This window comes from Indicator indicator, chromosome 20 (assembly GCF_027791375.1).
Source record: "Indicator indicator isolate 239-I01 chromosome 20, UM_Iind_1.1, whole genome shotgun sequence".
Classification (NCBI taxonomy): Eukaryota; Metazoa; Chordata; class Aves; order Piciformes; family Indicatoridae; genus Indicator; species Indicator indicator.
The window spans coordinates 10,542,054-10,595,844 of record NC_072029.1 but is presented as its reverse complement, the minus strand read 5'-3'; the positions used below and the strand labels follow the sequence as shown (position 1 = coordinate 10,595,844).

Below are 53,791 nucleotides of genomic sequence, written 5' to 3'. Positions count from 1 at the left end.
CACTGAATTCTTTCAGTAACACTAAGTTCCTTCTTTCTCAAAGACCTGGTAACTAATTTCTATCCAGAAGAAGGCTGTTCTAAAAATTATAGTGGCTAAACCCTATGAATAAGTTAGGCAAATTATACTACAAAAATCTTAAATCCCAGATTCAGCTCAGTGGGAATATTTGAGCTCAAACCCAAATCCAAAAAAACCCATGTTTCATTTTGTTAGCCACTTTACAGGACTTTATTGCAAAGAGAAGAAAAATATTCAACAACTACTACCTTGGACATTTCATATACCTACTTACAAACAGATTATAAATACAGTTCAGGGGAGCACTTTATTTCGTTAAACACCTGTCTCTGGGACGTCAAAGTACATCAGGTTTTAAAAGTTGTATCCTCTATTAGTGTATCTGTATTCATTGGGCAGTTGAGGAAATTTTTTCTCTTAATTGAAAAATTAAAATTTTAGCCAACAATTCCAGTACTGTAAATGTCGTGGAATATCAAGTTAAATTCTAGGTTGCACTCATTTCACTATTATAAAACAGCAAAAGTGAACCGCCACAGCCTCAGACAAATGGATAGACAGGCTCATCAGAATGAAGCAGAATGTTTTCACTCCACCAGACTGTACTGTGTATAAAAACCAGAAACAGGACAGATGGGATCATCCACTGCCAAAGTCTTTTTTTTTTTTTTTTTTGGTAAACTTAGGTTTACTCTTATTACTGTACAATATTTAATTCTAACCTGCCCAATAAAGGGGCATTTAATCAGATAACAGTTACACAGCCTTGTTCAGATCGAACTCTTCAGCTCTGTGGTGTAGCTGTTGCAGTGCCTCCCGGCAGCTGCCATAAGCACACTTCAGTAATCTTACACTGTACAAAGAAATTTAGTTCCAGTGCTCTGTGCAGCATTCCAAAAGGAAACTGTAACGTAGAGTGCCATTCTAATTCCGTGGGACATGTAGTGCTATGTGAAGTGATCAAAATGAAACTGTACTTAAAACACTGTTGCACATTCCCTAAGACAGTAAAGATGTACACAAAATAAGCTAGAAAATTGGAACTGATTTTTCTTGAGGTACATTCAGCTTGGCACAGTGCAGACTAAATTTAAGACATGAAAGACAAACTGTGTAATGAGCAGAGCTACACTTTCAGTAAATGTCATTTTTCAAGACGCCAAAATTGCACTCTAGTTTTGTTGGTTGGTTGTGGGTTTTTTTTGGGGGGGGAATCAGTTAGCAGAATTTGTGGAAAGGGGAAGAGCTGTACAGGCCAGGTATAATTTATACATTTTCAAAAAATAATCCTACAGTCCCCAAAGGGAGAGATTATTGTCATGGAATGACTCTCTCTATGCGATATCCGATCCTCTTCACACCACGTTTACTTTTCAGCAACTGCAAATGAGAAAAATGAAAGTTAAAGCTTGTACCTCTGAAGCCAAAAAGCCAAGTTATTTATGGTAACAGAAGACCGTATTCACTATTTACATAGCCTTTAAGTGCCCAATTCTTCCCCCACTCAGATAAGTGGTCAGTACCACAGCCTAATTGTCTCTAAAATAGAGAGGAAGCTTTGGAAAGTCAGCTAGTAAGAACCACCAAATAGAAACAAGATTAACTTAAGATGTTCTGGAGCCCTTTAAAAGAGAAGCATGCAGGATTCAAGTACCATGAAGTCATTGAATATTTTCAGACTGAAGGTGCAGAGAACCTTGACTTAAAGTTAGCTTCACTTAAGAATGCCTGGAGAACATTTATAGACATGCTCTGAAGTGAAGATGACAACAGCATGCAGCAAAGCATCACTGTTAGGTGACCAACAGACCAACTCTAATGCAGATGTTACTTGAAGAGATGTGATTCTGTGAGCAACCTAAACATACTAAGTACCAGGTTGTATCTCCTAATTAATTAGATTAGAGACATTTCCAACTAAGGGCACATGCTAATTTCAATTACAGTAACTGTATTTTTGCTAAGCTATCCTTTTGCATTTACAAGATAAGACATAACTCTCATATTTTAAAAGATACCAGCAAGCCAAAAGAATTTAAACTTTTCATTCCTTTCCCAAAGAGTAGCTCCTGGCTGTGACTGGTAACTGTCTCCTATTGACTGGGTTTGCATTTTTTTTTCCATTCCAGCAGAACACCTCCAGAACTACCATTTCCCAACAAACACAAGTTTAACAAACAGCAGCAGCAGTCAGATGTACATGCATGCTGTTCCTCTAACTATAAAACTCTGTCAAAAAAGAAGTCAATTGGATTAGGAGTGACTTTATGCCATAGCATGAACTGTGCTCAAACTAACGCAAAAAAGTGGTTTAAATGACATTTACAAAATTGTCCAAGAGAAGCTTACACTTTGTCTTGCCGTCCTCCACCTCCACGCAGTGCAACTGGCTGGCTGTTTTGAGTGAATGCACCTCCACCACGAATTGCACTTGGATGAGTTGGAGAAGCTGCTGGATGCTGGCCAGGACGGATAGGCTTAGCTGCATGGAGAAAAACAGGACTTACTAACACATTCATCACAGCTTTACCTTTGATTATTCAAATTTACTAATGCTTTGTTTTTACAGTATCCCAAAGGTAACCATCAAAACTGAATGCACTCTGAATAAGAAAACAAGTTTAAGAGATGGTATTCTGAGAACCTAACAGATTAGTGTCAGCTGTAACAAGCCCCGAAAAATAGACAAGGTTTTGCTTTTATTGCCCCTGTTAGAATTAAAGCTAGCAAAGCTTTCAGTAATGATTATCTGTGTCTGTGTTATCTGCCCCACCTAATGCAATTCCCTGCCAGAGTCCTATTTCTCAGCAGTAAGAACTCTAATAAGACACATCAGTAGACAAAGTTTCATGGGGGTTATGTTCCTGTAAGGAATCATTACACCCTGCTGTATTTCTCACATCTAAGGCACTAGTTACTCTGCTCTGCAAGAGGTTCTGTGTGCCAATTACCCACAGATAATACTGTTTCATCAGCCTCGTGACAATATATAATAAAACTTGCTTGGAGTTAAAACCACTTCACAAGCTGCACAGGTTTTGCTAAGTACACTAATTTCAACAAGTTTTGCGGTGGCTCTTAACAGGCCATGCACAATGGTATGACTTTACACAGTTCTGTAATATTAAACAGAAGCATTTAAAGTTTCAGCAGGTAAGAGTGGAAATAAGGTATCTACAGGTACCAGCTGCATCAGAGGGACACTTCTCAATTTCTGCCCTATAGGAAGCTGATCTCCAGTAGGACATGACTAGTTCATCTAGACATTTACATACAAGAAGCTTTATACTTGGGAGAAGCTCACTAGAGAATTCTGTTTCTCTTCTTGGAGATCACTTGACAGAGATGACAGAAAAGCATCTGTCCTCAAGCTGACACTTGAAGCAACACCTCCCTCCCCCCCCCCAAAAAAAAAAGGCAACTTTATTCTACTCTGTAGGTTGCAGACCTACAGAATGAGAGCAAAGTTTAGCTGCAATGCTCATTTCAGTTGCATGAGCATTTCATAGAAGTGTACTGCTTACTGAAGCCCTGACATGGGACAACAAAAAGACTGGAACACAGTTACTCCTGCAACAATAGTGTAACAGGCACAGTTAAGTCCTCCACAGTCACACAACTTCTTGGCCCTCAGCATCTGACAGCATGATGCCGTGTGGAGGACATAAGGAACATGACTGTTTTCCCACCACACAACACCAAACAGTACTAGCTACTATGGATCACTGGCTTTTCAATTCTTTTCCCCTTGGGAAGGCTGGGGAGTACTGTATGTTTTGAACAAAGAACAAAAAAGGTAATTAAGGGATCTTAGGATGTTAATTGTGGGTTTCAGTCTGTCAACTCCCCACAAAATCAAGAGACAGAAAGACAATTTCATTGTTGCTTAAGGTGACAGATTAATCTCGCTCCTTGCTTTGGCATACCTACTTAGGCTTAGAAATTGGAGTACAATGGGAAGGATTTTACAGACTTAAGACTCACCTTTAGCATATTGTTTTGCTCTAGGAAACAGAATACAGATTCTGGCTAGAATTTTAGGGTACTAAGCCTTACCCAGGATGTACAACAATCCATCCACCAAGAAGAGACCCATTTAAAATAAGTAACAAAACAAAAAAATCCACCAGCACCCACACACACTTTCAGTCTAACAACCAAAACAACTCATGGGAGAAAACACATCATGTTCACGCAGGGCTGGAAGCTGCACACATGCACAAAGATCAAGCAGGAGGCAGATGCAGCTTTGAAGGGCAAGGGACTCTTGACTAACCGATTTGTGCAGAATGTCCTCTTCTGGCCATGTTCTTGGATCTTACAGCTTCCTTTATACGATCTACTTCTTGCTGATACCGCTTGCGATCACGAGAAGCATTCTCTTTAGCTTCCTTCAGGGCAGACTCCAAAGCTTTAACTCTTTCAGCTGTAGCTCTAAGTCGCTTCTCTAGTTTAGGAAGTTCACAGCGAAGATCGGCGTTATCCCGTACCAGCTGCAAAAACAGAGCTGAATGTTTTCTCTGTATCTTTCCTCATGGGGAGGCATTCAAACACCCCCAAGCCTCTGTGAGTGGCAGGGCTACTGTATTATCTTTGCTTAAGCTTTTATTAAATCTAACAGTTCATTGGTAAGATTGTCAGGCTCTGAGGAACCTGATCTAGTGAAGGATGTTCCTGCTGACTGCAGGGGAGGTTGGACTACATGACCTTTGGAGGTCCCTGCCAACCCAAACCCCTCTATGATTCTGTGAAAATCTATATTCTTCAGAGACAGGCATGTATCCCCTAGACTGTTACATACTCACGTGTGCTTGCAATAGCCATTAAATTTACTTCACAGGAAAACTTTACTGTATTGGTTTATAGAGAGGTAATCAAGATGCATCAGTATTTAACTTATGACCAACAGGCATTCAGTCACTTCTATAATAAGACACCCTATTTTGTTTTTGATTAAAACTTGAAATTAAGCCTCACTGTACCTGCTTGTGAACCTTAGTAAGTTGTTCAAGATTATTCTCAAGGAAGGAAATCTTCTGTTTTTGTGCAGCACTGCCTCCTGTGTCATCCGAATCAATCTCAGCACTCTGTACAACAAAGGCATAGGGAGAGAAAGGAGGCTGAGTACAAATATGAACACATATTAAGATCAATCCAGACAAAATACACTGCATAAAGATCAATTCCTAATTTAGTAAAAACTGAAATTTATGAAGCATTCTCAGAAACATCCACTTTCACTACAGCACCTCATTACCTTTTTCACTCTAGTAGCCAGATCTTGAACAAACAGCTTGCGAAGATTGTGAAGAGTCTGAAGTTCTTTTGCCTACAGGTAAGGACAAGAAATTAAAACAAACAAATACACCACACACACAAACCAGAATAACCCCCAAAAATATCTTTAAATGGTAAAAAGGCAAGTGTTGACATTTTCTTTGGAATATATTCTGATTATCTTACCACAGTCTCTTCCAAACCCTTTAAATCTTGTCTTGCTTGTTCCCGTCTGTCCTGCATAACCCTGAAAGAGAATAAATTCATCCTCAAATATCCAAGTAAAACTAGAAATTTCAACCTTTTAGGAGATTAGAACCATGAACACTACATGGTACAAATGAAAATAGTCTTTCAGTTGAGGTCCTCAGTTCAAGATGTAACCAATAGGTAAGACCATACTCAGAAATCTATGTGGGGTGGAGTTGTGGAAGGAAAAGAGGGAAGTACTTTTAATATTGAAGGACTACAAACAAGTACTTTCAGGTGCATGAATGATAGATCTCTAGAATAGGTAAAGAAACACTGTCAGTCAGGCACAGGATGAATACTTGGGGAGATCTTATCCAACAAATGTTCTTAGCCCTGGCTGACTGCAGGTAAGTATGTTCTGTTCTACCATCTCACCCCCAGGACACATGCCAAAACTAGCATCATTCAATAACAATTGCACTTTACAGGAATATAATCTGCACTGTTTCTTGCCATGCACATTTATAACATAAAATGGAAAAGAATTTGATTTAGAAAGGCTGAGGCAGGACACAGAATACGAAACAAATTTTTATGCTGCTTTGAAGATCTTTTGAAGATGAAAATTTCTAATATAGCATTGATCCCTTAAAGGCATTTGCTATATGTAGTTTAGCCTGCAACCTGAAATAAGCAGCAATACCTTGGGGTGTGTATCAAAGCTTACATGACCAGAAACATGGCCAAAAGGAGTTCAAATACGATGCATTTTTAACTTCTTTAAAGATCAATTAACTTACACCAGAAAAAGGCTACTGACACCCTAGAAACATTTCCAGATTATGGTCAGATTTCTAAAAGCTGAGAACTGCTTTTCAGCTTGAGCTGCAGACTGTATTTACTTAATGAAGAATGCAGCAGTTTAATCCCAAGAGTAAGCCACTTGAAACCACCTAAGTAGTTCACACAAGAACCTAAAAACCAGTAAGGGAACATAAGAACCACAAAGAGAACTGTTGCAAGCCTCTTTGTCTTAGGGCACACAACACTTCACTGAAAACTGAGAAGCTGATTACTCCAACCCATAGCACATTAACACAGAAAAAGGTGGTGGCCTTCGTATCTTTCATCATTTTACTTTAAAAACCTTTGCACTGCTTTAATATTGAAACAGTTAAGTTCAAGAAGACTATGAAGCCTCTCTCTAACTGGCACATCACACAGTAAGAGCCACATCACCATGCCAGGTGACCATCATCACTTACGTCAGCTCATGCAGTTTTCTACTTTTCTCCTGATCAGTTGCTTTCAACTTCTCATGCTCAACTCTAAGACGTTCCTGTTCAAGCATCATCTTCTGGTTTTGGCTGCACACAGAAAGGAAATATTGTGTCAGTTGAATCTGTCAGACAGGACATTCAGTAAAGCAACACAAATGAGAAAGACACTGCTGGAGGAAACCCTTGCTGCTTTCTTCCTACCATAGTCTGTACTCAGAGCCCAGTGACACTTGGCACTACTAAAATGACAGCAACTTACTCTTGAAGTTCAGTGATAAGCTTCTCCTTTGCATCAACTTCATCTCTTAGGCTACTGATTTGTTTCTGATGTGTCTCACGATGGCTCTGAATTTGCTGTTCCACAGCTTGCTATTAGAAAAAACAGTACACGTTACATGCTTTAAGAAGTTGCCATATTTGACTTTACTTTTTGAAAAATAAAGAAATTAACTAACCTTGACTTCATTTGCAGTTTGAACCTTATTTAAGTGCTCTTTCTCCATCTCATGGACTTTTTCTAGTAGGGATAGAGGAGAGAAAATACATTTCAGCCAGGTAATTAGGTGATCACAGGGAAGTCAGTTCCCCATTCCCTTCCCAACACTGTAAAGTTTGGAAGAAGTCCCCTCTCATCACAAAGAGCAATTAAATCAGTAACATCCGTAATCCTAGCGACAGCATTTTTTCAAACAGCAGATGTGCATTCTCAATCAATCAGTTCTACATGTTGAGTAGCAAAAAGCCACTCTACAGCTCTGCCTTTCAATCTAAACAGAAAAATTCCTCACTATATACTTAACATGCTGGTGGGGTGTAGGGAAGTAATTCCTACCCTGTGCCCGTAGCTGAACTAATTCTTCATTAAGGGAATCCACAGACTCTTCCAGTTGTCTCTTTTTCTGTTCCACGTTCTGAAGATACTCAGTCAATGACTTGATCTTGGCTTCATGCTTGGAGAATGGAAAGATTCATTTACTTTGGAACTAGGTATTACAGAATTACAACTGCATAAATAGGTTATACTTAGTTTTAAACAAGCAACCTGATCTCAAAACAAAAATGGTGCCAGCTAAGCTCTACAAAGAATTCAACTACTGAAGTAGATCTGTAACGTAGTCTACAAGACTCTACAAGAGTAGAGGTGTTTTGAATGTTAAATACAATCAGAGGCAAGAGAGGCTCACTGTATTTAGAAGACTGCACTGAAATATGCATCTCCTGATTTAAAAAAAGATGATCATCTGTATGTAGAACAAAATTAAATTGCATGTGTAGATCAAAATCGTCCTAAGTGTTAGAAGTAACATCACTGATCTTTTCCAACAGTCACATAAAAAATAGTCTCTCTCACATTAGAAGTAAACTTATTTTGCTATGCAAGTTTACCATAATTTTACTGTGCTATTGCTACCTCTCCCCCTCCCAGCTTGCTGCATTAGTGGACAGAGTGCCCAGTAGTTACTGCTTCTATAAGACCTGCATTTGTAAAGACTCCTATGATGGACAACAAACGGATCCTAGTGTTTAATACAAGTACTACAAAAGCAATACCAGGTTACAGAAATATTGCAGAAATTCCAACATCCTGGCACATACTCACTCAGAAGCATCCAAACAAAAGAGTATTGAGGATACAACCTGAGGCTCGTAGATGTTCAATCACAACATGCTTTGTTAGGTGTCGCAAAGAAATTGCAACTTCCTTTTCCCAGCAGGTTAACCAATTCCAAAGCAGATTTAGAATGTAGACTGTAAAGAAACATTTACCTGTGAGATACGGAGCTGGCAGGCAGCCAACTCCTTTTCATTTTCTTCCATCTTCTTATTGCTCTCAGCTTGTGTGCCTTCTAACTGTTTGCAACGCTTCACCATTGTCTTTACTTCTGATTTCATCTTACTAATGTACAGTCTTGCAACTGTGAATTCTTCATCTATCATGCCAGTTCCCTCAGGCTGCTGAAAGAAGTGTGGAATGACACATTTAGAAAGCACAGAAAACAAAACAGAATTAAAGATGAGCTGGAGCAACTTAGTACCCAGCACACATCTGCTGTCTCAGTTGATAATCAAAGCATTTAAACATCAAAATGTAACCTCCTTTTTAACTTTTAAAGTTTTCTGATTGCTTTTTCAGAACTTTGCACAAAGGTAAACTGGTAAAAGAGGTTAAAAAAAGGTAAAAATGAACAAATAGAGGGAAACACAGTTCACTACAGATTTCTAGCACTGCTTAAACTCATATCTTACAATGACCTTATAGATTTATATTTTATTTCAGTTTCTTATTCCATTTTTAATCTAAGTATTAGACTGATTGCCACTGTAAGTCAGCATTAGATTTCCAATATGATACTGCTGCTTATGACCATTACATGTAGCAGTTTAACAGGACAAATGAAAACACTACTTCAGGAAAAAAAAAAAAAAATCATACCTGCTCTTCCTTGTCTTTGCATAATCAAATACTGTTTGGGAACTGACTAAATCCAAATTATTAATACATGGGAGGCTTCCTGTGGCAGTTATCTTCACCATACCAAGAAAACTGACCAAATCTAACCACAATGTGTGTGCACAATACATGGCATTAAAAATGGCACCAGCTAGTCCTTACCTTGACATCATTATTTCCCACTGCAATTCCAATCTCTGCAAGATCTTTCAGTAAGGAAGCCATCATTTCTGTTGCTCGCTTCTTCTGATGGTTTGTCATTTCTTTAAGTTTCTGAAGCTCTGCATCTATACTGGCCAGAGTGACCTACAGTAAAAGAAGTTACACTGCAATGAACAAAACACACTCACGTCTTAAGAGCTATTTTCATACTGTTTCTTTTAGACTTAGATTTTTCCCCTTGTGAAAAACCTTTAAAAAACTTCAAGCAAGAAATACAGGTAAGACAAGAGAAGTTATATCGAAGGCTGCTGGTAATTTCTCATCCGAGTTTCGTACCGATTTTTGATTGAGTTCATCACTAAGCAGTTCGTATTCCTTGGCCTTATCTTCTACTTCCTGAGACTTCTGATCATAATTGACAGCTAATTCTTCAAGGGCTTGTAACACCTCTTTCACTTCCTCTTTAGAGGCATCGTTTTCAGCCTGAAGGCGATTCAGCTCTGCTTGCAGGTTGTCTTGGTCCCGTCTGGTTGATGCTAGAAGCTGCAACATTGATATAGATTTATTTAAAATTACAACAACAAACAATCATCAAGAAAATTCCATGTATAAATTGAATTTTATCGATGTTTTTAGCTACTATGTACAATCTTTTGGCATCTAGTATCACAAAACAAGGATGCCAAGCACAGGTAGTTCTTCAGTTTTTAACATATTTTCAAAATGGAAGTGATTAGAAATCAAGAGACATAAGCATGACAGCTGGAAACACACATGGAATACTGCAAATTCTCAGAAAAGCCAGGGAACACTACTCAGGAATCTGGAATTGTTAACAGGCCAGGGACTAAACTTCCAGGACTCTAACATGGTTAGCTGCTGAAGATTAATTAGACAAAATGAACAGTTGCTAAGGAGGCAGATTTATTTAAGTAACATTAAATAGTACCTTCAAATTCCTGAGCCCTCAATCCATTTCCTTCTTGTCATGCATGCAAGGACTTTTTTTTTTAATCTTTGTGCTATATAGAATTATTTTTTCCTAATACATTGGCTAAATGGAATTAAGGATTTTATAATTAATAGGTCTTTTCCCTGTTTCATTCAGTTACACCACTGACAAAAATGTGCATACAAATTGAATATTCTAACAAGTATGGTCTGAAGTAACACATGGATACTTCCTTTTTCATTACAAGCCATTACATTTCTCTCCTCCTCTTGTGCAGCAATTGATCAAAAGTAAACCTTAAAACACATTTCTCACAGGAAATCAAGGTATCTTCAGTTTTGACAAAGTGCACATAGAAAACAACTGCTGATGTCTTTGCATAAAATATTTCAATTCCTTCAGTCTTCACAGATATGTGAGGTTCAGATACACTGGTTTAAGTTTAGCCATCAGGACAGTGTAAGTGGAGGGAATAAATAGGCAGAGCACTTAGATAAGAAATAAAAGAGAGCCATTGTACAGTGTTAAGCTATCCTTCTACTCCCTGGTCATAAACTGTTACCTATTCAGAACATCCTCAATTTCCTTAAAGGAAAACCAAAAATAAGAGAGATACAAGAGCAAAACTCACCTCTTCCTGATCCAACATTTGTGTTTTCAGTTTTTCTACTAGCTGGCTCTGTTGATTAATTTCTTCATCCTGCAATTGAAGACAAACTATGTTCAATACCACCCAGGAAAAATAATCTAAGAGACACTAGATGTTTGACATCTAACTTTTCCTTATTCTGAGACAATTACACAACTTAAAACAAAAAGAGGAAAATCACAATAATCATCCTTCTGATTTCACTGGCTGACCCATTAGGCTCTTAACTTCACATGTATGTGCCACAAACCCAAAACTGTTATATCTATGCTTTTCCAAGTTTTCAAGGTGGTCTAACTTCCAAGGAGCAAGTAAGAATTCAATTTTTTTCCCTGTCCAGCTCTTTTTTTTTTTTTTTAATGTACTGGTAATTCAGCTTTCAGGACCATTCTCAGCAGTTTCAGTAAAACATGGAAAGCAAATAATAAAAGGATACTCAGCACCAAATAAAACAACTTTTGGTTTCTCTTAATTAGAGTCTCAGAATTAGAGTAGGCACTCCCAGCAAATACTTTAGCAAGCTGTACTACCAAATGAAGACTGCAAATTAAATATTACACAACATAGTTCAAGATACACTAAAGAACAGCAGCATACCTTGTCATCCAGTTGTTTGTATAGTTTGGCAATTTCTTCCTCACATTTTCTTCTCTCAGCGTCAGTGAAATTACCAGTTACTCCAATTGTGGTAGCTGGTTTATCATTAATAACAGTAATATCCTTGTCTACTGCAAAAGCTTCTAAGTTGGCCTTCTCCTTGTCAAACTGTTCATCAACTGGTACAGTCTCCCCTTAAAGAACAGAATACACTTAGTTTTAGTACAGCTAGCCACGAAGTATCTTCCACAAAATTAACCCTGAGAAGCATTACGTACTCCCTACTAACAGTACTGCTCCAGGGTTAACAAGCAATTGAATTTACATGAATACATGGTTGAACTGTGACCAACTAGATCACCCAAGCTATCTTCTGCTGACCACAGAACATTTTATTTCACCTAGCTCCTCTGCTATGACCTCCAAATCTGACATCAAGCCATATAGGAAGGCACCTAACTTGCCCTGAAGGCAGAAAAATCCCTTCTTTTCCCTTGGCAGCTGTTATCCTAGGTAGCCATGTTTACTTTTAAATGGCTTTGCTTCTAAAGTGTCTTCTCAGTTATACATTCATCCTTTTATGCTCATTAAGCCTCTTCTCAGGAGAACATTTTACAATCTTCACATTAAAAAAAAAAAAATTAAGAAATCACTTCTCTGGTGAACTCTGGTGAATAAGCTAAATTCCTTAACATCCTATTATGAAACATTTTATGCAGTCCTTGAAAGGTATGGGCTCTTTCCAGCATTCCAGGATCTTGTGTCAATATTCTAGAAGAGCTATATTTCACATTTCAGGTGTGGCCTCATACCATCTCTATAAAAGATTTTTTTTTTAAATAATTAAAAAATAATCACATCCTACTACAGTTACTTTAGTGAGAATGTGTGCAGTTGTCTACAAGATTGCAAAATCATCACGTGGAAGCAGCCAAATTCCAGAACACATCTTTAAGTACCACCTATGTTCCTACTCCCCTAAATTTAAGGCTTCATATACAACTTGCATTCTGCCAGACACTTCAATCAGTGTTAATTACTCAAAGAAAGAACAGGCACATGTTCCCTACTGTCAGCAGCTTTGGGGTTTGGGTAAGGTTTTTCCCTATTAACAAGTCTGAGTTTTAAATGAGCACAAGACCTTATGATAGGATTTGAATTAGAAAACCAAACCAGAGGAAGTATTTTATTCGGTTTCTGCATTTTCAATTAATAACATTTTTTTTCTCCCCCCAAAATAAAATGTTTAGAATGCATGTAACTAATCTGCTAGCAAACCAGGTGTTGAATAACCTATACCACCAATATCCTTTCAAACATTTTTGCCATTATGTGACTATTAGAAGTTGTTCCAGTTGCAGCAGAGTGAAATATATTAAGTTCCAATGCCAACTTCATATTCTAAATATTCTTATTCCTGTCCTGCATAGTGCTTAATTATTTTTGGTGTCTTGAAAACCAATTTAGTGTTTGTTGTCTTGTCTAAAGTTTGCAGAACAAAAGATAAAATTGCTTCTCACCATTCCGCCACCTGTTGAGTTCATTTTCTAGCCACTGAATGGTGTTACGCAGAGTCTTGTTTTTCTCCTTTTCCTTCTCATACTTTTTCTTCCACTGCTCTGCAGTGAGCTCCACGTTGACACAGACTGTGTTCTTAATGGTCTTTGCTCTACATAGAAAGAGCAAAAAGCTCTGAAACGTCATTTTTAAAGAAAGGAATTAAAGGGTATTAAATAGAATTGCCACATGTCTGGTGAAAGTATAAGCATTCTCACTTTTTCCAAAAAGCTTTTTTCTAGTCCCTGCCAATTTACTATTCCTTCACTTGGATTAACATAACTATTAATGAACTTTGGGAAGGCTGAAAAATCTAAAACTGGTTGACTCGGAAAGATTCAGCTGCATACTTTCACCTGGAATAATTCAAGTTACGACATCAGTGAATAACTTTGAACCAAGGGTAACATTCACCACGCCTAGCAAGTGTAAGCTTCCCACTGGAGAAATGCTTACGAAGTGTAAGCCAACCAGCTTATTAAAGAAACATCTCATTTCAAATAACAAATCAAGTTACTAGATCTCTATGAAGCTCCGACGTGATTGTCTACGTTCAGTCTGACAAATAGATAAAGCTACAGACACTAATAACCTATCTTCATGAAATTAACGTTGAGTTTTTCCTTTAGCACCACACCTCACTCACCTCAGTAATTCTTCTGTATAGTCTCCTACTCCCTCCTCAAATATCAAAATGGGAAAATTGCTCAATGGTAGGTAGAAGTTTTCTCCTCCATATTATGACTCCTGTAAGAATTTTTCTGCAAGGTCTTATTGTGTCTTTTGGAAGCAATCAGTCCCATAATTTCCTACTAAGTTACATGATATTTATTCCTCCTCCAGTTACTGCAGCTGAGGGTTTCAGTATAAAACACTTACCAATTACTTACCCACACGTGCACTGAATAACTATAAAAATTAATCCAATTGATTTGAACGTTTAAGAGGAAAACACGAAGTCATTTACTCACCTTTGGCCAAAGAGAAGAGTAGATTTAGTTTCAGATTCGTTGTATGAAGATGGAGAACAGCAAATAACAATGGTAGTTCTGCAATTACCCCCTAGTGAATCTTGAAGGATTCTGGTCATTTTGCTATCACGATATGGAACATAAATCTACCAAGAGAGTGGTTAAATGAAGCAGTCACAGGGTTTTAGCCACATTGTTTAATTGCCAAAGTAAGAGCTACATTTTTGCTAGGTATAACTTCATTACAAAGACATTAAATTCTACTTTAATTCATAAATCCTAAAACTGAACAGGCATGGAATAACAAAATTATACTTCTATGTTCAGTACTTTTTAGAGCACAAGAAAACTTTCAGTATGATGCTTGTGTCCCTCAACATGAACTGTAACTTTGTATTTTAATAGAGCACACTTTGCAAGGCATCGATACAACTGGACTAGTTTAAAAGATTCCAAGCATATCACTGAGATCAGTAAAGAATTTCTGCATAATGTCATGTTCAGAGATGCCAGCCTTTAACCTTGAGGTATAGAAATACAAAAGAGAACACTTACACTGCTTTCAGCCAACGCTGAGATGACATTTCCAAGAGCAGACAGAGACTTGTTGATGTTCTTGGCCTCATCCAGCACAGCACCTTCTGCTCCAGTTTTACTAACCTATACAATATTTCAGTCAGTTAAGTGCATTTTTAAAAACCTACCTTCCACAGTTAATATAAGCCTTGAGTAATTTTGTCACTTTTAAATTAATCTCCCTGACTTGGAGATACTCACAAGCAAGATGGATTAGAATAAGCAACATGCTCCTCACTATTTTCCTGATTTGCTATCAATTTTTCCTTCACATCTCAGTTTGAAGACCTTTCTAATTTTTTAAACTGTTCCCCCTGCAAACTACACCTTCTCTTGGAGGATAAACTGGGAAAAGCATAAAAAGCAAATTTTGAAACAGAGTGAAAGTAACAAAAACTACAGAGAAAGGAGACCTGCATTCCAGCCCTTTAACTTAGTTCTCACATTAATGCTTCCTATTTCAAAGAGAAAAAGACCATTACTAAGAAATGCATTTCAGAACAAATACAGGATTCAGACAACAAGGAAGCCACAGAACAATGACTTGAAGAAAGACAACAGCAAGCAGAAAGGACTCAAAAAATCCAGAAGCAAGGATGAAAAGAATGTTAAAAATTCAGCCCTTAAGAGGCTAATTACACTCTTTAAGGAGTGATGCAGCATAAGCAAAATGATATACATTTCCTTCTCTGCTTTAAGCCACAGACACAGGAAAGCTAGCTGTCATTTTGGGCAGTGTTAATCAGAATTTCAAACTAAGAAACTTGACACTGCTACAGCACCTCACTAGCCAACCTATGCACTTTTTTCCTCTCAGATACCAAGACTGAACTCCAGCCTATTTCCCTACCCCATTCCGTATTTACAAACCCTCACTGCAGAAATGCAGATCAGCCAATGAAGAGGCATCTAATAGTCAACCTAGGATTCAGAAACCACATTTCAAAGTCAAAATTAAAAGAAACACTTCAGAGATGACATCTGAACAATCACTCTTATATTAATGTAAAATACTTGGCTGCAAAGAACCAGTTTGTCAGAGCAGAAAAGAAGTTTAGAATTACCTTTTCACTACCTGCCAAGTCCACAAGGTAAAGTTTTCCACTTAGTTTCTGTTCTGTTTGAGTATTCTCTTGTTTTACATTAATAAGAAAAATACTATGGCTTCGGGAGCTGTGTTCATTCATATCTATAATCCAAAATATATACATGATAAAAAAAATAGTGTACAAGCAAACTAACTTAACAGAACAGGATCTTTGCACAGTGAAGTGACAGACCTAAAAGCAAATCAAACTGTATAGAGCAATATCTCAAGGACAATAAAACTAGAGGCAGCAAAACCAATACTGTTGTCTAATTAATTAACAAAGATCCATTTTCCCTTGGGTTTCTATTAATACCACATAAGCTCACTGATAAGATTTAGCCTGTCAACTATGGTCTTCACACCATTTACTGTACTAGAATACAAAGCACATTTACATTCTGATACCAGAACACACTCTCTTGATTTTTTTTTTGTAGACTTAGAAGATATCACATTTTATCCTTTTGTGAAAATTTGAACTAAATTGCCAAAACCTTTCAGTCCCTTCTCCTTTGAATACCTATTATCCCCTCTCTACTGTGAAACATGTGGAGCAAACACGACTAACTGAATTTAAACAAGTATTTTAATTCATTAATAAAATTTGAGTAGACACCAATCTGAATGAGAACATCTGTCTCTTTCTTTATAACCATAAATCCCTCACATGTCTGAAAGGACTGGTTTTTTTGATACCACAGAAGCAGCTCAGCATAGAGTAATAGCCTGTCCAAATTTCTGCTGTATCTGTTACTTAGTCTGGTCCCCACTTACTACCTAGGAGCAATGAAGCAGAAATGCAAGAGTGAGTCATTCCTTAAAAGTAACATCATATTTTTATTTTTGATTCTTAATTAAAAAAAAAAAAAAGAATCTTATTTCCTTAATGACTATATTCTGTCTTTTCCTGAAAAAAGAACTAAACACAGGTAGATTGTGAAACTCCCTCTCAAACTAGCTCTCAGATTTCTGACAGTCACTTCAGTTGCCAAGAACTGAAGCATTATTCTACATGCACCTCATCTTTCCTTGTCCTTTTTTCTCCCCGCTATTCCCCATCACTTCCTAACCTTGTTTCTCATGGGAATTCACACTTTTGATATGGCTCCATGCCATGCCAGACATGGCTACTTTTTGGCCATGTGGCATGCCACAGGCCAAAAAAACCTGTGACACTGGGATGCTGCAGATTTAATGCAGCATGTCTGAATATATATTCTAATCAGCTTTTTTTTAGAAAATGCAATGGAACAGCCAACTGCAGACAAGCCACAATGCCTCAGTTATATATCCATAGGTTAATAGAAATAAATTCCTCAAACTGGGATTTTGGACTAGTCCTGGCATAGAACTACACCTTTTTCTTCAGTGATTCAGAGCTCCTCATTGATCACTTTCTTCTTTCAACCCAAGCAACATCTAACAAGTAATGAATTAAAATACTTGTTTCTAAAAGACATGCTGAAACTACTTATGCTAGAGTCTTTCAAAAATCTGAATTATTTAGCTCACTATTTTTGCTTTTGCCACTTTTTAAGGAGTATCAGAAGCAAATCAACAAAATACTGAAAGATGACAAAGGACAACACTTACTTGTAACTGCTACATGTCGGTTTGATTTTCCTTCATCTATAGTATCCATAACCTCTTCTGGACTACATACAAAACGCTCTGTGCAACCCTTTTAAAAAACAAAATAAAATATCACACCAAGAAGCCAAATAGAAGTGGCATACACTAAAGGAGTGCAAGATGAAATCACATCAGATCAATGCTCACCTTTACATAGGGAACTCGATTTTTGTCCTCATGAACAGAAAGATTGGTCTTCGAAACTGAAAGAGAAAAAGTTCTAAAGCTAAGGTACATACAATTTCTTTGCAAAATGAAAGAGCTGCAAACAATCTATGTCTCATTCAGATGTTATTTCTCAGCAAGACTTTATAAAAACTTCATATACATGAAACAATCTCTACTGCAGCTTTGGTAACATTATATAGAATAAGCCCATGCTTTCCCAGTTGGATGAGCCCTTATGAAGTATAGGTTATTAGCACATTGCACACCTATCTTGGTATCATGATAAGGTTTTGTTGTTCTTGGGGGGGTTTTCTTGGTTTGTTTTGATGCTTGTTTGGAGTTTTTTATTTATTTTTTTAATCTCTCCAGAAGAACTTATTTTCTACATTCAACATAAATAAAAGGCTTACCATCCAAAAGGTCCCTTATTTTATCCAAGTATATTTCAAAATATGACACCTAAAAGTAAAAATGTCAATGAAGATACAGCATCAGAAAGCAAAAAATGTTTTGCATTTTGATCAGAAGAATTCAGCATGATTATTATGACCTCCCACACAAAACTACATCTATTTTAAGTCCTTAAGGATGAACAAAAATATACCTTTATGAAGAAACTATTTTGATCAACAGCTTCAAACACTATCAGCACTGCCATAGGTTTCAGAATAGCTACCGTTAATGTGTAATAGAAACAAAATTGAAGTGTTGACTAATTCTTCTTTACAAAGAGTCAGTTAATTTCAGAAATAATTCAGATTTAGATTTTTTCAAATTACAGTCATTAGAAACAGATGAACATCCATTTCACCACAGACTACTTCCAGTTTAAATATAGATTAAATAAGCAACAATAAAGAAACATTTACCTTAATATGAAACTCAAGGTTCTCATCCATAGAGTAAATATAATTAAAAATATCCTGCACTATTCTTGGAATAATACCCATTCCATCTGGGTCATGAAGCTTCCCCTATTAGAAAAGAAACAATCAAATGAAATGTTCCTGCTGAGTCCAACTTCACAAACAGTATCCAAAGGCAAAACGAACAGTTAAAAGACAAATTACTTTTAAAAATCTGGCAAAGGAAAAGTCTTTACCACCTATTTAGCTAAAGCATTTGCCAGGAGTGAAAAGAGCAGGGTCAGAAATCTCCCAAACTACTAGAAGTGAAAATACACTATTAAACATTATTCTTGTGTTTCTCATCCTGCTACTGAGGACTGAAAAACAGTAATTGCCATTTTCAGTCCTAAAAACACATCCTTGGTATCAAAATGTTGCAATGGAAAGGGAAAGAAAGCTAAAATTACAAAACTAAAACCAGTAGACATCTTATTTCTAGAAAGACATGACTCTTGTGATGAGATGACAATGACATTAAGAAGAAAAAAATTTTTAGGTTTCTTACTTCCATAGTGTGTGTCTTCCCAGACGATGTTTGCCCATAAGCAAATATTGTACCGTTGTATCCCTCCAGTACATCTAAAGGGAAAGAGTATTTTCATTAGGGTTCATTTCCTTCTCCTAAAGTAAAGTCAAAGTAAATGGAATGCAAGCTGGCAGTTCCTAAAACGTTCAGCAAGCTAAATAATTCAGAGGAAGCTCTGTGCTAGAGCTGGTGGGGAAAGAAAGTGCTCCCCCTTTTAATGCATTAAGCCATTATTGCCTGTGTTTCAGAAGTGTACAGTATTAGAAGCATCTGTTTCTGAAAACAGAAAAATCAGGACTTGAGAGTCAGGAACAAAATCGAAAGCAATACACGTGCCAGGCTGTAGAGACTTCTCTAATGACCAGAGACCAGAAATTACCCAGCCTTGTCACTAATAGTTGGTATTTCAGGGTTTTCTGACAGCGCTTTGTTAAACTTGTTTTGAAAGTTGTATCACTTAGAACTTACTACTAATCTCCAAGAAATTAATCCATTTTATTTTCAGGAAACCAGCTAATTGCTTAATATAACAACTCAGGCTGGTATAACCTCTTTTGTGATAAGAATTGATTTTCTGAAGTTATTAGCCCAGTTCTGACAATTCAAGTTTGAAGAAAATGCACACCCTGGACCCAAAGAGCTGTGGTGAATGGGTGAATGAAGTTAAATCCAGCTGGTGGCCAGTCACAAGTGGGGATCCCCAGAGATCAATGGTGGGGCCAGTTCCTCTCTGAAGTAATTTAAGATGTCTTCACCAGTAAGTTTGAGGGGGTAAAAAACAACCAAGCCTATTCATAGGAGTTATTTTGATTAATTTCTGAAAAATTGTTTCAAAGAATCTCTTGCAGAGAACTTAAAAAAAAAAAAAAAGAAAGAAAAACAACACCCCACCCCAACCAATTCAAAAGAAAAACCCCACAAAACAGGACAGGTAAATGTTTTCAAATGTTGCAACCAGCTGAAAGAGCAGGTTAAGCATTGACAATTTATCAGCTCAGCTACAGGGTGATTTTGTACTGCTATGATCCATGTTGGCTCTTAAGAGACATTCAGAGGGCAAAAGGGAGCATAAAAGTTATCAGTTTTCAACACCAGAACCCATACAAATTTCCTTATGGTTAAAGTTGCTTTTCCAGCTTACCTTTGACAATCTTTTTAGCACAGTCATTGTATACTTGTTCCTGTGATGTGTTTGACTGGAATACACGGTCAAATATATATGGCTTGGACTGGAAAACAACAAAAAAGACACAGAAGAGCTATTAAAAAAAACAGGTGCTGGAAGCAGAAGTGGAAGGTGTTTGCTCATGTAGTTTAGAAATAAACGGTGCTGTCTTAGGGCAACCTTTTATCTTAAGCACTTGAAGACTGCTTACAGAGCGTTGCCTAAATCTTCACATACTTGCCTACAAGTAAGGCCTTGAATTAAATATATTTGGTTTCAAAGTGCAATCTAAATAGATCTCCCAAACTACTCTGCCACACGATCTGATTTTACTTGATTTACAAGGTAAGCCAATGCCTAGCCTGTACACTTGAGAACCCTTTGTCCTCTCCTGCTGTGGTACCAGGTTTACTCTGCTAAATGCAAATTATTAAAAACCATTTGAACCACATCACACAGAGTAGCTGCCTGGGTAACACTTGTTAAAAACTGCAAACCAAAAAAACACCTAGATCACCTACACTTAGATCACCTACAATCAGCACAGAAACTATTTCCCCACTCATGATATCCTTAAAAGAGAGCTCCAGAAGCAGAAGTAAAAGGACGCTTTGGAGGAAGAGAACCTTCCACAGAAGACTCATTTTGGAAGGCATGACATAGCTTTTTGAAAGAAATGTTGGATTTTGAGATTTTCATAATGCAGTTCTAAGCAGCTAACAAACCATCAGGATATAAACTATTATACTGATCTTATTAAGTTCAAATGTTTATAGCATTTTCAGAGCTTGACTTAGCAGGCAGCCAAGTAGACAGGCAGGGTTTACAAGGGTCCTAGGTCAGTTACCATTGCTCACTCACCACAACTGTTAAGTGCTCCATTTAACCTATATTTAATTCGTTTTCATCTTCCCTCAAGGATACTCTGGAACTGCCTCCCTGGCAGAGACAAGTATAGCTTCTATCTTTCACCCACCCACCACATTCCCTTCCTCAGCCTGACCTTCCATTTATCTTTCACTTATGTCTAGCATAACACCAAACAAAGCTTTTGAGAGTCAACACAGATCTGTCTGCTGAGAGGCCTTGAATTCAGATGGATGAGCTCCCTCTTGGAAAAAATAATTACAGCCCTCACTGTGTAAACATGCCCAAGAAACCACAAGACTCCATAGGCAGAAACGATCCCTAAGGTGCTGAAGATTGTCAGAGTGCTTGTTTCACAGTAGGGAAATCACAAGCCTTCTCCGTTACTCATTTTAGCTTCAAATACACCTCAAATTCCTATGTTCTAGAAGTAGAATGGAGGCTATTACATACCTCAGGAGACAAACAACTAACAAGTTGCAAGTAACCCTGAACTAAGAAAACAAAGACTGAGTACACATTAAGTCAAAAAGCCTCCAACTTCACAAACATCAGTCAGCTACACTACACACTGCAAGTCACTTTCATCACAAAACATTCATCAAATCTGTTTTATGTTTTATGCACTGAAATATACCATTTTGGAGGATTGTATTTAATTTTACATATTGGAAAAACATAGTGAGAAAAGTGATAGTGTTCAAGGTCACTGCAAACAGTCTGTACAGCATTAGCAATCTGTGTGTTTGTACAAATACATTATTGTATATTTATATATCACTACAGAATATATCTGATGCCAAAGAAATCTAAGTTTAAAAAAACGACAAAGAAAACCACCATCTCAGGTCTAGTTTCCAGTTAAGGGAGATACCTTGTTTAAAACAACTATTGGCACAACCTGTACTAGTCCACAACCATTCTGCAATCTACAGGTATTTACAGCAGGCACTGAAAAAGCTCTCTTCTAATTTTTTAAACAGCATTTATACAGGTTTGGGTTTTGTTTTGGGGTTTTGTTTGTTGTTTTAGTTTGTTAGTTTTTCATTTTATTTTTATTCTTCTGCAAGCAAAGTTTGACCAAATTGAACTATTATGGTGAAGGAAAACTATATTTACTAATTTGAGAGTAATCTTCATACACAGAGCACTTTTACACAATCTATCCTCCAACTGCCATTCAAATGCCTCTGTAAGAGAAGAGAGACAAATGACAGTATCTCACATAGTTAGTCTCTTGTTAACAAAGAATAGCAGCATGATAAATGCCTTTTAACTAGTAAGAACAGAAAACCCAGCTGCAAGGACTTCATTCAGGTAATAAACCCTTTAATTTATCTTATTTATAGAGTGAAAGCTGCTAGGCACATGACAAATTCCAATTTCCTTCAGGTTAACAACTACCAATGTATACACAAAACAATTCCAGCCGGAAGAATCCTCATGAGAGGTCCTATTTATACCACTTGTCATTTCCCCATCCCTTGCAGCTGGAAAGTGAAATATTTGTTTACATGTCCTGAGTATTATATGTTCCTAGATGAAGCCACAATACAACCTCAAAGCATGCAAAAATCCAGTTATATATTTCCCTCTCCTCAGTGATCATGATACACTTATCACAGCCATGAAAACCCACATTAGAGGTGTGTCCTGACTCCATCACTACTGAATCAGTATCTAACCACGTTGGTTTCGCCAAGCAGGTTCCACAATAATTATGTTTTAAGAATACAAATTCCTCCCACTCAGTATAGCTTCACATCTTTGGCATCTGTGATGCTATGTCTTATCGCTTCTCTTTACAGTCTACTTTCTGCTGTAAACAAAGCTAAAACAGCATTACACAGATTACCCTGCCCTAGAAAGCCTCCTCATTACCTTTAAGAGATTAATCAAGAAAGATTAAAGTGTCAGATATTTTTTTCTATACCAGATGCCTTTTCTTCCCCAAGTGGTAAACAGATATTATGATGAACTGAAAACACAAAAGGTCCAAGCAACATTACCACACGGTGTCCATGACAGTGGTAGCAGCAGTGTCACTACTGTGATAAGATGCTGTTTTGACACACTCCAGAATTTTACAGCAAGTGTTGCTCAAATCCTAAGCAAATTTAACACATACAACCTATAAGCAACACATAAAATACCAAGCAAACTGAGCTTCTGACCTCCACTCTCCAAAGAGAGAATTCAACTCCATTCACTCCTCACCTAGCATTTGTTTTGTAACTAACTACAAGGCAACTTCAGCTTGCATAGTTGCTTGTACTGAAAGGATGTGGTCCCACAGTAAAAATCTTGCAAGTGCTCTCGTAGCCCTCAAAAAAGTGCATCTGTCAACATGATTTAGCAGGAGTTAAACTGGATGTTAATAAAGGGTTTGTGTTAAGTACACAGTTCAGCAGTTAACCTTTAGAGTAGCTACCCACAATCCTCCTACAAACAGATGCTCAACCTATCTGAACAATACAAGATCTGGAGCATGCATGAGGTTTTTTTCTGCCATCACAACTAGATTGAAATCTTCAATCAATGTTTATAAACACATTAAGGGTGGGTGTCAAGAAGCAGGGCCCAGTCTATTTTCATTGGTGCCCTGTGATAGGACAAGGGGAAATGGATGCAAACTGTAACACAGGAAGTTCCACCTCAGCAGAAGGAGAAACTTCCTTACTGTAAGGGTGACAGAGTTCTGGAAAAGGCTACCCAGAGAGGTTGTGGAGTTTCCTTCTTTGGAGACTTTCAAAGCCTGCCTGAACATGTTCCTGTGTGGCCTGTCCTAGTCAATCCTTCTCTGGCAGGGGGAGGGACTATCTCCAGAGATCCCTTCCAACCCCTATCATTCTGTGCTTCTGTGATCTTACCTCAAATGTCTGAGAAATACTTATGGTTCTCTTCATAGAAATGTATTCTTTTTTAATCTTTTTACTGTTGTAACTTTCCATAAACTACAGAACTGGTTACTCTTAAGGTTGCCTCAGTTCACTTTATTTTTTATTCATTAGTATCAGAAGCAAAATCAGAAGTGAAAGTGTACTTGAAAAATCAGTAGTGTATTTTTCTACCACAACAAACTCAGATGCTCTTTACTAGTTGTGCTAGAATGGATGGTTAAAACAATGCTACACACTCCCATGGCTTGCTTAGTTTATTCTTGTGAGAAGTTAAAGTAAGGGGCTTGCCCTTCCCCTAAGTTCTGCATCTTTATTAAAAAACATTCTTCCCAACACAAAATACTTTAAATGAAAAATCCCACACCAAGTAATTTCTGGAAAGTATGATGTCAAACACCTGACTCAGTTCTTCCTGTTACAAAGCTAAGGTATTGCTGCTTGGACACACCTAACAGAGTCCATCATTGCTAAGGAGTGAAAAGCCAGTGTTGCAAACTAGGATTTTATTTTTAGGATAAGCAAAAATATTTTGTTTTCATCCCAGCTCTATGCATACAATACTGCAGCTGATGCAGGACAGTTAGTGGATCTCAGCTCTTTCTGTCTGTTTTTCTTATTACTGTGCAAATATTGCAACTCAAATACCAACTTATACAATAATTATTTGATACAGGAGAACTGTAACATGTAATTTTATTTTTAAAAACAGTGACTAGAAACAAGCATCAAAACAGAGAGGAATTTTGGAACAAGAGTTCCAGCCAAGCTTTGTTTTAGCAAGAAGTTTCTTCTAAAGAGAAAAGCAAACACCACTGGCATAAAAATGGTCATTGAATTTCAGAACAAACATGAGATGATTGAGGTGTTTCTAAACAAGTAGTACAGCAGCCAGGGAACACAGCCCTCCATTTACACATTACTGAAAGCTAGAATATTTGCTTTCTGTTAAACCATCATGCCAGTATCATCTGAAAAATGTCTCTATTATCCATTTCATGGAAAGAAGTAAAAAAATAAAATTAGCACCATTAAAACAATACTACTGTTTCAGTTAGAGATTGCTATTTCTGATTCAGGTTTAAAGTTGAATTGTAGACATAAGTGTTTTTATTTGCGTGTTTCTAAATAAACAGCACTTCCCTTCACACTAGCCAATACAAAAGTTAAAGAATGCACCTTGCTTTTGTATTTATAAAGTACTGCCTTTGTTTTCAGCAACACACATGAATTACATTTTCCTTTTGAATACTCTGCTGACAAAATCTGCAGTAATAGCAAGTGATCTTCATCATCTTGATTCCAACCTTAACTTAAACCTAGCCTTGCTCTCATTTACTACCCAATGCTCTTTTAAAAGGTAATGAAAAATAAACGTCTCAAAATCTTTCCAGGATCACAGAGGTTACATTTACACGCTCACAAAAAAAATAGTACTCTGACCAAATATGAAGATACAAGCAGGTAGCCACAATACTTTCTTAAAAGCCATAGAAATAAGGAATATACTGCAATCACTACTAGAATCGTCTGGACAACAGAAGGTTAAGCATTCATTTGTGTGAATGCCCAAAACACCTCATCACTTCAATCATGTGACAGCACTCTTTTCAGCTTAGGCTTCAGTTTTAAATCCTCCAGTGTCACTACATTCAGCAATTTACCTTTCTGTTAGTATTAAGATGAGCAGGACTAGATATAGAAATGTTTTTTAAAGAAACAGCACAGTTATGCAGAACTATAAAGCCACTCAGTTGAAAGCAGTTTTATGTTTAAAAAAAAAAAAAAGGATGAACAACTGTATCATAAACTTGCTATTCCTCCATTTCATCTTATTCAAAAGCCTGAAATTCATGAGCAAAACATTTTCAATTTTTGTATAGAGGTACATTTGTTATGTTTAACATAAAAGCCATATACTCATAACAAGTTACCCTTTTATCTGTTTTAACAGAACCCTTATATTTAACTAGCAGGAAGAGCCATTAGAAAATAAAATTGGAACAAGTAATCTTCAATAATTTAAAAGCTCTTTACTAGTTAAAAAGTTTTGTCCTGGGGAAGGACAAGACTTTTTCAAAGTCCGCTCTTTAAAACAGACCAACACCCTATGTCCCCTCAAATTGCAGCCACACACTGGGTACAATTGAAACAAGTATTTTATCTAATACAAATGAAAACAACTCACTTGGCAGAAAAACAACCAATTACATGGGAGCCAGGAAGAGAAGGGAGGACAGATAGCTCAGAATTGACAGGGGAATCAAGGAAAGAGGGTTTGCTTGCAGTCACTGATTTCTCTCCCAACTCGCTTCCACAGAGAAGTCAAATCTGCAGTCTGGTATAAGCTCTACTTTTACCACCTCCTAGTTTTCACCTCCCATCTATCTATTACAGGCAACTCCCAACTATTAAAGAAGCCTTTACTATTTCAGCACAGACCTAAGCACACACAGAAGGTGCAAGTCCTTCAACCAGCTGAGGAAAGCAGCTACTAACAAAACAAAAAAAAAGGTGGCTCAATTACTACCACTCAACAGGTAGGCAATGTGACATGTAGCAATAAAGACAGAAATCAAACAGCTAAAAGTAACCAAAACATAGAGCTGAATGAGGAAGGTTTCTAGAAACTGTTTCAAAAGACAGTGTTTTTATTACTATCCTCCCACAGAAGAGGTAGCTGGCTACTGCCTTGGGAGAACTTTGTGAAAACCTCAAGTCAGCTTATTAAAACGCAACAAGAAAAAAACCCACCCAAACCAAGTTAAAGTAATTGTCTGAACAGTTTAGAGGATCAAGCCATAACTTTCAGAACATCAACCTTGTCACATATTTGCCATTATAAAAACAAACCCATAGGGTATCAAGGATTTTGTGTAACAGAACACAAATACCATCACAGCTACCCTATCTAATAATTTGGGGGAGAAGGCATTTTTCCCAGAGTCAGACACACAAGTCCTGGACCTAGGATCACTAAAGAATTACTTTGGTTTTTTTTGGTCAGTTTTACCAATGCAGAAATCAACCAAGTACAGTTGCAACACTAAATATTAACCCTGACCAGAAAGCTCCACATGACCCCTCAGGAGCATGCAACCAGTGTTCTGCTCCAATATAGCAGTTAGCATATTTAAAAGTATTTAAACACTAAGTCTTCCTTTACACAAGAACTGCTCAAAGATGTGAAAATTTTGTTTTTAAGAAAGTCAAAACCCTCCAAAGTTCCTAAATTTAATCACTGATTTTAAACATTATGTAGTGCCACAATGAATGGGTATTGACTGATTAAGTGAGGCCATTTGTTCTAGTTAGATTTTTCGCTTTCCAGGTTTGGTTCCTTATTCAGAGTTTACCTGTAGCAAGAAGAGACACAGTCCAAGATACTAACTTGCCAACTGAAATAAACCCAAATTACTTCATTTCACAAGCATGCTTTCATTCTTGTAGCTCCAGACCCATGAAACCCCATATCATATTGACAAATATTAACAGACTAGAGCATTTAGGAAGTCATACTAAAAGTAGTATTTTATTAAATCACTTCTTTCACCTTCAGATACCACACAAAGAACCCTCAAGAAACATAATATAAAACACTTTCTTGGTAGCCTCAAGAAATAGAATATAAAAAACCAAACCTGAAGACAGACAATAACTAACATCTATTTTCAGCAATGCAGAACCAGAACTGCCTCTATAGAGTATTTATATGAAAACACAAATTAGAAGTTAGCAAAACAAAACAAACGTTAGGAATAAAGTGTGTCTGTACAATATCAACCTAACCAGGCAATAAGCTACCATATTTTCATTTTATATTCCAGTTCCACGTTGTAGTTAAATAACACACTGAACAAAAAGGATTATCTTTTCCCGTCACATCCAGATTGTTTTGTAACAGGCCTCAGACTTCGCAAGGTGACTTCAGTTAAAACACATTTTACAAACATGTAATAGGCCAAATGGTCTGCTTATGCTGTTTGTTGATGTTGAGTTTTATTTATATTTCTTTTAAAAGTTATTAGCAGAGACTGGTTTACAGATCACAAGCAACAATGAACTGGAGCCTGTACTGTTGTTCTACATTTTCTTCCTAAAAAACTTCTTTACGGACAATTACTTCGATGGTAGCTCAAATGAATGCATTTCAAGTGTGTGTTTAGTTATCCTACTCATCACGGTCACCAAAAACAGCGACAGCCTGGCCGGGGGACACACTGAAGGACTCGCTTGTTACTTTCCACCTCGTAATCCAGGCGTTTTCCGTAGACACACTGAAGGGTGCCCTGTGGCTCGGGCTCGGCAATGAAAGCTCATGCTACGCCCCAAGTCGCAAGCCTTTCGCTAGAGCCTTTGTCAAAGCTTTCCTGACCGCCGACGTGTCCCTGCAGCCTAATGTTCACTGCTAGGGGACCTCTGCCCCCGCCAGCTCCTTGTTCATTGCCCGACCACATACAGACTAGCCGGCGTCGTCCATAGCTCTGTCTGCCCTCCTCCCCTTCCCCCACCACCACCCCCCCCTCTTCCCGAGGCGTCCCCGCCCGTGGCCGTTCCCGAGCGCCTCAGCCCTGCCCTCTCGCCTCACACCGCGCCCATCCCCGCGGTATTTGACCCCACCGACCCCTGACACCCCTATTCCCCTCTAAGCGCTTCCCCCGCCTTTCCCGTCCGGGGCGGCCCCTCACCGCGATGACGACGGTGTCTTCACCCTGAAACTTAGCGATGTACTTGTCGCCACGGGTCACTTCGGACTCGTTGAGGGGCCTGAAGCGACACATCACTTTGATGTTACACTCCGCCGGATCCGCCATCTTAGGCCAAAGCCGCCTCCGGGGCGCTCAGCTCCGCCGCCACCTGCCGCTGCCTCTACACCGCCCGCTCCGGGGGTCTCGCAAGCCGCCGTTGCCGCCGCTGACCGGGAAGCCCCGCGTCCGCCCAAGCAGAAGGGAAAAGGGAAGGGCTCCTTCCTGGCCGCCGCCGCCTCCCGTTCTCACTTCCTCCCCAATATGGCAGCCATGGCGGCGCCTGCAGCCGGCAAGTCCCGGCCCTCTCGCGCCGGGCAGAGGCGGCGCCGGCGGCAGGGCAGGGGGGTGACGTCACCCTCCGTAGCGCCGCTCCACGCCCCGCCCCTCGGCTGGGAGCTGCAGCGCAGGCGCAGCTCTGCTCGGCCCGGGCCCCGTGAGCGTTGCAGGGGGCAGGCGCCAGGGGGCTGCGGGATGTGGGGGGAGCTGCGGCGGCGCTCCGAGGGGCTACGACCGGAATTGTCTTCTTTTCGCCTTACCTGGCGCAGTCCCCTGCTCCGCCGTGCAGCAAGGGGAGACGACAAGGGTGCTCGCCTTGGCTGGGAGCCGCCGAGCACCTTCGGGCTGACCGCAGCGGTCCCGCGCTGCGCTGATGGGCAGTGCCGGGAGGTGTTTGCAGACGTCGGAGAACTCAGTATTTTCCAAAGTGCCCAAGAACTTTGTTGCTTCCGGCGCTGGGGAGCAGAGCGTTTGGGCTAGTGGCATCAGGGAACATCTTCTGGTATAGGTGATCATGCTTTGGCAGAGGGGTTGGAGTAGATGATCTCTGGAGGTCTCTTCCAGCCCCTGACATTCTGTGGTTCTGCGATTCTGGTGTCACCTCCGGTGGTGGGAGCTTCTCCCTATTTTTTTCATCCCAGTTTAAAAGAGTCTGCATAGGATTTTTCTGCTAAGGTTGGCTTGTTGCAACTTTTATTTATTTATTACAGGGAGCTCTAGTTCTAGTCAATCAAAATAGAAGGACTACATCTAGACTAAAAACATCAGGTAAACCGTGCTGATCAGAGATGTGATCTCAAGAGTCTCAGGAGCTTGCCAGCTGTACCTCTTGCATCCAGGAATGACCTTCCAAACTGGGGCAAAGTACTAACACAGCTTGCCTAAGTTAAGTCTGATTTCTGACAGAGTCATGGTTTGTACTGGAAATTCTTCAAATAGCCTTGAAGTTAAGAAGAAGAAACTTTATTCCTAATAAATATTACTAGGCTACTTTTCCTGCAGCCCAAGATGCCATTTGCAAGGGCTGCAAGTGCATATTGCTGGCTTGTGTCCAACTTCTCATCCACTGAGCACCCCCAAGTCCTTTTCTGCTGGGCTGCTTTCAGTTTCATCATCCCTCAGCCTGTATTGATATCTAGGATTGCCCTGACCTAGGTGCAGGACCTTGCACTTTGCCTTGTTGAACTTCATCAGATTCTCCTCAGCCCACCTCTCCAGCCTGTCCTGGTCAATCTGGATGCCACCCATCCTGTCCTTCAGACCTATCAACCACATCACTCAACTTGCTATCATCTGCAGATTTGCTGAGGGTCCTGTCAATCTTGCTGTCAATATCATTGGTGAAGATATTGAACAGCACTGGTCCTAGTACAGACCCTTGAGGGACACCACTTGTCACCCCTCTCCATTTGGACTTCAAGCTGTTGACCACTACCCTTTGGATGTGATCATCCAACTAATTCCTTATCCACTGGACAGTCCACCCATCGAATCCATATCTCTCCAGCTTAGAAAGAAGGGAGAGACTATGTCAAAGGCTTTACAAAAGTCCTGATAGAAGACATCTGCTGGTCTTCCTTTGTCCACTGATACAGTTACATCAGCATAGGAAGCCATTAGGTTGGTCAGGCAGGACTTGCCCTTGGTGAAGCCATGCTGGCTGTCTTGAATCACCTGCCTGTCCTCCATGTATTCCAGTATAGCTTTCAGGAGGATCTGTTCCATGAGCTTCACAGGCACATTGGTGAGGCTGCCAGGTCGGTAGTGCCCAGGGTCCTCTTTTTTTAGGCACTCAATGTAAGAACACCTCCAGAAAGGAAGAAACTTCACAATGAGGTGATTCTCAAGAAATTAGGTGCTTGGGCTTGCTTACCTTTTCAGTGTTTCAAGCAGTAGACACTCCTCAAAGACAACAGACACATGCATAGCTAATGACTCATTTGAACCATGTTGAAACAGACAAATGTAAGCATGCATGAACTTCCTGCTTGGAAGCTGTTGGTTCTATGCAAGCTCACAGGAGAACTGGCTGATGGTGTCTCTCCTGCTGGCTGTGGGAGCCCTTACCAAATGAGCTGAACTGATTGAGCCTGCTCTCAAATCCATTTCAGCGACTCTGTCATGAAGTTTCTCTTCTCTGATTTGCTCTTCAAAATACTCAGCACCCATTCTTTCAAATGGAGTCTGACAAGGATGCAGTGTGTTCAAAGAGGGCAGTATGTTATCTCTGCTGGCCATAACAACTCAAACCAGCAGCCTTGAGGACTTGTGTTTAAAGATGTGGCAGAGAAGAGACCAAACATTCCTGGTAGATTTCCCATTTTGTTGCAATTACAGAACACTCCTTTGCCAACTGGAAGAATATTTACTGTCTTCTATATTGTTTTGAAATGTCTGCAGCTTTGTGTGTGTTTTGTTTTGTTTCATCCTTTAGGATAAAAAACTTTAAAAGTAACATAATAATAATTTAAAAAAAAAAATCAGTTGTCATAAAATGTGAATCTTTCTGTTTGGATTTTAAGCCTAGAAAGACCCTGTAAATCAAATACATTTTATTTATCTAACAAATAAATTTGGCAAAGTTTCAGCAGGGATCAATGTGTTTTACTTAGAAGTAGTTTATCTCAGAAGTTTGTGTTTACTAACCATGTTTCTTCTCATTTATGATCTGTGCAATAAACCTCTGTAAATGATTTCCAGCTCCTTCAGATTTTCAGCAATAAAACCATGCTAAGCAAAAGGAATTGGCAAACCTGAGCTTCACAGTGAAGCTGTATCTGGATAATGATGTCATCAACCATCAAAATTATTCCAGCAGACTAAAAGTGATTCTTGATTTCGTCTTAAAAGAATATGGCATATTTGAATAAATCTTTAACCCAGGTGTTTGTGGCAGAGCAAATTAAAGCTACTTCCTCCTGCCCTATAAAGAATTCTGGGATTCATTCATTCACAATAGTTGTTGACATTTAGTGTCCCTAATGCAAGCACAAGCACTCTTCTCATTTTAATTTGCAGTCTGGGAAAATGCAGCCCATGGCTTCTGAGAATTTAAGGTACCTTCCAGGTAAAATTTATTCCAAATTTGCAAGTCAATTTGTAGGACAAAAGAGGGATTAGTCTGCCAGATACAATGTACCTCAAACAAAGTTCTTTGTTGCTTGTAACAGGCTCTGTGAATAAAGGCTATTAAGATGATTTATGAGGTCTGGCATTGTTGCATGACAGCAGGAAAAACATAATTAAAAGTAGCAACATTTTATGCTTCAGACACCTTATTCAAATACATTGTAAAGTTTTTACCAACAGACTGTGCCTGGTCAACTCAGCTCAAAAAACTCAATAACTAAGTAAATTGTTGAGATTAGCAGGCTGGTGGATGTAGTGTGGTGGCCTAAAATACAACTGGAGTCCAAATAGATTATCTGAAGCTCTCATTCAGATATAGAATAGAATCATAGAATCAAGAAGGCTGGAAGAGACCTCAAAGATCATCGAGTCCAACCTGTCACCCTAAACCTCATGACTATCTAAACCATGGCACCAAGTGCCACGTCCAATCCCCTCTTGAACACCTCCAGGGATGGTGACTCCACCACCTCCCTGGGCAGCACATTCCAATGGCCAACCACTCTCTCTGTGAAGAACTTTCTCCTCGCCTCCAGCCTAAACCTCCCCTGGCACAACTTGAGACTGTGTCCTCTTGTTCTGGTGCTGGTTGCCTGGGAGAAGAGACCAAACCCCTCCTGGCTACAACCTCCCTTCAGGTAGTTGTAGACAGCAATGAGGTCTCCCCTGAGCCTTCTCTTCTCCAGGCTAAACAGTCCCAGCTCCTTCAGCCTCTCCTCGTAGGGCTTGTGCTCAAGGCCTCTCACCAGCCTCGCTGCCCCTCTCTGGACATGCTCCAGCAATTCAACATCTTTCCTAAACTGAGGGGCCCAGAACTGGACACAAATGTCTAAATGAAAAAAAATGTTCAAATTAATATTTGACTTCTGGTTGCTTGAACACTGGAATAGCACCAGAACGGGTCTGAAGCAGCTCATTATCTATGAACTGCAAAACAATTCTAAGTAAAGGCGTCCTCCACAAGACACAGATCAAAACACTGTCAGCATATTAACACGCTTAACTACAGCTTTCCAAAAAAAAATCTTTAGATAGATGCCAATCATTTTGTCTAACAAAAAACATTGCCTATCATTTGCAACATTAAAATGAGGTATAGACAACACACACAAAATGCTGAACTTCAATCTTGCCCTTACTCAAAGATATCTGCCAAACCCCCTAGGAAACCGTGATTAGTGTAGCAGTAGCAGGAGTATTATTGTGGCTGCATTTATATTACAAATTTATGTTACCTTAAGCACAAGTTACCTGCAGCATTAACAAGTACCACTCTTCAGATACTTCAAGGTGTTTCCTAATTGTAGGAATGTGTATGTAAACTATCCAATTCTCATAGCTCCAAAGCCACCATGTTTTTCTGAGATGTCACTCCAAATACAGATTTTTCTCCAAATACACAACAATGCAAACCCTTACCTTTAATGTACCCGTTAGATTTTCAATATTGTTTTTGTCAGCTGTTACTGCCTCTTCTTCACACAACTTAGCTTCATAGAGCTTTACTAAGGACTCTGCTCCTTGGGTGTTCCTCAGCACCAAATTTACAGATTTTAATCTGAAAAACAGTGATCTGTTAACTGAGCATTCAGTACCAACATTCAACACATTTGTGTCTTTCAGCTTTTGCATATCACAGGATACCCCTTTATACAGTGTTAAAATGTTAAATCCCTTTTCCTTGAGCAGTATTAGTTATACTATGTCATTATTTTGAAGAGAAAACTGTAAACTGTGTGATGGGACATGGCCTATTACATACTTATCTATGTAAATAGAAGACATGGAATAAACTTGGTTCATGTTCTGAGTAACAACACTGAGCTCAGAGCACAGAGCAGGAACTGAAGGTGAACCAGCAGCTTGACTGAAAAACTCTTCACATTTATATGAAATTCTAAAGCTTCTTTTCACTCCAGCAAACAATATGATGTGGGTTTTATCTCCTGTCCCTGTCAAGTTTAGGCTTTTATGTGAACCAGAAGGATGAAACATACTTTTTGAGGATGCATCTGCAAATACACATTAACAACAAAAATTATGAATAATTCTAAAAAACAGTCTTATTTTTACTTATTAACTGGAAATGCATAAAACCCAGAAAAACCTCTAGTTTGTTCCCCATCACCAAGATCATATTTAATGATTTCTAATAGTGTTAGACTAATTCAAAGCAAAAGGTATTTGAGAGCTTCTGTCTTGAGATTGTGCAAGTGATTGAGCAAGAGCTTATTTTCAGTGATTAAAAACCACCCTTTGATAGAGCTTATGGAGTCTTCTCTGGTACTTTTGCCTCCACTGTGATTAAGAGTAGTTCATCAGGAACCTGGGGGAAAAGAAAAAGTCTAAATAAATGCATTTTTCTGAATCTGAATTTATAGTTACCAAAGGAATAAAAAGCCCTTAAATGTAGCAGTTAAAATCTCGTCTTTTCATATGTTTCTTCAAAACCTAAAGCTCAAAAGGTATTGGTGTCTGGGAAGGGCTGTATGATTTCTTAGGGAAGGACCTCAAAAGCTTGCTTAAGCAGTGTTAGCACGTTCCCTTCCTTCCTGTTTATTCATTCCTGTGGCTAACTGCCCAAGTTTGTCATGCTTCTGTCAGCCAATGAAAATCAAAGACAGAATCAGTTTAAGATGTGTGGGGTTTGCCTCCCACTGATGCTGCTCCAAAATTTATACCTGGCTAGATCTTTTTATCCAGTTTGTGCATCAAAAAATGCCAGGGTCTATGGCTGGTGAAGGAAGTGGTGTTTTTCAGAGTCACTACACACACAGACAGAGTGACTGTTAAAATCTGTCTTTATTTCTTTCTGTCACTCTGTTTATAAAGACTCAGCTCTTCACTCAACAAATCTGAAACATGTTTATACTCAAAATCATACCTGAAATCTATTGGCAAAAATACATGTTATGAAACTCTATTTTATAAGCTCTACAGAAATCATGCCAGGGGAGAGGAATCCAAACCTTTTTCTAGTTGTTCTATCCACAGAATTATCTCAGTTCTGACATTTATTGTTGGTGACACCATACAAGATAGGCAGAGCAGAGCTGACTTTTGAAGTCCAGTTTGGAATTGCTCAGCTCAAAGCACTTTTTCAAGTTGTGTGCTGAAGAGATTTCTCTGCCAATGATAAACAAACCATTCACAGGGAGGGAGAGGGTGGGACAACTGTGCCTCAAAATCAACTTTTTATATGAAGTTTCTGCTGACCTCACACAGTCTCACCATCCTGACTCCAAATCTTCCCGTAAATGGATGTGTGCCTTGTATGCAGTCAAGTTAAGGAATCTTCATTAGCTGGAGAGCTGCCCTAGGTGAAGGGAGTGGAGTGTGTGTGCACATGCATGCACATGCATTGGTCGTGGTGCAATTCATACCTTTTTCTCCATCTCCTCAGAGTCATGTCTTCATCAAGCTCATTTACCATGCTGGCCACAGGACACACTAGAAAGGTTTGGTCAGTTTTTCAAAATGGTTAGTAAAAGCCATTTTCACAGAATCACAGGATGTTAGGGGTTGGAAGGAACCTCAAAAGATCCTCCAGTCCAGCCCCCCTGCCAGAACAGGATCACCTAGAGCAGATCACACAGGAATCCATCCAGATGGGTCTTGAATATCTCCAGAGAGGGAGACTCCACAAACCCCCTGGGCAGCCTCTCCCAGTGTTCCATCACCCTCACAGTGAAAAAATTTTTCCTTGTGTTTGCATAGAACCTTTTTTTTTTGTTTTTAAATCTGGATGTTTGCCAGATCTTACGACATGGAGTTACTATGTGGGAAAGCAACACTTCTTGGTGGTGGTTATTCAGAAGCTTTGGTGCTAAAATGCTGATGTAGCACACTAAGGAGTGGCTGAATAAAGAAAAAAGAATCAGGTGAGGGATAAGCCAGACACTCATCACTTTCTGGCAGCATCTACAGAGCTTTTGTCATCCTGGGTAAACTTCCATCACATCCAGGTTTCATTCATGTAGGTGATCAGTTTTCAGCTTTTATATAGCCCTACCCTATAATGGTTTTCCTTGATATATTTGTTGCTTTCCCAATGTCCAGAAGGCATCCCAAGCACTTTTTAAAAAAGCATAGCTTCTAATACCATCTTTCTTGCCCCTTCTTTTAGTTATATTTCATTCTCTCTTTTGTGAGTACATTCACAACATTGAAGATCAAAGCATTTCCTGATTTATTTGACTTTGCTGCCATTTAGCTGTCCTTGCCTCAGCTCATGGCTATCCTCTCCTCTTTTCCCTCATAGCAATGACAGGGCACAATTTTCTCTTCCTCCCAGAGTTGCCACAATGTTTTCTACTGCATCACTCCAGCCATCAAATCATCTGAGAGAATCACTTCCATCACGATGTCTCCCAAAATGGTGAATAAAGTGGGCAAAGACAGAAGAACAGTGAGAACCAATACTGGAATTAATAAAACATGGATTCATCTTCAAAGCCACTCATCCTCCTGACCATGATACTTCTAAGTTCTTCTTCACTAGACATCAATGACCTTATTGTTTTCTGAATCGTTTGGAGGACATTATAAAGCATTACCAGAAATAAGGAGGAAAAAAAATGAATAGTGGAACTGAAATTGCCATTGTGATTCCCATGCCTTTTAAGTAATTGGATTCTGATTTGTCCATATGCACCTCTTGCAGAAAAATTAGTGTCATCATTCCAGGAAAAGAATGTTTCCTTCCTTGGTTATGGCTCTGAAGACAGCTCTTGAACTAAGATGGAAAGATAAGGAAATTGATTCCTTGGTATAGCCTCCATTTTTTCAACCCCTCCGGAAGCATTCCACTTGTCACCAACTAAAAGGGAAGGAACATAATGAAGTTTTCAACAAGGTTTATGACCTTTAAAATGGGAAACTGTGCCCCTTGCAGCAGCTGGTACTTAACCAGGAGTAAAATTGGAATTTTCTATATGCCCTTTGCACAAGCCAAACATTTAAGAGGCAGCACTCATGGATGATAGATCTCTCCATTCTTCTGAGTATAGTTCAGTGATGTGAGATCTAAGGTTTACCTTGAAGAGTATGGCAGGGATGAGATAGAAGATGTGAGTTGGAAGCTGAAGCATGACTTTTATGGATGAATTGACTATCTGGAGCAGCTGTCTTTTCTGTGTAAGGATTACAGATTACACTGCTTGCAAGTACCTCAGTCCTGCTTCCCTTGCTGGAAGCTACAGCCTGGCCAACAGGCAGCACCACCACTTGCTATTATTTTAGACATGTAATATATTTAGCAGTATAATGTAAGGGTTAACACACAAGTTTGTGCTGTTTTAATAGGAAAAAAAAAAAGGCAAGCATTAGATTCTTGTTTTATCCCCCCATGGCTAGATTTCCCTGGGAAAAAGAGACAACAATGATACATTGTTATAAGAAACTCAAAGTGTTTTAAGATGGAGAGTGATAAGTTTATGGATAGGGATCACAAATCATGATAAGAATGACTTTGAAGTTAGAATTAACACTTGAATAACTGTTCTTTTGTATCCAATCTTGAGCTCAAACATACTGGAGAGGAGATTCTGTGTGTTTGCAAAGATTTAGCCTCCCAAAGTACTTTTTTAGGGTTTCTGTTGGAGTGAAATAAGGGGTAGTGGGCTTAGTGTTTGATGAGATGCACTGCTGGTGCTTCTGGTGTTAGAAGCTCTTGGAACATCTTAGGACCTTTTGGTCAATTTAATTCTAGTTCTACTGTAACGATGTTAGAAAATCATCACTTCATCACTTCTGCCTTCTTATGGTAGACCAGAGGCAGCACTTGTGTCCTTTTACTCTGTGTCTCTGGATGCAGACACTCAGGAACAGTGTACACGCTGAAGATTGCTCATGGAGCCCTTCCAAAGTTCTAAAATGCCCAGGTGCTTTGCAAGGGGAGGCATAAATAGTTCAGGTCAACTCCCCCATCGTCATCAATGCCAGTTATCTGCTTGGTGTTCTGCAAGGAGCAACAGGCTGGTCCCCAGCACAGTGTCCTCAGTGATCAAAATACCATTTTTGTCACACGTGTGAGCAATCCAGGCAGCAGTTAGTGATGAACAGACAGAAGAGTGACATAACTTTCTCATTCTACCAGTGGCCTTTCCAAGTGAGGACTGGGATACATTAGTAGTGGGAGAAAACTTCTGCTGCTCCCTTCAGTCACACAGTTGTAGCTCTTGGAGTGCAAAAGACCCACCCAAAGTAGTACTAAATTTCTCTTAAGTCTTAGTTTGGGCATAGTGGGACTGAAAGGAATGGAATTTCACTGCATGCCTCAGAGCACAGTACAGCACCAGTTTAAGGAATGGTGCTTTTAAATTGTCCTCTGAAAATAAGTTTATCCTCTTGACCTCAACCCATGGTAAAGTGCTTTACCATCTTGGATGGGATGTTCCAGCTGAGAAGCAGAATGGAACACTAGAAATCCTCATTATATACTTTTTTTTCCCCTTGTCCTGTCTTCATCCACATTACATCCAGAGATGTCACTAGCACAGACACAAGTTACTACCCTTCTCTCTGAAAAGAACTCAGCATTGCTATTCTGAACTAGACCAAAGTATTTTGGGGGAACTAGGAAAAGCTACAACTAATTTTTAATTGAAAGAAGAAAAGAATTACTCCTTCCTTGGTGATAGGAGTATTCCTCCCCCATAATGCTGAAATGGATTTCAAGGAAAATGCATCTTCAGGTAGATTATGGAAACCATAAAGATGTTTGACTTTGCCGACAGCAAAGCCACAAGAAAAAAGAAGTAAAAAATATCCTGAGCAGCCTGTGTGGTAATTATAAACACACAGAGCAGGCTCCTCATTGCTGCCAGTCCTCCTCTTGCCAACTGATACATCTAGTCACCAGGAAGGCCATCTCATGTGATGTCTGTATGAAATGTTGAGGTGTTTTCTGAGTGGTGACAATGGTCTCTTTGTATGCTGAGCAGAGCAGGGTATACTCAGTCAGTCAGCTGATAGGAGCAACCAAGAGAAATTCTTCTGAAGTTTTTTTTTTCTGCGTTGCAAGTTGAAGGAAAGATTGTTGTTAGAATTATCTAACTTTTTTCTTCTTTTTTCTTTTTTTCCTGTTCACCCTAAAAAAGGAAGGAAAAAGAAACTCAATCATAAAGCCATTAAGTGACATTTGAAGTAGATATATTCCAGCCCTCCATAGATTTCCTAAAGTATGGCTTACAGGAAAAGACATGATATTCCTGGAAGAATTATCTTTAAGAAAGAGAATTCATCCAGCAGTATCATATAAGACAGGTAATTCTTCCAGCAGTATCATGTGCTTTTCCTCTTTCAAGAAACAGAAACTTAATTTGCTTTCTCTAGTGAACCCAATCTAATTTTGCACTAGGGATCCACAAGGGCTATGAATTCACACAGACCAAGGAAGCCAAACTGTGTTTTGGTATCCCTCACCCCTCATAAGTGTGAAGAAATGAGTGACACTGCCAAAAGGAAAAGGGTACAGGGGGTCTTACTGACCTGTACAAGTGTCTTTTCACAGAGCCCAGAAGATCTTTGGTAATGAAGCCTCTTGCATTAACCCAGCAGCCCCCATTGCCAAGGAGAGCAGTCAGCAGGGTGAGGGCAGGGACACATGCCAAGCCCTGCCACAGGACCTGCATCTATGCTAAGACTAATTAGCAAACAGCCAAAGTTAGCTGGGGACAGATGCTGCTCTCACCCACAGCTTGTCTCTTCTCCCCACCCACTGAAAGGAATGCTGTGCTTGGTGTCAGATGGCCAGGAGCATGGCATCGCTCCCCTCAGCTTGTTCCTCAGCCCATTGTAGTGTGAGCCAGAGCAGAACTCAGCCTATGGAATTCAGATTTTGGGAACTAAGCAGCAGTAATTCAGCATTTTGCCCCCACCCTCCAGCAAACAAAACACGTGTGTGTGTGTGTTCATTTTACATTTTGCCTTAGTATCTGGGTGGCAGAAGGGACTCTTTCTGACCTCAGTTAATGCTTTGAGGAACTAAGCTGATAAGTGTTTGAGACATTACCATCATAGGAATATATATATATATATATATATGTATATATGTCTGTGGCGGGGGGGGGGTTTAATTATAAACACGTGCTTTGCTAAAATGGTCTTGGAAGAGTTTCTGCATGCCTCTGTGTCCCCTTGGATCATCACTACCATTCTTTCTGTGCTGGCATTCCAGAGCTGCTGATTCACAGCCTTCATCTGGTTCAGAAACCCTTTTGCCAACTCAAAGCCTGATGCATCATTTGGACACTTGACTTGCTCAAGTCATTCTTTTTCTATCACTGACTTGTTTGTTTTAACATCCTGTGTGCTAGAAATGCATTTCTGCAGGACCTTTCCTCACTGTATTTGATTAGACTTCGATTTATTCGAAATTAAGTGTTTTCTTTCCTTTTAATTTGGCTCAGTTTGCCAGGTGAGGCTAAGACAGTTGCTGATACACATAAGGAGACCTGCTCACTTCAGAAAGCATGGGGTGGGTGAGGAAATCTGCTTAGTAAGAGTGACCAGACCCAGGATCAAGATCCAGCTCTGAAAGATGTCACTGTTGTGAGCAAAAACTGAGCTTTCCAAACATGTCACTGTGGGTAGTCAGTTGGGATTCTTGAAACTCGGCATTAAGGTGTTTGTAGACTGACATACACCCTAATTGTTTTATGCTGAATTGTATCTGTGGTAACTCATTTGTAATTGCTAATGAGTTTGAATTCTTCAGTAGTGTAATCCAACTTGGGCATCAAAGACAACATGTGAGATCAGATGGGAGCTGAGACTTCTGCTCTACAATTTAGGCTATAAAGAGGCTGGGAACAGTTGAGCAGTGACTGCATATCACTATGTGCATGCCAGGAAGGAAGCTTTTCTTCAAGTCCCTGCAGTAAAAACCCTATGAAAATTTAAATGACTTGTCATCCTGTGGAGTTTGCCTCCTCTCCATCAAAAGTGGTCAAAGATCTCATCCTACTGAGATCAATGAATCAATGGATCCAGGGTTACTTCCAACAAACACAAAATCCTTGCCTTAACTAAGGCTGTTTCTTCTTCTCCAGCAATTTCAGTGAGTTCCTCATTGAAAAAGCTGCTTAGGGCATGAGTGACTTTTACAGAGTGAAGTTTCCCCCACTTAAATGTTTAACACTGGTAGCAGCTGTGCAGCCCTTCTCATCAGTGCACTTCACAACTCTATTTCCAGCTTTGCTAGGCAGAAATAATTTCCAAGGGCAGGAAGTTAATTTGGTATCCACAGCACTTCAGCCTCTTTCTGTTGAAACTTAGTTATGCTGCCAGCATGGTTGTGCATTTAGGGTTAAGGACAACATGCACTGAGAACAGGATGGACAACCTCCCAAGGGATTGCATTAAGAGACTGGGCAGTGCTTTCAGTGAGTGCTGGTGCTTGTCCAAAAGCCAAAGCCAGCTGTCTTTCAAAAAATCTCTCTATAAAGTAGCACAGAAACCCACCACTACTGACTTAGAACAGCAGACATGTTCTATTTTGAATGGATGAAGATGGGCTAGACATTGACTACAGTGGTCATTGTCCACAGCAGGAATAAATAAAACAGTCCAGGATCAAGAGAGTCCTGGGTTCCTGCAGTCTGAATGTTACCAGCTACCCCCAGTTTACAGCAAGATTTGCAACACCAGGTTTTTTTTTTTTCCTCCAACCAATGATTCTTGGTGTCTGACAGTTCTGTGGGAATTTTCACTTTCAGGGATTTTCTCACCAAGAAGCATGCCTCAAGTCTTTGAAAAACTGCTGAGTGGACACTTCCCTGGCTCAGAGCCAAAGGGCACAATTTGTGGGGTTTTTATTTGTTTTCAGCCTGTTACTGGTTTTTTTGGTTGCTTGAGTTCAGCCTAAGGACTGAACGAATAGAAGTACATGGTAAGATCTGTTCTTAAATGCAAGGTGTCAATTACAAATTAACTAAAGCAGGAAGCCAATTTAGAGGTCCCTGATCTGGTTCCTGTAAGCTTTCCATCTCTGTGCTGTCCTGCCTCCTTTCTCTGCTTTTTTTAACCCTGAACACATGCTCTCAGTAGCTTGAATCTGCTTTGTGTCTCACATAACAGCAGAAGGGCTGATGGGACTCACGGACCAAGGCTTGATTGCTAGCAGAGTCCTAGCCAGCTAATTTGGAGTTAGCACAGGAACATGAATTGCATTGCAGGCTGTAGCTGAGTTTCTCAGGAAGCCATGCACAGCCTTTCCTTGCATTCTGGGGGAGCTGGGCTCAGGTTTCCATCTTCCTTTCTAGACATCATCCCAGATCAGGGTGCTTCAGGAAACACTATGGTTTCCATTGCAGGCATCTCTTTGTGAAATTCATCCTCAAGTTTTTCAATCTGAATTATTTAAAGCAATAGTGACATTATGACCAGAAATAATGTCTCTATCAGCAGATGGAGCTGAGGGCAGTGATCCCATTTGCCATATTCTGCATAAAAGCCTTTAAGCTGAAAATAAATCAAAAAAGGTACACGAGCTACGTCACCAGTGCTGAAATCAGCCTGCTGTAGTGCTGGCTAGTACCAGGCAGCTAGCACTAAGCTGTGCTCTCCAAACAAATACAGAGGTAATGCTGCTACCCTCATAGTTCCTCTTTTGCAATGTCCTGATGCTCATTTTGTCCAAACAGAGACTGACAACCCATGAAGGTCTGCTACACATCCCTGATGATGAACAATCTATTTGTTTCTGTGGAGTGCTAGCTGCTATCAAACAGTGGAGCTCCACTGCCAACCAGTGTAATGCCAGTCTTCTGGCAAAAAGTCAAAATTCCATTCTGAATATTTTTTTCCTCATACTCTTCAGACTTTTGAGTAGAACTCCCTTTCCTGCACTTTCACTGAAGTCTTCTTAAGCCTGAGAGCTGGCCAGATAGCTGCAGTCACAGCAAAGGGAGAGACATTTGTACCAGGAAATGGAGTGGGAAGGACAAACAACAGCAAGACAAATCCAAAATGAGTAGCAAAGAGAGGCATAAAAGCCAAACTGAGTTAGAGAAAGGCACAAAGCCTTGAGAGATTTCCATACACTGGTGAGGACAGTGGTGTTTTTATATCAATCACCTCATCCTTGAAGTTTGGTTGTCCAGCTGATCTGGCAGAGCTGGATATATTCTAGAAAGATTCTGAGAAATCTTCCTGAAACTTCCAGGTTAAATGTAGAAGTCTGGTTAGAAAAGGCATTCCAGCACCTCCAATCAAATTGTTCTTGCTGCTGAGACAGGACTGTGTGCCACTTTTGACACAAACAGGTTGTTTCAGAATGGTCTACACTGGGATCATCATCAGTAGCAATGCAAAGGTGCCCAGGCATCAGCAAAAATTACTCCTATTCTCATTACAAATTCAGCAGGGACTGTCACAGGCAAAGTCAGCCCAAATCCCACTCAGATTATTTTGTTTTCTAATACTTCAGTATTAGCTGGAGTCTTTGTGCATGTTATTTTCCTTTCTGCTAGCCTCCGGTTGCTTACCTCTTTCTGAGAATCTCTGCTGAGACCACAACTTCTCCATGGAGAATTCCACAGACTTCTCTTACCACTCTGATTTACAAGGAAGGAAAACAGTCATTATATCCCTGATAAATCATCTTTGTCATCACTTGACTTACCCTGTGTGAAGCTTTTTCTGAGGCTGTCAGCAAGGAGGTAATTACATAGCTGGATTCAGTCTACCATCTAACCCATCTTTTTGATGCCTTTATTATGTAAAACATTTCTTCTACACCTGCTTGATGCAAAGGTGCAGAATCACTTTGGTACCACTAAATCTGAGGTGGGAAATGAAAATGCAGAGCTGCCATTGAAAAGGAGCTGTTGCATCCTGTGTTTGCTCTGTTGAAAATCTATCTTCAATGTAGAGCATATAAGCATATTTTTATTTTTTTTTTCAGGCCTTAGATGTTATCACTGACCAAACCTCATGTGTCTGCTTACAGAGGTCCAAATTAATTGCAGTTGTGGTGATTGGCTTAATAATAATGATGATTCATGTCTGCCAGGACCTGGCTGGAGACCAACTGTGCACTTCTATGCTACCAAACAGCTAAAAGATGTCCTTTGTTAAGTTCTGGCCTGTGCTGCAAGCAGACAAATGTCCTCAAGGCAAGCCTCTGCACCCTACTGCAATGCTTTTGAGCCTTCAGAAGCCTTTAAACCAGACACACTAACTACACCAAGTTAACAACAAGGTAAAGCAGAAGGACCATAGGCAACCTGGACAACAGACAAATCTGAAGGAGTGGCAGGCGAAGAGTAGGTGATAAGCAGGCAGCTTAGGAGGACAGGTGTGGAGGAACAAAGAGTTTGATCTGCTACACAAAAAAGCCTGGAAGTGGGTTTGGCTGATGGCTTCTGACTGCCATCAGCAGCCCCAGTCAGGCATTGCTCCAGAGTACCCAGACAAGCTGTCTGACAAAGTGCTTAGCCCAGTGGCTTGCCAAAGGCTGTGCTCCAGCAGGAAGACCATCGGCGCCAAGGAAACTGCAGCACAGGCTCTTAAACTCCATCCTTGAGGTTTGTTCAGTGTTTGCCTACATCCATCTCCTCATCCTGCACAATCTTCTCTTCCTACCCCCTCTCCCCTCGAACCGCAGAGAGTGACACAAGCCTTCTGCAGAAAGGGCTGTGCAGGCTCCTTTGCCAGCCATGACCCTGAGGAGCAGTGGTTGTCATCATGGCCATTGAGGCTGTGATAGTGCTCACCCACACAAACATGCAGAAGCTTTTGCTGGGGCATAGTCCCCTCCTGATTTCAGCCACTGACAACTACAACAGTCTCCTTTGCTTTCCAGTCTGTGGTGAGGACCACAGGAGCTGCTCCTTGGGCCCTGGCTAAGGTAAACACGCTGAGCTGGACTAACATGGTGCTCCATGGTGGAGAGTTACCATGAGAAATATTGCTGCCAGTGGTTGGAGTTGCAGGGAACTGAGCAGGAATCATGTATTGGGAAGTGCTGGATACAGTTGAAATACAACACATTACTATTAAGCTGCAGTATCACATCTGCTACCACTGCACTAGATGTCTATAAAAGACCCAGGTGAAGGGTGAGATTTACAATGAGGAACAAATTCAGGCTCCCATATATCATCAGAATGGGAAAAGAAATGCATTGGAGGCCATGAATATTTACATATTTGATTACACATGCAAATTAGATGCTTAGACATATAAAGGCTTAATTTGCTTTGATAGATAATTACACATAAACCACATACAAATATGAAAACCTGGCCCTAATTTGACATAATTACTAATTGGTGCATATCAAATCAACCAGGTACTCTGCATATGCAGCCATATTATATTCAATGACCTTTGATATGAGAAAACCATCAAAGGAAGACCTATTGACCAGAAGGGTCTCTAATCTACTAGTTTCAGAGCAGATAGTGTAAATTGTCTAAAGGAACTTAAAGATGCATCAGAAACACCTGCAAAGCACACTGTGGGTTCAGTAGGAGTCACATAGCAATGCTGATGCTCTGATTTATGATGTTGCACACCAGCTGTTCTTGCTGTAAATCATATTACTTTACCTCCTCAGGATGGGGAGGATTTTCACAGAGACAGAGCATGTCTCTTGTTGTTTTCTCCAGCAAGAGATTGATTGATACAATTTTAGTAGGCTAAATCAGCTTTTATCTAGAGGACTCTATTTTATTTCTTATTGCTCGAATATTTTGCTTACAGTTCTTCTCTGTAACCCATTCACACATCAAGAGAGTAACTCATAGACAGAAATCAGTATCACACATAATGCCTGGGCTATAAACCCCAGTGTACTTCCACTCTTCACCCACTAGAGCGGTACTAAAATGCTAAAAGCATTCAGCTGCACTGCAGAGGGGTGTTGAAAGGCTTTTGCTAAATACAGACTAAAAGGTGAATTACCTCTGCTACATGTATGTGAAGCTTAGGGTAATCCCTCATGACATGCACCTGAAATCCACTAAAGCCATAGAGAGAACACTAGGCACTGCTGTGGAGAGCACAACTTCCCTGCTCATCACAGCACATCTTGGGGTACCAAAAGGTGGAAAGCTTGCCTTGCTTCCCATCCTGCTTAAATCCTCATGTGGAAAGTGGCTGCCTACTATGGAGCAAAGGAAGGGGTATAAAATGGGGAGAATGGAAGCCAGCTGTTATACCAGAACCAAGTACAGCTGAAAAGATGAACACAGAAAAGTTCAGTGGTTGAAACTTTGTCATTTATGCAAGCAATCTGAAGAGATTAGCAAATGTAGGCTCTATGCATTACCAGTTTTGAGAGAATAAAAGAATACTTCCTATAAAATAGCTGGGAATAAGATGGAAAAAAAAAAAAAAAAGGAAATCAATGAAAAGAGACAATGCAGGGTAACAATGACAGGTACCTCTCAGGCTGAGAAAATGAATCCTAATGGAAGTATCACCCTCTGTGTCATTCTGACTTTAGATGTGCCAAAGAAGTGTTATTAATGTCAATGCCTGGTATTTATGGCTGGGGACTGATTAGACCCCAAGTTCTTTAATTTTGTTATTCTGCCAGTAGTTAAAAGCACACTTTGCACTTCTACCAGAACAGTGTCTACTGATGCCTCACTGCAGGCAACAAGAAGAGCTGGCCTGTTTTGCCTTGGACAGGGTGAACTAGCCTGTGGCCAGAAGCTGTTATCCCACTTAGTTTGTATCATTAGCCTCTCTGCTATGCAGCTGAGAAAGCAAGAGATTGGTAACTGAGACAGCAGAATTAAAGCACAGGAAGTTTTGCCAAAGGAATTCTGCACCAACAAGGGTTTGGTTTTATGGCTAGGTAGTTTGAGGGTTGATAGGTAAAGACAGAAAAGCTGGTTTTACATGAGAAAATGAATATATCATAGAATGGCCTAGGTTGGAAGGGACCTCAGAGACCATCTACTCCAACCTCCCTGCCACAGGCAGGGACACCTCTCAACTAGACTCAGCTGCTCAAGGCCTCATCCAACCTGGCCTTGAACACCCCCAAGGAGGAGGCAGCCACAAGCTCCCTGGGCAGCCTATTCTAGAGTCTAACCATTCTCATACTGAGGAGAACATCTTTCTAAGATCCAGTCTAAACCTACTCTCCCTCAGCTTAAAACCATTCCCTCTTGTCCTATCTCTAGACACCTTTATGAAAAGTCCCTCTGCAGCCTTCCTGTAGGATCCCTTCATGTACTGGAAGGCAGCTCTAAGGTCCCCCTGAGTTGCTCTTCCCGTATCTACCAGAGCTGTGACTCTATTGTAGGCCACCAGATACATCAGGCAGGCTTTGTCCTTTGTGGTTTGTCATCTCGCATTGCCAAAAACTTCACAGACTGAAAGAAGCTGACTTGGAATGGTGACCACACTCTCTAAAGCAGGTAACAGCCCCGTGAGTCACACTGAGTAATTAATGATGCTGTTATCTTGACTGTGTTTTCTGTTTTGTTAAAATTGCTCTTAAAATTAGCAGACCACAGAATTCTTGCTTTTGGTTGCTGTTTGTGTTTCTTATTTCTATGTTATCAGCAGGGGGTTTACTTCCTGGCACTTAATAAACTTGGGTCTTCGAATCTTTATTAGCTGCCCAGGAGCTGCATGTAAACATTTCTAAACTACTAACACCTCCATTTCTATACTACTAACACCTCCTGCTTCCAGAGACATCATTAAATACTGGGACACCAAATAAGCAATTATAAGCCTGCTAGTGATGCAGGCTTTCTTCAGCCCAGCCAGGTTCATCTCCCTGTGCTGCCTCTACAGTCAGGAAGACATTTCTATAGTGCAAATCCAAGCAGAAACCTAACATTGAAGTGCTCTAAATGATTCTGTAGCCTAGACCTGACTATATGGGGTCTTTAAGAGATAGCTTCCCTGGTCTGCATGTATCCCTGCATTATACTTTATTATTAAAGAATCCATTCTAATAAATCAAAGCAAATAGCATTCACACAATGGACAAAAATGAACAAAAGGAGAAAGCTGCTGATCTCATGCTTCCCTGCAGAGAAAATAAGGAAAGGGTGGAGAATCGCCCAGACACTTTCTGATTATTCTGTGAGATAGGATGGAAACAATGAGGTGCTTGGGGTGAGCCTGAACACAGCACTTTCATTTTGGCACTTCAACAAATGCTGGCAGCGTTTCCTCTTTTAATGTCAACATTATGTGCACAGCTTCAAGGTGAGCTTTCCAAGTCACTCAAGTTAATTGATACATCAGGGATGCAGAACAGGAACATTATGTCCTTGGTTCTACTTTAAAATATTGCAAAACTATACGTTGCCTGTGGGAGGAGGGACTGGAAAAACACTGTCCTGCCTCCCAAGTTGGATCTACTTTCATCTTATCCAGAATTGCCCTTTTGCTAACTGTATCTATGTTTTTTTTACAAAGGAAGTGGGTTTTGCTCTGAATTTACAGCTGTTTGCTGCAATGTAGCCCTAAGGCTTCAAAATGGAGGGGTTTGAATTTGCTGCAAGAGCTTGTTAGTGCAGAGAGAGACCCCTCTGATCAGTGGAGCAAAGAAACATTACTTACCAATCCTCTTCTACCTTACCGTGCGCTTGGCAGGCACACTCAGACCTTATCCTCCTCAAGGCCATACAGAGTGGAGTGATGCCTGAGCCACCCACTGCCTCAGCCAGCACCTGCAGGAGACTCAGTCTGGGGAGGAAGGTGGTTCAGACAGGCACTGCAGAAGAGATTCAAATGTCTAAGTATAGTGCCAGGAGAAATGCCTTAGGGGAGCCTGCCTGGCCTCCAGCTGCCACTCCAGAACAGCACAGATCTCTTATATGTGTCAAATCTGTCAGTCTGCTGTGGATTATCTTGGGAATACCTGAAAGTGTCACACAGGAGAAGATGTGTTGCATCATGCAAACCAAGGCCTGTGGCTCAACAAAGGTCATCACTATCCAATAACCTCTGCTTTGTCTTCCTAAAAGGTATTTTCTGTGAACAATACCTGCAATAAAATCAGATGTGGCTTGTGTTCCACCAGAAAGTGCCCTGACTGACAGGGGAATTCTCCTCTGAGACTCCAGATCCTACAAGAATTTGGAGAGGTTCATCAGAGCTCCCTAGACCTGCTCCTAGAAGTGACAGCTTTGGTCTGCACAAACCCTAAAAAGTGTTGGTCTGCTTCACATGGCTGCAGGGGCATCACTACAGTTGATCTAATCCAATGTATCCTGCCCCAGTCAGGTAGGGAGAGAAGACTTGTCCTGACTGCATTTTCATAACCACAGTCTTCCTGTGCACAATGGTCACTGGGTGTAACTGTAAATAAAGATTGATTTAATCCTGAAGTTCAAAATGACAAGGTTTCTCCATTGCTTATGCACTGAGACAGAGGGATGACAGCTGCCAAGGCTGGCCAGCCAGCCAAGTTCCTGGGGGAGGGTGGCTCCAGCTGAAGTATTTTCTATCTCACTGCTATGCTCCTTTTATAGCATAAGTCACCCTTGCAGATCAAAACATGAGTTCATTGCAGTGTAACCACACAGTGAAATCAGCACAGCAAGATCTTCAGTGCTTGAAACCTGGAGCACTTTCTAACACCAGCTTCCAGGTTTCAACATCAATTATTTTCCTCACGTGAGCAACACTACTGCATTCAATTCACTGAAAGAGGAAACAGAGCTGAGGTGAGAAACTGGTCCAGCACTGTAATGGGAAATCCTGTGATGCCTTCAACTGAAGCTCAGTAGATCCTGGCTCCTGTTGATAGCTCTCATTTGCTTCACTCCAGTGGTTTCTTTTATGCAAGCTGAATGCTCTGCATAGATCAGTCACAATATTAAAAAGTGGAGACAAGGTCACAGTTGCCTGTTTGTTTATAAACAACACAACTGGATATAGCAATCTCTGTGGCTCAGAGGGAAGGACACAGGCTGCAAGAGACCAAATGATGTGGTAAATTAGTTTTTTTATTCTAGTAGCTTGAAGACTTCTCTATTGCCCTGCCACTGCATTCCTTGTAGGCAAGTGGGAGATTGTGCTCAAGTGTCTGTAGCACATTGAATGAAGCAGGCTGAGCTGTGTGACTCTCACCATTGGGTGTTTCAGCCTTTTGGATACTCCCACAGCTCTTCTCTGAATCCTTCAAAGAGCAGCACTGCTCCTGTCAATGGTGCACCTCGCAGCACCTGAACTAGCGCCAGGTGTTGAGGCAGAGCCCTCGAGGCTACCTGTGAAAGAAGCTCCTGAAAGCTTTTAGTCACATGAATAAAGCCACAGGTGAGAGCAGATCTCCATTACAACATGTGCCTCACCCCTGCCAATCCAGGCCAGCCAGGCCATTCTGCACTGCTGGACACACTGCTGCTCCTCCTGACACGTACCTGCTGCTGTGGTTTGGCAGGAACCCTTGGTGGTGTGGTCTTGTGAGGAGCGAAAACTTTCTGCAGATGGGTTTGTTGTGACCTGTAAGCTCACAACTCTGTCCTGACACCCATGCAGAGGAATGACAGAGCTTTCCTGTGAGACCTGACACTTCTTGCCTCGTGTATTTCAGCTCACCAAAGCTAGAGAGCTGCACACAGCTGCTCCCAGTTACACACTGCGCTGAAGCCAAGAGCATGATCTCTTTAAGAGATGACCTGAGCAGAAAAGCAGTAAGCAGGAGGGAAGACAACACAACACCCCCATTTTACTTGGTGATGTCTCAACGCAAGGACAGGTAGATGAGAAGGGAGAAGGCCTGGCCTGCCCAGGTTCCTCTAAGGGACACCAGTAGTTAGGCTTAGAAGTAGGAGAGATGCAATAGCTTAGGAAGATCTCCTGGGCTCACCATGCTACAAGCAGCCCCTGAGAAGCTGAGACTTCCAATGGTACATGGTATTATTGTAAATTTGTTCTGATTTCCAGCCTACAAATCTAAGCAACTATGGCTTTATCTTAAAGCTTCATTAAAGCTGACCATGAGTAATCCAACACATGCTAGGCCCCTTGTTCCTGAGGGAAACAAACAGATTATTCAGGGGTAGACTGGGAAACTTTTGGAGTCTCAGTACTCAGTGTGCTGTGGGCTTTTCAGGAACTTGAGGCAGTCTGCCTGCTGGCCTGGCCTGAGGAGGAGCTCACTGAAGAAGGGCTAGGCTGGGTGGCTCTGGGAAGCAGGAAGACAATGGGAACATTATCCAGGACTTGAGCCACCACAAGTTTTTATATTGTTTATACCTATTGCCATCTGCTGCCCCTCCACCCTGTCTCTGATGCTGAAGTTGACGGTTGACTCAAGGAAGCATCTCAAGAACAGTGATGGTTTGCTGAGCAGGTACCCACAAACAGAATGTACTGATGGGTACAGTGGCTGAACATCATAGAATCATTGAATCAAGAAGGTTGGAAGAGACCTCAAAGATCATCGAGTCCAACCTGTCACCCTAAACCTCATGACTATCTAAACCATGGCACCAAGTGCCACATCCAATCCCCTCTTGAACACCTCTAGGGATGGTGACTCCACCACCTCCCTGGGCAGCACATTCCAATGGCCAACCACTCTCTCTGTGAAGAACTTTCTCCTCACCTCCAGCCTAAACCTCCCCTGGTGCAGCTTGAGACTGTGTCCTCTTGTTCTGGCTGCTGGTTGCCTGGGAGAAGAGACCAACCCCCTCCTGGCTACAACCTCCCCTCAGGTAGTTGTAGACAGCAATGAGGTCTCCCCTGAGCCTCTTCTTCTCCAGGCTAAACAGTCCCCAGCTCCCTCAGCCTCTCCTCATAGGGCTTGTGCTCAAGGCCTCTCCACCAGCCTCGTTGCCCTTCTCTGGACATGCTCCAGCAATTCAACATCTCTCCTAAACTGAGGGGCCCAGAACTGGACACAGTACTCAAGGTGTGGCCTAACCAGTGCTGTGTACAGGGGTACAATGACCTCCCTGCTCCTGCTGGCCACACTATGCCTGATGCAGGCCAGGATGCCATCAAGCTAGGGACAGGTTAGTGCTGAAAGGGACACCAATTCTTAGTACCTCTATGTTGTGTACAATGGTAGTTGACCTGTGAAGAATGCGTAAACTCTGCTTGTTTGGTGTTAGCTAAAGGCTTTTAATCTACTGCTTTCCTTCCTGTGACCCACTGTATGCAAAACTCACAGAATGTCAGCAGTTGGAAGGGACCCTGAAAGATTGCCACAGCAGCACCACCTAGAGCAGGTCACACAGGAACGCATCCAGGCGGGTATGGAATGTCTCCAGTGAAGGAGACTCCACAACCTCTCTGGGCAGCCTGCTCCAGTGCTCTGTCACCCTCACAGTGGAAAAATCTGGTATTTTTTTTTAGTTTGGGGTCCTGCACTGTCAAAAGGATTTCTGGGTTTTGATACTTCAATACAATCTTGCATTAACAGGGGTTTGCTTTTTTTTGCATGCATCTTTACAAACAACACACTATACAGGAAATTAAAGCTTATTGAAAACCAAGTATCTCAAGAATAAGAACCTTCCTGGGACATCCCTGTCTCTCAAGACTGGAGACTGCTTGTCACCTCCAGCACAGTCACAATATCAGTAATGCATGACAAGGATGGATGACTTCTCTATGCAAACATCTGAAAATGCTTCATACAGTTTATGAACTGAAATGGAAACTGCTCCCTATATCCTGACCACAATCATAATTCCAGCACATACCTTTTCCTTTCCATGTCTGCATGGTGTGAATCCTTCAGCAGATGTGTTATAACAGGGTAAGAAAGAGACACTACCAGCTTTCACAGACTTTTGGATGAGGGTGGTTTCATTGCTGCATGTGCAAGCAGATGATGTGCATGAAGATGGGGAAAGCAGAACAGTTAATGTTAACACAGATTCATGCTGACAAACAGCTTCAGTTGGACTGAAGCACTGCAGCAAAGTTTCTAGCACTGCACCAAAACGTCTTAGCCAGGAGCCAGAATTTCCTTTGTGCTGGTTTAGGCAGCCACCTAATGGTGAGGAACAAGCTTGCTAGTCAGGTTAGCCTGACTGCTGCCCTGCTTTAGAGCTCAGCAGAGCTCAAATTACCTCAGATTAGCATCAGACACGCAGGTTTCTGAAAGAAACAAACCTTTCAGGTGATGCTTCTGCACAGCTCATGTTCCAGTTCTACCACTAACAGGCTAAGGTGCTGTGCTGCTGTATTTTTGCATCTCTGGTGCACTTCCAGCACTGGGACTAATTTTATGTGATTTTTTTTTTTTCTAGATTTGAACCTGGATGAGCACTAACAGGACCTGCTCACTAATTGCTTAGGACGTTTTTATCCCAGAGACTCATTCTTGTAGATCTCTGAAGCTTACTACTTAAACTACTCACTGTATCTACCACAGTTCTCAGAGCAACCTGAACAGAACCACCAGCCAGTTTGTTTCTGTTCCTTCCCTCTTCCCCATCAACACAGTCAGGGCTTCTTCACACAGTCCTAGCTTTCTCCCATGATTGGCAAAATTCTTTCTTGTAAGTTACTTCCCTGAGAGGCAGATTCTAATTCTCTCTCTTACTCCTGAGGATTCATTTTATAGATCTACTTCTTGCGAAGCAATAGATTGTTTAAGCCTACTCAGACACCAACAAGCCCAGCACACTCATTCCTTCCCAAGACACTCCTGAAAAACAAAGCCAAACTTCTGACCATCCCCACACTTTTGGTTAGTTCATTTACTACACCCACTGTCAGCCATCACATACCAAGAGGCAGCAAATGTTACTATAC

The 53,791-nt window shown here is 40.5% G+C and overlaps 1 protein-coding gene across 1 annotated transcript; it reads right to left on the bottom strand.

The window, feature by feature from the left end:
• Window positions 1–765: 765 nt before the first annotated feature.
• KIF5B (kinesin family member 5B) lies at window positions 766–28,762 on the bottom strand. The gene is made up of 26 exons (XM_054390245.1): window positions 28,628–28,762; window positions 20,152–20,239; window positions 18,990–19,063; window positions 18,446–18,550; window positions 17,987–18,035; window positions 17,556–17,611; window positions 17,370–17,457; window positions 15,751–15,875; window positions 14,666–14,770; window positions 14,111–14,256; window positions 13,103–13,251; window positions 11,583–11,776; window positions 10,968–11,036; window positions 9,721–9,927; window positions 9,385–9,528; window positions 8,538–8,726; window positions 7,603–7,720; window positions 7,226–7,287; window positions 7,030–7,139; window positions 6,756–6,857; window positions 5,485–5,545; window positions 5,279–5,350; window positions 5,004–5,108; window positions 4,298–4,514; window positions 2,371–2,503; window positions 766–1,401 (listed from the first exon to the last, which is right to left on the bottom strand). Exons 1-26 carry the CDS (start codon window positions 28,751–28,753, stop codon window positions 1,395–1,397), a joined length of 2,901 nt encoding a protein of 966 aa, XP_054246220.1. The 5' UTR covers window positions 28,754–28,762; the 3' UTR covers window positions 766–1,394.
• Window positions 28,763–53,791: the final 25,029 nt, after the last annotated feature.

Bases quoted from the DNA above. Each gene is read 5' to 3' on its own strand.
- KIF5B (XM_054390245.1), bottom strand. From the start codon at position 28,753: ATGGCGGATCCGGCGGAGTGTAACATCAAAGTGATGTGTCGCTTCAGG. The intron at 9,928-10,967 runs GTGAGTTTTGCT...TCAATGTTGCAG, and splicing joins AAATGTTGGATCAGGAAGAG to CTTCTAGCATCAACCAGACG. The intron at 5,109-5,278 runs GTAATGAGGTGC...TTTGTTGTACAG, and splicing joins TGGCTACTAGAGTGAAAAAG to AGTGCTGAGATTGATTCGGA.